Source organism: Lynx rufus, unplaced genomic scaffold, assembly GCF_022079265.1.
Source record: "Lynx rufus isolate CCGP_SWC_20201006 ecotype Redwood Valley unplaced genomic scaffold, mLynRuf1.p SCAF_7, whole genome shotgun sequence".
NCBI classification, from domain to species: Eukaryota; Metazoa; Chordata; class Mammalia; order Carnivora; family Felidae; genus Lynx; species Lynx rufus.
The window spans coordinates 42555755-42627843 of NW_025814889.1; the positions used below are offsets into that span (position 1 = coordinate 42555755).

At 43.4% G+C, this 72089-nt stretch overlaps 1 long non-coding RNA gene across 2 annotated transcripts; it reads left to right on the top strand.

The window, feature by feature from the left end:
* The first annotated feature begins 4458 nt into the window (after window positions 1-4458).
* Window positions 4459-57762, top strand: LOC124501319 (uncharacterized). 2 transcript variants are annotated; one of them, XR_006959738.1, is made up of 3 exons: window positions 4459-4871; window positions 6318-6395; window positions 57314-57762. It is a non-coding gene; the product is annotated as an uncharacterized LOC124501319 (long non-coding RNA). The 2 variants fall into 2 exon arrangements; XR_006959737.1 differs by lacking the exon at window positions 57314-57762 and adding an exon at window positions 20659-21016.
* The last annotated feature ends 14327 nt before the right edge of the window (window positions 57763-72089 follow it).

The following is a 72089-nucleotide window of genomic DNA, read 5'->3' on the forward strand; positions in this document are numbered from 1 at the left end:
TAGAACCCTAGCTGCAAGGAAATCTAGGAAATTGAGTTTTTGGGTTTCCAGCCTCTGTAGGTACAGGGAAAGATATAAAGAGAGAGAATGAGTGTCAGCCATACCTGTCACAAGTATATATGTACCTGCATTAAAAAAAAATTTTTTTTTTTTTTTAATTTTAGAGCACAAGGGGCGCCTGGGTGGCTCAGTCAGCGGAGCGCCTGCCTCCGGTTCAGGTCACGAACTCACAATTCCGTGGGTTCGAGCCCCACATTGGGCTTGGGGAGCCTGCTTCAGACTCTCTGTCTCCCTCTTTCTCTGCCCCTTCCCCATTCTCTCCCTCTCTCTCTTTCTCAAGAATAAACTTAACAATAAAAAAAGAGAGAGAGGATGGGTATTGAGGAGGGCACCTTTTGGGATGAGCACTGGGTGTTGTATGGAAACCAATTTGTCAATAAACTTCATAAAAAAAAAAAAAAAAAAAAAAAAGAGAGAGAGCATGAGATAGGGAGGGGGCAGAGGGAGAAAGAGAGAATCTTGAGCAGGCTCCTCCCTGGTCGGGCTCCATGCAGGGCTCCACTCCACTTCATCCTCCGACCCTGGGATCATTAACCTGAGCCAATCTCAAGAGTCGGACACTCAAACAAATGAGCTACCCAGGCACCCCCTTTACATTTTAAAAATGTTCTTGGTAATGGGCACCTAGCTGGCTCAGTCAGGGGAGCATGCCATTCTTGGTCTCGGTGTCGTGAGTTTGAGCCTTACATTGGGTGTAGAGATTACTCAAATAAAAAACTGTGAAGGAAAAAAAAAAAAAAAAAAGAACATGCTTGGTAATAAATAAGTAGAATGAAAGGACTCTGAGCCAGAACCAGCAAAAGAAGGAAGCAAAGTCTGTTTCACACTTTTTTATTTTATAAACCAATCGGGATATAATGGGGAACAGAGAACTTTTGATATAGTGACATAAAGACATTACCAGGGTGCCTGGGTGGCTCAGTCCGTTGAGCGTCCGACTTTGGCTCAGGTCATGATCTCACAGTTCGTGGGTTCAAGACCCACGTTGGGCTCTGTGCTGGAAATTTAGAGCCTGGAGGCTGCTTTGGATTCTGTGTCTCCCTCTCTCTCTGCTCCTCCCTTGCTTTCTCTCTCTCTCTCTGTCTCTCTCTGTCTCTCCCAAAAAAAAAAAAAAAATTAAAAAAAAACAGTACCAACTATCTTCTACCATAACCATCATTTCACAAGAGAATTCACATCTTTAATTTTTTTTTTTTTTTTAATGAAATGAAAGAGAGACAGAGTGTGAGTGGGGGAGGGTCAGAAACAGAGGGAGACACAGAGTCCTAAGTAGGCTCCCGGCTCTGAGCTGTCAGCACAGAGCCTGATGCAGGGCTCGAACTCATGAACCTCGAAGATCATGCCCTGAGCTGAAATCAGTCGCCTAACCAACTGAGCCAGCCAGGCCCCTGAGAATTTACATTTTTAATACAAAAAAAGACGGGAAGGCTATACTCTCAGAATTTAAGAACTGGATAAATTTCACTTCCCCCAAAAAAGAAATACTACCTCGTTCCTTCCTTTCCCAAGAAACATCTTGTTTCAGTGTGACAGAGCTGCGAAGCCACTGGAGTAGTATAAGGTCACTGCCAGTGCAGAGAAGAAACTTAGCTTCTCGTCCAGTCTGTTCAAGACTTACTGAACAACCTTAGGGCGCCTGGGTGGCTCAGTTAGTTAAGCCTCCAACTCTTGATTTTGGCTCAGGTCATGATCTCACATTTCATGAGGAGTCTGGAGCTGACAGCACAGAGCCTGCTTGGGATTCTCTTTCTCTCCCTCGCTCTGCCCCTTCCCCCTCAAAATAAATAAACCTTTTTTTTTTTTTTTTAAGTTAAAAAAAAAAGACTTAGAAAAGATGTGGAAGGAGCAGTTTCTAAAAGGAACATATTCTAGGAAAAAATTGTTAATTAAAAAATTAAAAAGGCATTAGACTAATGGAACCCTTAGTTCCCTTAGAGTTCTAAAAGTCCATTATTCAACTTTTTTCTGGACTCCTAATTACCCTCTCCCTGGACTTCAGCTTGTAGACTCTACTAAGGCCAACTCATCCCCTTCAGTGACCTAGATTTAATAAAGAAAAGCACAGATTTTTTTTTCCATGTCATTCTTTTTGTTCAAAAGCTACCAACTGTCAATAAAACATAATCCACACTATTCAGCTTGGCATTCAAGGCCTTCCTCAACCTGATCCTAATCCCTACCTGATCCATAATTCCCTAACCTTCAGAGAAGAGCTGTTATCGCCTGACTAGGTGCTTTTGCTACTATTTTCCCTTATTTTATTTCAACTAATACTCACTGAGCTTACTGCGGATCTTCCATGCACCAGACTGTGTTAGAAGCTTCAAGTTTAACAATGAATCAGGCCTAGCCCCTGTTGGGGTGACCACCCATCCCAGGTTGCCCAGGACTATCCTGGAAAACCCCTTAGTCCTGGGATAACTGGGACAGTTGATCACCCTAGCCCCTGTCCACAAGAAATTATAAGGCTCTTAAGGCCCCTTCCAACTCAGACACTCTGCCTAGATGCATATTCTTTCCCCCAACTTTCTTCCAGAGTAATTATTTGGGATTTCCTTAACAATTAGCATAGTATCAAAGACTATTCCTAAGCAATGACTTTTATGTCTGTAGCACCGATTATGAACTCCTGGAAGGCACAGACATCCTTCCCAGACTCCACAGTGCCTACTAGTGCCTTTAGATAGTGACAATAAAAGGGATGCATGTTGAATTGAACAGAGAAGTTGGACAAAGTAATTTGTCAGGCTTTTTTGTTCTTTGTGTTTTAGCAGCAGCCATTTTTTTTTAATGTTTTATTTTTTTGGGGGGGGGAGTGTGCACGCAAATGGGGGAGGGACAGAGATAAGGGGACAGAGGATCCAAAGGGAGCTCTGTGCTGACAGCAGCGAGCGCGATGTGGGTCTCGAACTCAGGAACCAAGAGATCATGACCTGAGCTGGAAGTCAGGATGCTTAACCCGCTGAGCCACCCAAGCGCCCCAGGCTTTTTTGTTGTTGTTCTCGATTGAAAACTTTTACAAGTGAAGCAGGTAAGGAAACATTTTTCATTGGATGGTTGTTTTTATAAAGTTAACAGCACTCAGACCAAGTGACAGAACATACTCCAAAAGCCCTTCCAGTCCAAATCCCCCAAAGGGTAACCACAATCTAGATTTATGACACCATAGTTTTGCTGTTTTTGACCTTTATATACACACAATCATTGACTACATTCTTTGCACCCCGATTTCTTTTACTTAACTTTGCGAGACTCATCCATATGGCTGCGTGCCACTGTAGGACATTTGCTCTCAGGGCTCTATTACACTCTCATTGAGTGACTATACCATGTACTTATCATTCTTCTTTCAATGACATTTGGATTATTCCCAGTTTTGAAGCTATTAGGAACACTGCTGAGATGAACACTTTGGTACCTGGGTGTTTTTTTTTGGTGAACATGTATATGCATTTATGACGAAATACCTTGCAATGAAACTGTTGGGTCATAGACTAGGCCTAGGTTCTGTTTTAATAAATACTGCTAAATAGTTTCCCCAAGTGATTGCACCCAATTGATCAATGTATACTCCCCTGGACAGTGTATGAGTTCCTGATTCCTCACCCTCCCTCCCACGACTGACATTCCCTCTTTGTTCTCTTTTCCTCCACCTTCATTTTAACCCTTCTGGTGGGTGTGCAGTGGTCTCTCAAGCAGTTTTAATCCGGGGTGCCCTGAGGACCAACTCAGCTGCACACTTTTTCACGCGTTTATTGTTCATTAGGACGGTCTATTTTGAGAAGGGCAGTGTAGATCTGTAAAAAAAACCCCAAAGCCAAAAAAACCACCTTGTCACTGTTGCCTTGCCTCTTTACTAAAGGCCAAACCACCATGGGGAGGCTCCAAATAATTCCAGGTTAGGTTTGGGGGAAGAATAATCTCTCTAAAACTTTTGTGTTCTGTCTCTTGGCCCCTCCCCTCCCTTGGGGAGCACCCACAAAAAGGCAGCAGGGGACGACCTTTATTTATTACTCCTAACCCCCAAACTCTGAAGAGTCCTTTCTGGGAGGCGGCAAGGTAGACAGTTGGACTTCCCATCAGAAGACAGCTAATGGGGCCAAAAGAACTACCAGGAATTGCCACCCCCCCCAACCCCGCCTTCTCGGCAAGCACTCAGGCCCGCCCCGCAGGGATATCTGGGGGCATCATCTCCGGGGCGAGGGGGCGGTGAGGGGGAACCGGTATCTCTTAAAGCAGAAATGTTAACACCCTGTTAACGGCGACATTGAGGATGGCGGGGCCCAGCGCCGTTTCCCCGTAAAGGGTCGCCCCTGCTGCCTCCGTCCGAAGACGCGGGATGGGGCTTGCGGCGGAGGCCCGGGCTGGTCAGTTTGTTGCGGAGGTGAGAAGCAGGGCTGGGGCCGGCCAGGCTGGGGCTCGGGAGCGGGGCCCCTGCGCCTCCCGCGGGGGGAAGCATGCGTCTTCCTTCCGGAGGGAGCCGGATAAACGAGTCACGTTTTACTACCACATCAACGGATCCGTCCAAAAAGAATCCTTAGCATTTGGTAGCAGCGCGGGCGTCCTAACGGCCGCTCAGCGAGCGCGGCGGAAGCGCGGTGGCGCCGTCGCCGTCGCTGCCACTCCCGGGCGCGGCGGCCTGGGACCAGCGGGAAAGCGTGGCGGGCCCTGAAGATGGGCGGTTGAGCCGAGCCGCAGGGCCCAACTGCAGTTGCCGGGTCCGGGTGGTGGGCGCGCTGCGCTGTCCCAGTGGCCCTGCCCCCGTGGCCGGCAGGTGGGAGGACCGGCCCGCGAGCTGGGACCAGGTGAAGGTGGGTGGTGACCCAGAGTTGGGGTGGGCTGAGGGAGAAGGGGTCCTGCGGCTCTGCAGAAACTGGCAAGTCGTCTCAGAGCTTTGGAAAGAATACTGATTATTTCCTGAGCGCCTATTATGTCCCAGTCCCTGCTCTAAGTGCTAGGAAGCCTACCGGGAACCAGGTAGGAACAATGGCCCTGGCCTCCTGGAGCTTATATTCTAATGAAGGGACAGACGCGAAAACACAGAGAGACGATGATAAATCTTATGAAGAAAATGCACAGTGAGGAATGGGGAGGGGACTAGTGTATTAACCTGGGCGAGGGAGAAGGGGTCGCATGTCAAGTCAGAGGAAGGTGATGGGGTGGGTCTGGGAAGTCTTTTCCAAGGAAGTGTCTTTTGGCCAGAGACCAGAAAGAAGTGAGGAAGCCTCCAAGAATGATTCAGGCCGAGGGGACTGTGTTGACCTTGAACGGTGTCTACCAGGAGTTTAACTGCTATGCAGATGAGATTAGCTTTGCAGGTGAAATCTGGAATTTTCTTAGAAAATTATGGGTCATCCATTCATTTAGTGCCTTATTCCTTAAGTGTGAGAGAAGGAGAGTAAGGCCTGGTGCCCTTGGCAATACACTGTTAATAATTTTGTTCCAGTGGTATGCATAGACTAAATTTAGAACTTCCATTTGTTTTCCGGAAGAGATCACCTGAATGAATTTTGTTTGCGTTCCTCTGTTTCTGGTTTTGTTCCCACTTCCTCCCCTGCGCCCCATTCCCCAAAAGAGATAAGTAACAAAGGGAAGGGAGAGAGAAGAGGCTGGGGTAAGAAGTCTGAAGAGCAAAATGGAAAGGAGAAGTCACAAGAAGGCTGTGGGAGAGTCAAGGGAATGATCTGTCCTAATTCTCTGCCTCCTAAGCTCAGGAAATACTGGTGCTCCAACATCCCAGCCAATCCCCACAACTATACACAGGAGAGGAGGGAACAGACTCAGACATGAGTCAACTGCAGCTCACTAGAGCAGTTTAGGCCAAAGGTGGCTCATTTCAAATATTTTACATTAAATGGCAAAATAAGCCACGTTAAATCAAGGAATTTTGTAACAGCAAGATTACCTAACCCCCGTTTATTTTGCTGATGGAGAAACTGCTGGTTGGTGACAGAGCAATGACTCAAAATGTAGAGGTTCCATTTTTACCACATCCACCTCTGTCCCTTTTCTCTCCCCTGGAACCCTTAACTTGATAAAATTCTTCCCACTGGCTGCCGAACGAGTGGAAAGAGCTTTGTTTGAAGACCCCAGAGTGGAGTTCATCTAAGACATCGTTAGAATCACATGAGGTTTCACTTTCTTCCACAACTATTTATTGGTATGCCCGATGGCCAGCGGGCTAAGTCATACTTTTAGCTCTCAAGGAGTTTTAAGTCGAGAGAGCGAATAAATAACTAGCCAATTGCAATTTACAGGAAGCAGTACCTTGAAGAGGAAGTGGAGGGAGAGTCAATTCTTAGTGTAGCAGAGAGATGGAGAGCAGCAAACAGGATGTGAGTATTGAGAATGTATTTCAGATTGGTGTCCAACTGTTTTGTCGTGGTTATGTTAATACCGATCATCTCCCTAAACTTTTGTTGTCTTGATCATGTATGACATACCCGAGTGGTGGTGGGAGAGACGATTGCAGCCCATAGACTTGGTCCGTTCCCACATCCTCTCTACTCACAATCAATGAGCATTTGCCACTTGGGGTGTTTTGTGCTTTGATGTCACCGAGAACAATTAGAAGGACAAAATATCCGTTTCAGCATTGTAATGGCAAATAGGCCTTGGTAAAATTATACGCAAGCGGTCTTAGAGGAATGTCCTTGCAAAGAGCTGTGGCTGTGTAGATGTGAAGACTGATACGATATATGAACGTACAATAATAACTCTTCTTATAGAGCAGGCTCTAGAGTGTAACTGAAGCCTGTCAGTTACAAAGCATCGCGGTAAAAATCCCCAAAAAGGTACTAAGTCACGTTTGACCCTTTGGAATGAGATGGGGGTAGGGTAGACATCATTTGGTGGCTAAAATTACATACTGCTTGAAGTGAGTGGTTTACCGCATGTGATCACGTCTAGAAAGGCTTTAAATAAGGTTGCTTCTGGGAATTCTTTGGTACCTTGCATGGCTGGCATTTCAACCTGCCAGATTTTCTCCTGAACTTTTTAATAGTCTCGCTAAGGGAAGAAAACCTGGGGAAGCAATTGCTCTTCCTTAGCATACTTTCCAAAAGATGAACATTTTGGAAAATTTTTAAAGTCAACCCATTTTATTTTTTTTTTATTTTATTTTTTAAAGTTGATTTATTTTTGACAGAGAGAGAGACAGAGCATGAGCGGGGCGGGGTGGGGGGAGCAGAGAGAGAGGGAGACACAGAATCCAAAGCAGGCTCCAGGCTCTGAGCTGTCAGCACAGAGCCCGACATGGGGCTCGAACCCACAGACCGCGAGATCATGACCTGAGCCGAAGTCAGACGCTCAACCGACTAAGCCACCCAGGCACCCCAGTCAACCCATTTTAAAAGATGATGTATTTATATGACAATTATTAAGACTGTCTTTTTAAGTTTATTTTTATTTATTTTGAGAGAGAGAGAGAGAAAGCAAGTGGGAGAGGGGCAGAGAGAGAGGGAGACAGAATCCCAAACAGGCTCTGTGCTACCAGCACAGAGCCCAGTGGGGGGCTTGAACCCACGAACTGAGAGATCATGACCTGAGCCAAAGTCGAGTTGGACCCTTAACCGACTGAGCCACCCAGAGGTCCCTGTTAGGACTATTTTAGAAAGACATTAGAGGAAGCTCTGTAACAGCAAGATATGAAACACAGAAATTAGAGTGATTATTTTTTTTTAATTATTTTTAAAAACCTCTATACCTATCAAGAGCAAAGCCAGTGTGCCCCTGCCATCCCAGACCCCTACCCAGCTCCCCCTGCCACGTATTTATTTAATTTAATAATTAGATTTGACTCCTTACTTTGTTTTCCATTTCAAAAATCACAGGACTGTCTACCTCTGTTAATTGTGGGCTTCTACTTAAGCTGACCTTGTCATTATTAACATACCATATATCATGGGGACGCCTGGGTGGCTCAGTTGGTTAAGCGTCCGACTTCGGCTCAGGTCCTGATCTCACAGTTCATGGGCTCAAGCCCCATGTCGGGCTCTGTGCTGACAGTTCAGAGCCTGGAGCCTGCTTCCGATTCTGTGTCTCCCGCTCTCACTGCCCCTCGCCTGCTCGTGCTCTGTCTCTCAATAATAAATAAACGTTAAAAAAAATTTTAAAAGATACCATATATCATGGTTGTTGTTTTAATTTAAAAGAAGTACATGCCCACAAAACCTTGCAACAATATGGAAATCAAAGGACAAAGTCTCTTAAATTTTGGTGGTAAATAAGGATAAGCAAAGGTTTAGATGGTTGTTTGTGTTGTTACTGGCATTAAAAACAGTGACTTTTCTTTTGACATGGTCATTTTGACATAGCCAGATATAAATGGCTCTGAAAGTTTGTCCTATTTCATATCTATTAGCTACACTACAGTTAGCTCCTTGCATGACATCTCTCTTTGCCAATTATTGTGACAGTTAAATTAGATCATATGTTCTAAGCTCTCGGCAAGGCATTGGGCTATGGAGGGAAACATCCAGTTCTTCCCTACTATGATTGTCTCCTGTGGGTCTCATTACTACTCACATAAAACACTTCAGTTCTGGTCACATGTGTAGAGGTTTTTCCTCACACCAAGCAATTTTCTGTGACATCACTTGGTTGTCCTACAGTTTAATTCAATGCGGACACTATACCTGGAGATAGTGTCAGATTCTACAGGTTAGGGACTCAGTCCCATTAGACCTCCCCATCACACACACACACACACACACACACACACACACACACACACACACTTCAGAAACCAGTCAAGCCCTGGTTATACCTGTACTTTTTTTTTTTAATGTTTATTTATTTTTGAGAGAGAGAGAGAGAGAGAGACAAGAGTGCGAGCAGGGGAGGAGCAGAGAGAGAGGGAGACACAGAATCCAAAGCAGGCTCCAGGCTCTGGGCTGTCAGCACAGAGCCCGACCAGGCACTCGAACTCACGAACCATGAGATCATGACCTGAGCTGAAGTCCCACTCAACCAGCTGAGCCACCCAGGCGCCCCTATACCTGTACTCCTGGCCAGTTGACTGTAGATCAGAATTCCAATGTCCCCCTCTTTGGGTTTGACTAATTTTCTGGAGCAGCTCACAGAAGTCAGGGAAACACTTGTGTTTACCAGTTTATTAAAGAATATGATAAAGGATACAGATGAACAGTCAGATGAAAAGATACATAGGGCAGGTCTGGGGGGTTCCTGAGCGTAGGAGTTTCTATCCCCCTGGAATTGGGGTGAGTCACCCTCCCAGTGGACATGTATTCACCAGCCCGAAAGCTCTCTGAACCCCCTACTATGGGGATTGTGTGGAGCTTCCTCACGTAGGTGTGATCAATTATTAACTCCATTTCTAGCCCCTCTCCCTGCTCTGGAGGGTGAGGGGGTAGGGCTGAAAATTCCAAGCTTTTAACCATGGCTTGGTCTTTCTGGTGACCAGCCCCCATCCGGAATCCACTCATTAACCTGAAGAGTCACCTCTTTAGAACAAAGGATGTTCCGAGTGCTCTCATCACTTAGGAATTTATAAGGGTTTTAAGATCTCCGTGTCAGGGACAGGGTCAAAGACAAATATTAGAACAATAGATGCTCGCAATGTTCTTATCACCTGGGAAATCACAAAGGTTTTAGGAACTCTGTGCCAGGGACTGGGCATATAGGAAATATTAAATAATTGGGAACTTGCCGTTATTTAAATACATTGATTTGTGGGGCAGATGTTATTATCTAGAGATAAGTTTTCTAGGTCACACAACTAGACAACTAGAGCATGCTATAGCTGGCCTATGATCGGTGTCTTTATACCATAACCCTCTTTCTTTCCTTTTGTTTTACATTGTTCTGGTAGACAGATCAAGAGGTTCAGAATTCAAAAGCAATTAGGTGAAACCAATCACAGTGTTAAAAAGATAACCTACATTATTATTCACCCACTGGGTTTTAGTTTAGGCTCAAGAGGAGATCGAGAAGGAATATGGAGTTAGAAAACTAAGCCTAGGGGCTCCTGGGTGGCTCAGGCGGTTGAGTAACCGACTCCTGATTTCAGCTCAGGTCATGATCTCATGGGTTTGTGAGTTCGAGCCCCGCGTGGGGCTCCGCGCTGACAGCGAGGAGCCTGCTTGGGATTCTCTCTGGGTCCCTTTCCCTCTGTTCCTCCCCCGCTTGTGCTCACTCGCGCGCTCTCTCTCTCCAAAATAAATAAATAAACTTTAAAAAAAAAACAAAACCTAAATCTAAAGACTGTCAAACATCCTTGCCCTCTAGCCCTATGTAACTCTTCAGCTTGTTATGTTAGGAAATACCATGGAGGTATGGAGGTACACAAACATCACTTATACAAACTATGATGGGAATCAGATATATAGTTCTTTTTCTTTTCATGTTTATTTGTTTATTTTACGAGAGAGAGAATGCAAGCAGGGGAGGGGCAGAGAGAGAAGGAGAGGGAGAATCCAAGGCAGGCTCCACACTGTCCGCACAGAACCCGATGCAGGCTCAGTCGTCAGACACTTAACCTACTGAGCCACCCAGGCACCCTGGAAGTGATACATTCTGTGAGGGAAAATGAGCAAGGGCACCTGGGTGGCTCAGTCGGTTACGTGTTGGACTTCAGCTCAGCGGTTCGTGAGTTCGAGCCCCAAGTGGGGCTCTGTGCTAACAGCTCAGAGCCTGGAGCCTGCTTCTGATTCTGTCTCCCTCTCTCTCTGCCCCTCCCCTGCTCATGCTCTCTCTCTCTCTCTCTGTCTCTCAAAAATAAATACACATTCAAAATTTTAAAACAAATTAAAAGAAAGCAAGGTAAAGACATAGATGTTGGAATAGGAGGGTAGGGTTGCATATTCTAAATACTGTGGTCAGGGAAGGGCTGTCCAGCATGAATTCAAGCAGAAACCAGAAGGACAATAAGGAGCGAACCATGAGAAGATCTGAAGAAAGCGTTTCAGATAGAGGGAAGACTAGATGTAAAGGTCCTGGAGTAAAAAGGCTTAGCAGATTAGAGCAGGGGGTCCATAAAGTTTTTGTAAAGAGCCAGATAGCAAATATTTTAGGCTTTGTAGGCCCTTTGTCTCTGTTACAACTATTCAACTCTGCTGTCATATGTTAAAGCAGCCAGAGACATTATATAAACAAACACGGCAAGGTTGTGTTATAATGAAACTTCGTCTTTATAAATCTTTTTTTTTAATTTTTTTCATGTTTATTTATTTTTGAGAGAGAGAGACTGAGCGTGAGTGGGGGAGAGGCGGGGGGAGGGGTGGGGAGGACACAGAATCTGAAGCGGGCTCCAGGCTCTGAGCTGTCAGCACAGAGCCCAACGTGGGGCTCGAACTTATAAACTGTGAAATCATGACCTGAGCCAAAGTTGGACACTTAGCTAACTGAGCCACCCAGGTGCCCCAGCAAGAATTTTTTTTTTTCAATGTTTATTTATTTATTTGGAGAGAGACAGAGAGCACGAACAGAGAAGGGGCAGAGAGAGAGTGAGAGAGAAAATCCCACGCAGGCTCCGGGCTGAGCGTGGAGCCCAATGCAGGGGTCAGTCTCACAACCTTGAGATCATGACCTGAGCTGAAATCAAGAGCTGGATGCTTAACTGACTGAGCCACCCAGGTGCCCCCAAAAGGCAAGAATTTTTTAAAATGAACATCTTGGGGCGCCTGGGTGGCGCAGTCAGTTAAGCGTCCGACTTCAGCCAGGTCACGATCTCGCGGTCCGGGAGTTCGAGCCCCGCGTCAGGCTCTGGGCTGATGGCTCAGAGCCTGGAGCCTGTTTCCGATTCTGTGTCTCCCTCTCTCTCTGCCCCTCCCCCGTTCATGCTCTGTCTCTCTCTGTCTTAAAAATAAATAAACGTTGGAAAAAAAAAATTTAAAAAAAAAAATAAAAAAAAAAAATAAAATGAACATCTTGAGAACCATCTCCCTGCTTGCGAAATAGAATCTTACAGGTAATGTAAGAGTCTCCTCTAGCTTCTTACCATGCTAGACGTCTCCGTGTTTCTGAATTTTTGTCTAAGTGAAAGTCTTATTAAGAGATATGATGGTATGGATATAGTAGAAAGGGAAAATTTGATGATATAAGGGAAATACTTTCAGGTCAGAATTCTTGAGAAAGGGATCCAGGTCTCTAGCCGAGAGGCCGGCCTCACCAGATGGGAGCAGGAGACACAAGCATTTCAACGGGGGGGGGGGGGGGGGGGGGTGCTGAGTGTTTGGATTCAGACATGGTCAAGTTAGTAGACGGTCAAGTTAGTAGACTTCGTAGTGAAGTAGAAAGATGAGGAATTTCTCGTCTCCGGTTTTCAGTGAAATTAGAAAGGAGATTATCATTTGAAGAGTGAGGAAAAGGTGTGAACTTGTTTTCTTACAGAGTAGGGAGTGAACTGATTTCAGACAAGAAGGCTTTGTGGGGCGCCTGGGTGGCTCAGTTGGGTAAGTGTCCGGACTGGATTTTGGCTCAGGTCATGATCTCATGGTCTGTGAGTTTCAGGCCGGAGTCTGGCTCTGCTCTGGCAGCACAGAGCCTGCTGGGGATTCTCTCTGTCTCTCTGCCCCTCCCCTGCTCGTGTTCTCTCTCTCTCTCTCTCTCTCAAATAAGCTTAAAAAAAGAAAGCTTTGGGGCGCCTGGGTGGCGCAGTCGGTTAAGCGTCCGACTTCAGCCAGGTCACGATCTCGCGGTCCGTGAGTTCGAGCCCCGCGTCGGGCTCTGGGCTGATGGCTCAGAGCCTGGAGCCTGTTTCCGATTCTGTGTCTCCCTCTCTCTCTGCCCCTCCCCCGTTCATGCTCTGTCTCTCTCTGTCCCAAAAATAAATAAACGTTGAAAAAAAAAAAATTTTTTAAAAAAAAGAAAGCTTTGCAGAGCAGTGCTGAGAGCCCACTTAAGATCATCACCTAATCTAAATTAATCCCCTAAGCAGGGTTGTGGATTTTTCCCCAGCCATTTGTTTAGTTAGTGAGTGCAAGCAAGCAGAGTAAGTAGAGTTGGAATTCACCAAGGGCTGGGATCTTACCAAGGAATACAACGGGAGGGGAAGGAGTGCCAGAGTCGCAGGTTGTGCAAAGGAGCCTGTAGAGGGACGAATGAAATGATTCAAGCTGGGTGATGTCAGAAATAAAAACAGAAAAGTGCTCATCAGTGAAAAGTTGATGGGGTCGATGGCTTAGAGATCCTACTTGCATTACGAATTGTTAGGGGCGCCTGGGTGGCTCAGTCGGTTAAGCATCCAACTTCAGCTCAGGTCATGATCTCACACTCCGTGAGTTCGAGCCCCGCGTCAGGCTCTTTGCTGACAGCTCAGACCCTGGAACCATCTTCAGATTCTGTGTCTCCCTCTCTCTCTGCCCCTCCCCTGCTCATGCTCTGTCTCTCTCTGTCTCAAAAATAAATTAAAAAAAAAAAAACATTAAAAAATTTATGGGGCGCCTGGATGGCTCAGTCGGTTGAGCATCCGACTTCAGCTCAGGTCATGATCTCACGGTTTGTGGGTTCGAGCCCCGCGTCGGGCTCTGTGCAGACAGCGTGGAGCCTGGAGCCTGTTTTGGATTCTGTGTGTCTCTCTCTCTCTGTTCCTCCCCTGCTCTCACTGTCTCTCTCTGTCTCAAAAATAAATAAAATTAAAAAAAAAAAAAAAGAATGCAGAGGAGGTGATGGACAGTGTGAGATGCAAGAAAGAGGTTTTGGAAGGAATACGTCTATCATTAATGGCCAGGCCTGGGGTGTCACCATGGGATTTAGTGACTGAGGTGGGTTGGAAAATAAAATGACTGGAAATGAGTAGACAAGGAACTGAGAGCCCAGCACATTGTTTCCAGGGATGACAGAGTGCCTAGGAATGATGATGGTAGGAGGGGTGTAACCAAGAGAGTGAATCAGGTTTTAAAATGTCCAGGGAATGAGGGGAAGTAAGCCAGGAGATCAGCAGATGATTACAGTATCCTGATGGCATGTACCTCAAAGGATCCGAGTCTTGAGAAACTGGACGATGAGAAGTAGTTTGGAAGCGACACTGTGGAGCTTCGTTAAGAATTACAAATGAAATGCTAACCCGGGCCGTAGTACTTTGACGGGAGTGAGAAACTCTGACTCGAAAGTTCAGAAAGGGGCTCATGGAAAAAATGGCATTTACGGGGGACTTTGAAAGGTGAAATGAATTTTGAGAGAAATCGTTTTGGAAAGATATCGCCAGCCAGAGAAAATATTATTACGAAAGAAGAGGGAGTTAACACCGACTGTTCCGCCCATGACTGGTGTTTCTGCCTTCGGGCCTGTTGCCTTGTTGTTAACTGCGGTAGGGTGTCAATAGGCCACTAGGTGGCAGTGCATATCCTTGAGGATGTACAGTCCTCCTTGGGACTGTGGGTTTTTGTGAAGGCTGGAAATGAAAATCTAGCCCCAGCACTGCCGAGGGGAGGCAAGTGATGTGTGGATTGGTGTATTTAGTAAGGCTTCAAAGTGTTGTCACGGTCTTAGCATTAAAGGGGCAAAGCCGTCAAGAGAATAAACTTGAGAACATTTAGGCAAAAGATCAGGAAGAAGATGAAAGGAAGCGGTCTCCAGACAAAGGTATGATGTGTCAGAAGTAAAGGCCGCACTTTCTTGTACCATATACACAAAAATAAACTCAGTGAATGAAAGACCTGAATGTGGAAACTGAAGCCATAAACACTTCTAGAGGAGAGCATAAGCAGTCATGTCTTTGACATCAGTCAGCCTTAGCAACATTTTCCTAGATCCGTCTCCTCCGGCAAGGGGAACCAAAGCAAAAATAAACTCTCGGGACTACACCAAAACAAAAAGATTTTCACAGAGAAGAAAATCATTAACAAAACGAGAAGGCAACCTACTGACTGGGAGAGGATGTTTGCAAATGGAGATGTGGTGTCTATATACAATGAAATAGTACTCTGCTGTAAGAAAAGAAAGATCTTGCCATTTGCGAAAACACGGATGGACCTAGTGGGTATTATGCTAAGTAAAATAAGTCAGACAGAGACAAACAAATACCATATGATTTCACTTCTATGTGGAACCTAAAACACAAATGAACACACAAACAAAGGGAAAGTGGACACACAGCGACAGAGAACACACTTCCGGTTGCCAGAAGGGAGGAGAGCACGAGGATGGGCAAAATGGGTGAGGGAGAGTGGGAGGGACAGGCTTCCAGTGATGGAATGAATCCATCATGGGGATGAAAGGCCCAGCTTGGGGAATAGAGTCAGCGGTATGATAACAGTGTCATATGGTGACAGATGAACTTCACTTCCTGTGGTGAGTGTAGCTTGTCATTCAGACTTGTGGAATCACTTTGTTGTATACCTGAAACTAATGTAACACTGTGTGTCAACTCTACTTAAAAAAAAAAAAAAAAAAGAAGTAAAGTCCCAAAGAAGGAAGCACAGAGAAGGGAAGAGACTTGCGGACCTGTGGTAACAGGGCGGGAAGTGGGTACCAGAGCAATACTGAAAGACAGAAGCAGTGGTCTCCTCCTCCTCCTAATTTTTTTTTTTTTTTACTTATTTACTCACAATTTGGAGCAGTTTTGAAAAACTACATACCCTTACACATTTTTAAGTTAACAGCTAAGAAAAATTTTCTATGTTTAAATAGCTTCCGGGGATTAATTTTTCTGCTGTCTAGTATATGAAATACGTGCTTTCAGGGCCAATGCTGGACTTTCCAGTGCCTTTGTGCAAATTTGGAAATGAATTCCCTGGGGAAAAAAAAAGAATGGGCAGATTTTCTAGGGATGGGGCCCTGTGCAAAGAAAAAAGGCGCATCCCCTGTTGGCCAAGGAGCAGGGCCTGGCCAGCGGGATGCAGACTATATTTCAGCCTCTACTTACCCCAGGAAACTGCACAACTAGGTTTCACCCTCCACCTGCCGCTCAACCACACAGCCATCCACACGGCCTTGTAGATTTTTTTGGCGTATAAAAACCTTTGCAGAAATACAGACTAAATGGAAAAGCCAGGAAGCCCATTCACACTTATGTTCTGTCAGAAAAAGTCTTAAGTTGTTTCATTTCAAATAAAAATGCTAATTTATATCCCTGTGTCAACCATCATACTTAGTTCTAAGACAGACAGATGCTGTGGAACTTTGCTTCGGGTTTCTTTGCCAGTTGCTGCTTCTAAAACGTTAGCACACTTAAGACTCACTTGGGAGAGTCACTTGTTAATACACATTTCGTGGTCCCACCCTACTGGCATTCTGAGACTCGGCAGGTCTAGGGAGGAGCTGGACATTTGCTTGTCTACCAAGCTCCCAGGAGATGCCCATGTGGTCCCTCCATGGTTGATCACACTTTGAATAACACTGGATGAAATAAGGCATTGGCTGCTTTAATATTTCCCGTCAATGCCATAATGACTGTCAGAGTGCTGTCCCTGAGGAGCGATGTGCTCTCAGATTTTGCCTGTTGCACCACTGTAAAAATTTAAGATAGGTTAGAGATTAGCTTTTCTCTTGCCGAGTAGGTGAAAGTAGTGACAAGTGGGAAAGAAAAAAGAGCAAACCTTTTTTTTTTTAAGTTTATGTATTTTGAGAGAGAGAGACAGAGAGAGCCTGTGTGTGAGCAGGGGAGGGGCATAAAGAGAGGGAGAGACAGAATACAAAGCAGGCTCCATGCTGTCAGCATAGAGCCCAACTCGAGGCTCGAACCCATGAACCATGAGCTCATGACCCGAGCCGAAGTCAGATGCTTAACAGGCTGAGCCACCCAGGTGCACCAAACTAGGCACACATTCTTAAGAAAAGCAGTCTTGTGAAAGAAAACACATGAAAGTTGGAGATCAGGAAAATTATTTCATTAAAAATGGGTTGGAAGGGCTAAGTGAAATAAGCCATACAGAGAAAGACACATACCATATGTGTTCACTCTTATGTGGATCCTGAGAAACTTAACAGAAACCCATGGGGGAGGGGAAGGGGAAAAAAGAGGTTAGAGTGGGAGAGAGCCAAAGCATAAGAGACTCTTAAAAACTGAGAACAAACTGATGGTTGATGGGAGGTGGGAGGGAGGGGAGGGTGGGTGTTGGGTATTGAAGAGGGCATCTTTTGGGATGAGCACTGGGTGTTGTATGGAAACCAATTTGACAATAAATTTCATATATTGGAAAACAAATGGGTTGGAAGGGAAGGAAGGGGTGAGGGGTGAATAGGTCCTGCGTAGGGGATTTTTTTTTTTTCAACGTTTATTTATTTTTTTTGGGACAGAGAGAGACAGAGCATGAACGGGGGAGGGGCAGAGAGAGAGGGAGACACAGAATCGGAAACAGGCTCCAGGCTCTGAGCCATCAGCCCAGAGCCTGACGCGGGGCTCGAACTCACGGACCGCGAGATGTGACCTGGCTGAAGTCGGACGCTTAACCGACTGCGCCACCCAGGCGCCCCGCGTAGGGGATTTTTGAGGCAGTGAAACCATGCTGTATGATACAGAGGGGAGATACAAGTCATTATACATTTGTCCAAACACCAAGTAAACCCTAATGTAAACTGTGGACGTTGACTGATAATGATGTGCCACTATAGGTTCATCAACTGTAACAAATGTAACATTCTGGGGAGGGATGTTGGTAATGGATCTTGAAACAAACAAACCAAAAAAACAATAGGGGCGCCTGGGTGGCTCAGTCGGTTAAGCGTCGGACTTCGGCTCAGGTCACGATCTCATGGTTCTTGGATTCAGCCCCTCATCAGGCTCTGTGCTAACAACTGAAACCTGCTTCCTGAAACCGGTTTCGTATCCTGTGTCTCCTTCGCTCTCTGCCCCTCCCCCACTCGCGCTCTGCCTCTCTCTCTCTCAAAAATAAATAAACATTAAAAAAGAAAATTAAAAAAAAACAAACCAAAAGCCCTGTCATCAGGAAATAAATAAGCACTGCAATTGACATAACTATCTTAAAAGGGTGTAACCCATGTTGGGTTGCCTAGTGTCCAGAGTGGGAGGTAAGGGGTTACCCAAGGAAGTGATGAAGTCATTTTACTGAGCAAATGACACTCTTTGATTTCCAACGCTACAAACAAAGAGAAAGGCCCCTGAGGAAAGTCCACCTGTGGGATGAACTGTCTACTGACCTCTGGCAAGGAACCTTCACTTCCGGGGCTTTGTGGCCCTCGGCACCAACAGCTCAGAACTTTACGATTTCCAAAGCACTTTAATATAGGTTATTTAATCCTCTCAATAACTCAATGCCTAGCTCTGATGCTACAGAACTAATCCATAAAGCCCAAATCAGCCAAGGTATACAGGTTTGTAATAGGCCCTTTCACTTTATACAATAAATTCTTTCAAACATCTGAAGCTGCAAAGTATAAAACGAATTCTTTGTCATAATGGAAGCTATTGTCTGCTTAAAACATAACGATTTATGACTTTTTCGATATCCACTAGCAGATTTTCTTTTATAATTATGTTTCATTCACTTCCAAGTATTTTTTCCTATTTTTCATTGCTGTAGCTGAGAGAGATGGACGGGGGCGGGGAATGATCCAGAAGTATGGTGGGTGACTGGGACAATGTACACGTGTAATCGACACAGATAATTGAAAATTAATAGCATCATATTCCTCAGCCTAAGGAGAAGGCACGGAGAGCTTTTATTTACTGATAATTGCATTAGGTACTTTGCCACTTTTTCCGATTTAATCCTCTTGACAATGTATGAGATGGAACAGAACTTCAGCTCCCTGGTTAGGGTTGTTGCCAGAGAAAATAGTTTTTCGGTGTAGGTGTGTCTCAAACATTGCATGGGCATATTAACACTATAAAAAGTATTCATTATTCATTTGAAATTCAGAGGTAACAGCATTCTGTTTGTTCGGTTTTTGCTAAATCTGGCAACTCTTCCCTGTTTCTGTTATCCCTCGTGCTTAGAATGAATTACTTTTCTTCAAAAAACTCATTGCAAAAAAACACACAAAAAACCACACACTGCAACACATTACACTCCTTCAACGAATTGCCTAGCTAATAAAGGCCTATCTCCGAGATACTGCAGGTGCAGTTCCAGCCAGCACAGTAAAGCATATATCACAATCCGCTAAGTCGGATGAATTTTATGGTTTCCCGGTGCATATAAAAGTTATACGTACACAATACTATAGTCTATTAAGTGTGCGCCAGCTTCATGGCTGAAAAACACAATGTACATTCCTTAACTAAAAAAATACTTCGGAGGGCTCCTGGGGGGCTCAGTTGTCAAGCATCCAACTCTGTCAGTTCCGGTCATGATCTCACAGTTCATGAGTTCCAGTCCCACGTGGGGCTGACAGGCAGAGCCTGCTTGGGATTCTCTGTCTCCCTTTCTCTGCCCCTCCCCGGCTCATGCACTCTTGCTTGCTTGCTCTTTCTCTCGAAAATAAATCAGCTTTTTTTTTTTTTTTTTTTTTTTTTTTTAATACCGTAAGGGCACCTGGGTGGCTCAGTTGGTTAAGTGTCCGAATTGTGATATTGGCTCAGGTCATGATCCCGGGGTCATGGGATCGAGCCCTGCATTGGGCTCTTCACTGAGTGTGGAGCCCGCTTGAGATTCTCTCTCTTCCTTCTGCTCCTCTCCACCCCGCTAAAATAAATTTTAAGAAAAAAAGTTCTTTAGGGGTGCCTGGGTGGCTCAGTCAGTTGGGTGTCCGACTTCAGTTCAGGTCATGATCTCACAGTTTGTGAGTTCAAGCCCCGCGTCGGGCTCGGAGCCTGGAGCCTGCTTCGGATTCTGTGTCTCCCCCTCTCTCTGCCCCTCCCCTGCTCATGCTCTGTCTCTCTCTATCTCTCAATAATGAATAAACGTTTAAAAAAATTATTTAAAAAAGAAAAAAAAGTACTTTATGGCTTAGAAATGCTAACCATCCTCTGAGCTTTTTGCTGGTGGAGGGTGTTGCCTTGATGTTGATGACTGATCAGGGTGGTGGTTGCTAAAGAATGGGGTGGTTATGGCAGTTTCTTTCTTTCTTTCTTTCTTTCTTTCTTTCTTTCTTTCTTTTTCTTTTTCTTTCTTTCTTTTCCTTCCTTCCTTCCTTCCTTCCTTCCTTCCTTCCTTCCTTCCTCCCTTTCTTTCTTTCTTTCTTTCTTTCTTTCTTTCTTTCTAGTTGTAGGCCCAATGTGGGGCTTGAACTTAAGAATCCTAGATCAAGAGTTACATGCTGAGGGCGCCTGGTGGCTCAGTTGGTTAAGCGTCTGACTCTTGACTTCAGCTTAGCTCATATCTCAGTGTTTGTGAGATCAAGCCCCACATCAAGCCCTGTGCTGACAGCATGGAGCCTGCTTGGGATTCTCGCCCTCTCCGACTCTCTCTGCCCCTCCCCTTCTAGATCTCTCTCTCTCTCTCTCTTTCTCTCTCTAAAAATAAATAAACTTGGGGAAAAAAAGAGTTGCATGCTCTACCAACTGTGCCAGATGGGCACCGTGGCATTTTCTTAAAATAAGAAAACAGTGAAGTTGGCCCCATTGATTGACTCCTTTCACAAATGATTGCTCTGGAGCATGTGATGCCCGTTTGATAACATTTCACCCACAGTACAACTTCTTTCAAAATTGGAACCAGTCCTCTCACACCCTGCTGCTGCTCTATCAGCTAAGATATATGTAATGTTCGAAATCGGTTGTGGTCATTTCGACAGGCTTCACAGCGTCTTCAACAGGAGTAGATGCCATCTCAAGAAACCACTTTCTTTGCTCATTCGCGAGAGGCAACTCCTCATCTGTTCAAGGTTTATCTTGAGATTCCAGCAACTCAGTCGCAGCTTCAGGCTCCACTTCCGATTGTAGTTCTCTTGCTGTTTCTACCACATCTGCAGGTCCTTCTCCACCGAGGGCTTGAACTTCTCAAAGTCATCAAAGAGATTTGGAATCACCATCTTCCAAACTCCTGTTCACGCTGATACTTCACCCCTTTCCCATGAATCACAGATGTTCTTAATGGCATCTAAAATCGTAAATCCCTTCCAGAAGGTTTTCAATTTACTTTGCCAAGATCCATCAGAGGAATCACTGTCTATGCTAGCTAAAGCCTCATGAAATGTATTTCTTTTTTCTTTTACTTTTTTTAACGTTTATTCATTTTTGAAAGACAGAGAGAGACAGAGCACAGGCAGGGGTGGGGCGGAGAGAGAGGGGGACACAGAATCTGAAGCAGGCTCCAGGCTCTGAGCTGCCAGCACAGAGCCCGACGCGGGGCTCGAACCCAAAAACCATGAGATCATGACCTGAGCCGAAGTCGGACGCTTCACCGACTGAGCCACCCAGGTGCCCCACAAAATGTATTTCTTTTTTTAAATGTTTTATTTGTTTTTGAGACAGAGAGAGACAGAGCATGAACAGGGGAGGGGCAGAGAGAGAGGGAGACACAGAATCAGAAGCAGGCTCCAGGCTCTGAGCTGTCAGCACAGAGCCTGACGCGGGGCTCGAACTCACGGACCGCGAGATCGTGACCTGAGCCGAAGTCGGACGCTCAACCGACTGAGCCACCCAGGCGCCCCCAAAATGTATCTCTTAAATAAGACTTGAAGTAGACTTATTCTTCGATCCGCACCCTGCAGAATGGCTGTTGTGCTAGCAGGCGTGAAAACAGCAGGAATCCCGTCGGACATCTCCGTCGGAGCTCCTGGGTGACCGGGTGCGTTGTCAATGAGCAGTCGTGTTTGGAAAGAAGACTTTTCTTCTGAGCAGTAGGTCTCAGCGGCGGGTAAAATATTCAGCAAACCATGTCGTAAACAGATGTGCTGTCGTCCAGGCTTTGCTCTTCCAGTTACAGAGCACAGGCAGAGTCGAGTTAGCAGAATTCTTGAGGCCCTGGGACTTCCAGAATGTGCACGAGCACTGGCTGCAGCTTAGTCACCAGCCGCATTACCCCTTGCAAGAGAGTCAGCCTGTCCTCTGAAACTTCGAGGCCAGGCACCGACTTCTCCTCTGTAGCTCTGAAAGTCCTAGGTGGCATCTTCTCTGCGTAGAAGGCCGTCTGTCTACACCGAAGATCGGTTGGCTGTTTAGTGTGGCCGCCTTCATGAATTATCCGAGCTAGATCTTCTGGACAAGTTGCTGCAGCTTCTACGTTAGCACTTGCTGCCTCACCGTGCACTTTTATGTTATAGAGATGACTTCTTCCCCTAAACCCCCTGAACCAACCTCTGCCGGCTTCACACTTTTCTTCTGCGGCTTCCTCGCCTCTCTCAGCCTTCATCGGATTGAAGAGACTTAGGGCCTTGCTCTGGATTAGGCTTTGGCTTAAGGAAATGTGATGGCTGGTTTGATCCTCTATCCAGACCACTAAAACTTTTTCCATTATCAGCAAGAAGGCTGTTTCATTTCCTTGTCATTTCTGTGTTCACTGGAGTAGCACTTTCCATTTCCTTTTCATTTCCGAGAATTTTTCCTCTGCATTTATAACCCTTTGATGTAAGAAGCCTGTCTTGAACTTTGAACATGCCTTCCTCACTAAGCTTCGCCATTGCTAGCTTTTGATTTAAAGTGAGAGACGTGCAACTCTTCCTTTCACTTGAACAATTAGAGACTATTGTAGGGTTATCAAGTGGCTTGATTTTAATATTGTCGTGTCTTGGGGAATTTGTGTCTTGGGGAATAGGGAGGCCCAAGGAGAAGGAGAGAGTTGGGGGAATGGTCAGTCGGTGGAGCAAGTCAGAACGCGCACATTTATCCATTAAGTTCACCATCTTATACAGCGCGGTTTGGGGCACCCCAGAACAATTACAGTAGTAATATCAAAGATCACCGATCACAGGTCACCAAAAGAAGTATGGTAATAACGACAAATTTTGAAATATTGTGAGAATTACCAAATGTGACAGAGATATAAAGGGAGCAAATGCTGTTGGAAAAATGGTGCCAATAGACTTGTTCAACGCACTGTTGCCACAAACCGTCAGTTTATAAAAAACACAATATCTTCAAAGCACAATAAAGCAAAATGCAATTTAAAAAAAAAAAAAGGTATGCCTGTAATTTTGTCCTACTGACGATTATATTGGCAGAGGAGCCAAAAGTTAGAGGCGGAGGGTTGTTAATGCTTTAGATAACTTTTACAGGACTCTACCGCGGGAACTGTAGGAAATCCCAGAAGTTTACCTTCTACTATTCCAAGATTTTTCTGAGGCTCGAGTCCTCAGTCCTAACTTCAGTGGAGAATGATTTATTTCTCTTTACCGATCAATCTGACGAATAGACATGTTGTTGAAGTCTTACAATGAGAATTGTAAATTTTTTAAATTGGAAGAGACCTTACAGATTATGTAATTTTTGCAGTTTCCAGAACCGGGCTCTGACTCTCTCTTTATTTATTTATTTTTTTTATTTTGTTAAGTTTATTTATGTATTTTGAGAGAGAGTGAGAGCAAACACAAGTGGCAGAGGGGCAGAGAGAGAGGGAGAGGGAATCCCAAGCAGGCCCAGTGCTGTCAGTACGGAGCCTGACATGGGGTTCAAACTCAGAAACCATGAGATCATGGCCTGAGCCAAATCAAGCGTCGGACATTTAACCGGCTGAGCCACCCACGCGCCCCTGACTCTGATTCTTAAGCAAGAGCCATTGTCTCCAGGACTTTGCAGGTGGGGTTTCCCATGCCTACTGCCAGGGAGTGTCAGCACACCTTACCTTTCCCCTTTTCTTGCCTATGCTCCCTCCCAGACACCTCTCCCTGTCTGAGTACCAAACATTCCAAATGTTTTTTGTTCTTAGGTTGTAATATGTTATCTATGGCTCCAAAGTGGCAGTGATAAAGGAGAAGGAAAGTGATATGGAACAATTAGAGATGAAAATAAACATGCCCCAGACATGAGATAATCCCCTTGGTGAAACTGTGACAGGCCTGAAGAAGTATAGTTCTTCCCAGTGAGGGAGAGAGAGACAGGGAAAGGTCAGTCTGCACAGGCTCCTTGTAGTGGCTAAACGTGAGGTTATTCTTCCAAAACCAATAGGATTCAAGGCCGTGAATGCTAAAGGACAGTAAATGTCAAGTTAGTCAGCACCTGATCTCTAATGAATATGTAACCTTGCCTTTGTTGTGGAGAAACAAACTGAGATTAGCTGAAATATTTTCTAAAAGACTTTCTTCTACGAGGAGGGTCACCAGCTCTCAGAAAGGGTTTTTTCCATGATCAGATAGGACATGTCTAGAAGCTTACAGTGGCTTTAATCCATAACACATCTCTATGGGTATACAGAGATTAGTGCCAAAGACTTAATATATAATAGTTGATCAGTAAATGTTTATTGAATAAACACCCCCAGGTCAGGTTCTGTATTATTTTTCCTGCTTTGTCACAATTATTTCTATGGATTATTTTTGTTGTCTGTAGTTTAGGAAAAACAAAATCGAACAAATAATCATACCATCTGCCTCTCAGGGAAATTTACTTGAAAATAGAGGTTTACATCAGATGTACGTATTAAGTCCTTTCGTGCCTGATATTCTTTTTTTTTAGATTTCATTTATTTAAAAACAAATTAAAAAAAAATTTTTTTAATGTTTATTTTTGAGACAGAGAGAGACACAGCATGAGCAGGGAAGGGGCAGAGAGAGAGGGAGACACAGAATGTGAAGCAGGCTCCAGGCTCTGAGCTGTCAGCACAGAGCCCGATGCGGGGCTCAAACTCACGAACTGTGAGATCATGACCTGAGCCGAAGTCGGATGCTTAACCGACTGAGCCACCCAGGTGCCCCTAAAAAAAAATTTTTTTTTAATGTTTATTCATTTTTGAGAGACAGAGAGAGAGACAGAGCATGGGTTGGGGAGGAGCAGAGAGAGAGGGAGACACAGAATCCGAAGCAGGCTCCAGGCTCTGAGCTGTCCGCACAGAGCCCGACTCAGGGCTTGAATTCACTGACCTGATCACGACCTGAGCTGAAGTCGGACGCTTGACTGACTGAGCCACCCAGGCGCCCATGTAAGATTTATTTAAGTAATCTCTACATCCAGTGTGGGGCTTGAACCACAACCCCGAGATCAAGAGTTGCGTGCTCCTTTGACCGAGCCAGCCAGGCCCCCAATCTTTACCTGATATTCTGAGCCCACCTTCCAGGCATCACCCTCTGTTAGTATGAAAGCCCCTAACTAGTTTTAGTAATCTTAGTAATCTTTCTAAAATTTGTGTTCATGTTATTAGAGTGCTGAACCTGCTAGCTGTCTTTGTGGTACTCAGAATAAAGTCCAAACTCCTTCACCTAGCATATTAAGCCTTTTGTGATACGATCCCTACTTAACTTCCCGGCCTCTTCTCATTTCCTTGGCCCTCTACACCTCAGCCATGCAGACATTTTGGCAGGTTCACAAACATACCATACTCTATCCTTCGAGCTCTTTCTCACACGGTACCCTCAACCTAGAACACTATTTTCTCCTATCTCTCTCCCTCCTAAATTGTCAGGCCTTCAGGTCTTTCTCAACTTATCTTCTCAAAGAGGAAACCTTCCTGGTCACTAACACACCCTTCCTTCTGCCTGAATTTTGTATCTCTTCCTCAAGTCCCCCATGCAAGACCGGAAGTCATGCACTGCTGAGGGTGTGGGGGGAGTTTATTCACATAACTCTGTTGTGCATGGTGACATGGAGTGTGCAGACACGTTCTGCACAGTCATGTGGTGTCATCATGGGAGTTGATGGGTCTTTTAAGTCTCCCGTGTTTCCATCTCTCATAAGTCTGATAATTCAGTAGTGACATGGCCTATTGCCATTCTGCCCCACACGAGGGCTCCTTTATAATTCTAGGCCCTGTACTGAGTGCTGGGAGAAAACGAAGGGAAACTAAAGAAATTAATGTGTATATTCAATTTTAAAACATAACAAGGTTGTGGATAGTCCCATAATGGAACTGTAACTGTCAAAAAAAAAAAAAAAAAAAGTTCTGTGTAAGTACTCCAGAGAGATTATTGTTTCTGGGCATTGGAAAGAGCACAAGTGGAGGGACATTTGAGCTGGGCCTTGAAGGGATGGCCACTGGCGGATACGGTAAATAACCATGTTCCAGACAGAGAAAATATAACACAAAGAGCATAAAGGTAGTCTGTGTGACCCGATTAGATAGGAGTGAATGAGGAGGCTGGAAATAAAGTCAATGGTGGAGGGTTTTGAGTGCTTCATTAATCAATATGAATTTTATATTGTAGGCAGCAGTCATTGAAGAGGTTTGAGTACAACCAGTGATACAATTAGTTCTGTTTAAAAATATTTTTCACTATTATTTTTTACTACCAAACAAAGCACACCTATTCTTTTTTTTCTCTCTTCATTTGTTCCACAAAAATATACATCAGATAAAGCAAATGGCCTCTATAATCCCACTCACTAGAGTTAACCATTTCGTATAACGCTCCATATTTTTCCTGTGCACATGTGCATGTGTTTATCTATCTCATTCATTCCTAAGAATGAGATCATTCCTGTCTTTTATGTTTGTTTATTTATTTATTTATTTATTTATTTTTAATTTTTTTTTAACGTTTATTTATTTTTGAGACAGAAAGAGACAGAGCATGAACGGGGGAGGGTCAGAGAGAGGGAGACACAGAATCGGAAGCAGGCTCCAGGCTCTGAGCTGTCAGCACGGAGCCCGACGCCGGGCTCGAACTCACGGACCTCGAGTTCGTGACCTGAGCCGAAGTCGGCCGCCTAACCGACTGAGCCACCCAGGCGCCCCTATGTTTATTTATTTTGAAAGAGAGAGAGCGCGTGCACGCACGAGCAGGGTATGGGCAGAAGAGAGGGAGTGAGAGAATCCCAAGCAGGCTCTGTGCTGTCAACGCAGAGGTTGACGCAGGGCTCAGTCTCACAAACCTTGAGATCATAATCTGAGCCACAATCAAGAGTCCCGATGCTCCACTGACTGAGCCACCCAGGCACCCCAGAAAGGAGATCATTCTAACCATGCTTTTGGCCACTGCCTTTTTGGAAGTAATAAGTATCTTCTCTGAAGAGGCAGATCACACAAACATGATCAACTGCAACAAAAACGTGAGCATATGTAACTATATCCTACTTCACTAATAATATTCAACATAGAAATGATATCCTATTTTTACCTACGAGACGAGACAAATTTAAAAGAATGATCAATATTTAGTTTTGGCGGGGATATAACAAGACACTCTTTATGCATGTGGTGGGAATAAGAATCAGGACTTTAGGAAAGGGAAATCTAGCACTTCTATTCAGAATTTAAAGTATATCTACCTTTAAGGGACACCTGGGTGGCTCAGTCAGTTAAGTATCTGACTCTTGATTCCGGCTCAGGTCATGATCTGGCGGTTTGTGGGCTCAAGCCCTCCACCGGGCTCTCTGCTAACAGCACAGATCCCTGCTTGGCATCTTCTCTATCACCCTTTCTCTCTGCTCCTCTCCCACTCCCAAGCATATGTGCGTGCTCTACCTCTCTCTCAAAATAAATACGCTTCAAAACTTTTTAAAAAATCTGTATCTACCTTTGAGATAACAATGTCGTATCTATAAACTTTTCCTATAAGATTCTCTGAGAGACGTTCATAGTATAAAGGCACAAAGACGTTTATTGCAGACTTATTTGCGATAGAAGTGCATCCTAAAGGAACGATAAATTGTGGTGTCCCCTACCATATTATGGGCTACTGTGTAGCATATCGAAATGCACTGATACAAAAAGAATGTTTTTGGTATGTTGTTAAAAGAAAAAATCCCCGAGTGGTAAGATGGTATATGTATTTATAGAAACCGTTCTAAAAATCGTACATCTAGACAAGCAGAAAGCATGGGTATGCATTCGTCTATAACGTGTGTATGTATATGTGTGCTCATGTGTTGTGTATTACACCCCCAAAGTTTAACCCTTGTTAATCTTGAAATTGAACAGGAATGCAGTGTGTCTTTCACTTTTTGCTTTTCATATTTTTAAGTAAAAAAATACATTTACAAAAATGAACATACGTTATTTTAAAAATACACAGTGAAGAAGGGCACCTGGCTGGCTCAGTCAGTAGAGCATGTGATCTTGATCTCAGAGCTGTGAATTTGAGCCCTGTGCTGGGCATAGAGCTTACCTGGAAAAAAAAGAAAAAAAGGTAAAATATACAGTAGAGAGAGGCGCCTGGGTGGCTTAGTTGGTTAAGCGTCCGACCCTTGATTTCGGCTTACGTGATGATCTCACGGTTTGCAGGTCGGAGTCCTGCGACGGGCTCTATGCTGACAGCATGGAACCTGCTTGGGATTCTGTCTCTCTGCCCCTCCCCCACTTGTGCTCTGGTGCACGAGTATGTGCTTGCTCTCTCTCAAAATAAATAAATAAAGGGGCGCCTGGGTGGCTCAGTCGGTTAAGCGTCCGACTTCAACTCAGGTCACGATCTCGCGGTCTGTGGGTTTGAGCCCCGCGTCGGGCTCTGAACTGATGGCTCAGAGCCTGGAACCTGCTTTGGGTTCTGTGTCTCCCTCTCTCTCTGCCCCTCCCCTGTTCGTGCTCTGTCTCTCTCTGTCTCAAAAATAAATAAACGTTAAAAAAAAAATTTAAAAATAAATAAGTAAATAAAACATTAAAATATATATATATACAGGGAAGAAGCATATACCTAGACATGTTTCCTTTTTTCTTTTTTTAAAACCTTTTTTTTTTTTATGTTTATTTTCAAGAGAGAGAGACAGAGTGCAAGCAGGAAAGGGGCAGAGAGAGAGGGAGACACAGAATCCCAAGCAGGTTCCCAGCTCCAAGCTGTCAGCACAGAGCTGCACTCTGGGCTCGAACTCATGAACCGCTAGATCACGACCTGGGCTGCAGCTGGATGCTTAACCAACTGAGCCACCCAGGCGCCCCTACCTAGACAAGTTTTCAAGTCCATATATATACTTATACTTTATTCTTTTTAATAAGGACATAGTATTTTATTGATACCTATGCTGTTTATTCCTTCTGCAGTTATTGAGAGCCTACTGTACGGCAGATACCAAGCCGGGCATTGAAGGAAACAACAAGCACTTAAAACAAATTAACAGAGAAGGGTCTTCTTTAGGAAGAGTGAGTAGGGAAGTCCTTTCTCAGTAGTGACATGGAACCTGGGACCTAGAAAAAAATATGCTAGCCATGGGAGAAAAAAGCATTCTTGGCAGAGGGAACATATATAGACAGCCCTAAGGTGCAAGAGAGCTTGGTGTTTCCTGGGGAATTGAAAATAATATCGATGTAGTTGTGACTGGTATGTTAGGGAGAATATATAGTGCAAGGTGAGATTATAGGTAACTTTTTTTTTTTTTAAGGTGGCTCCACACGCAATGTAGGGCTTGAACTCAGGACCCTGAGATTAAGAGTTGTGTGCTCTACTGTGCTGACAGCTCAGAACCTGGAGCCTGCTTCAGATTCTGTGTCTCCCTCTCTCCCTGCCTCTCCCCTACTCACACTCTGTCACTCTCTCTCTCTCAAAAATAAACAACGTATACAGGGGCGCTTCGGTGGTTTAGTTGGTAAAGCGTCCGACTTTGGCTCAGGTCATGATCTTACAGTTCATGAGTTCAAGCCCCCCATCGGGATTCGCACTAACAGTGCAGAGGCTGCTTCAGATCTTCTGTCTCCCTCTCTCTTCTCCCCTCCCCGGCTCCCACGCACGTTCTCCTTCTCTTTCGCGAAATAATAAATAAACATTTAAAAAAATAATAATAAAATGAATGTTTACAAACTTTACATGTATTGCAAGTGTCTATTTTCTTTTTTTTTTTTTTAATTTTTTAAATGTTTATTGTTTTTTGAGAGAGAGAGAGAGCACGGGTAGGGGAGGGGCAGAGAGAGGGAGACAGAATCCCAAGCAGGCTTCATGCTGTCAGCACAGACAGGCACCCTGCAAGTGTCTATTCTCCAAAACCTTAGCCAGGCCTGGGGATTGTCAGTCATCATAGTTTTTAACAATCTCGGTAGGGAGAACAAAAGCAAAAACAAAACCCTTTTTCTTTTCATTTGTTTTGTTCCTAAGTTTGGATGTCTTTTTGTTTTGGCCATTACTGAATCTTCCTGTACACGTGCTTGTTCCTGTGCTTGGCCTGTTATTGTCTTTCATTGTTCACTTTCTTTTATTGCTATGAAAGAGCTCCTTGTATATTATGAAAATTAAGCCTTTGTCATATGAGTTGCACACTTCTTTGCCAATTTTTTTAAATTTTATTTATTTATTTAGTTTTAATTTTTTTATGTTTATTCATTTTTGAGCGAGAGAGAGTGCGAGCAGGGGAGGGGCAGAGAGAGAGAGAGAGAGAGAGAGAGAGGGAGGGAGACACAGAATCAGAAGCAGGCTCCAGGCTCTGAGCTGTCAGCACAGAGCTCGATACGGGGGCTCGAACTCCTGAACGGTGAGATCATGACCTGAGCCGAAGTCGGACGCTTAACCAACTGAGCCATCCAGGGACCCCTTAATTTATTTTAATTAATTAATTTATTTATTTTGAGAGAGAGAGAAAGAGCAAGTCAGGGAGGGGCAGAGAGAGGGGAGAGAGAATCCCAAGCAGGGTGCGCACTGACCCTATGCAGGCTGATGCAGGGCTCAAAGCCGCCAGCCATGAGGTCATGATCTGAGACAAGTCGGATGCTTAACTAACTGAGCCACCCAGGTGCCCCAGTTTTTTTTTTTTTTAATTTGATCATGTTTTATCACATAGAGAATTTTAATTTTAGGGGCACCTGGGTGGCTCAGTTGGTTGAGCACCCAACTCTTGATTTTGGCTCAGGTTATGATCTCACGGTTCTTGGGTTCAGGCCCCACACCGGGCTACCTGCTGGCAGTGCGGAGCCCGCTTGGGATTGTCTCTCTTTCTCTCTCTCTGCTACTCTCCAGCTTTCACCCCCTCCCAAAATAAATCAATAAACTTAAAAAAATGGAAAGTTTTAATTTTTTGTGGTCATGTTTATAAGGTTTACTCTTTATAACTTGCATGATACAGGTTTTGCTGAGAACAGATCTGTATTTTAAAAAGGCGATTATAGTGATAATGAAGTATATGATTATACCTGGGGAAATTGAAGAAAATGGGACCGGTTGGTATTCACTGCAAATTGAAGCAGTGACTGACTATGAGCGTGGGGAATAGAAGACAGATTTGAGGGATCTTTTTTTTTTTTTTTAAATATAACAGCTTGATTGAGATACAGTTCATAGCATATAATTCACCTACTTAAAAAAAAAGTGTTACAATTCAAGGGTTTTTAGTATGTTCCCAGAGATTCACAACCATTAATCAATGTGAGAACATTTCATCACCCCCAAAGGGGCCCCACAACCATTAGCAGTCTTTCTGCATTCCTCCTTAACCTCTCCCAGCCCTTGGCAACCACTAAGGTACTTTCTGTCTCTCTAGATTTGCCCATACTGGACATTTCATGAATGGAACCATAAAGTACAAGACCTTTTGGGACTGGCCTCTTTGACTTAGCATATTTCAAGGCTCATCCATGTTGTAACATGTACTTCTTTCCTTTCTGTGGACAAATAATATTTGATTATACGATGATAATCCTGCATGTGTTTATCCATTGATCGCTTAATGAACACTTGGGGTTTTTTTTTTCCATTTTTGACTCTTATGAATGATACTGTTATGAACATTATTATAGTTTTTTTTTATTTTCAGAGAGAGAGAGAGAGTATATGGCAAGCAGGGAATGGGGCAGAGGGGGAGAGGGAGAATCCCAAGCAGGCTCTGGGCTGTCAGCACAGAGCCTGATGCGGGGCTCAATCTCACAAACCATGAGATCATGGCTGAGCTGAGATCCAGAGTCAGACACTTAACCAACTGAGCCATTCAGGCGCCCCTGTTATGAACATTCATGTGCAAGTTTTTCTGTGGACATAGTTTTTCAATTCCCTTGGGTATTTACATTGGAGTGAAATCGCTAGGTCATACAGTAATTCTGCGTTTAATTATTTTCCAAAGCAGTGCACCATTTTACATATACAACAGCCATATGCGAGGATCCTCATTTCTCCATATCCTTGGAACAATTGTTATTTTGTCATTTGTATTATAGCTGTTCTAGTGCATATAAATTGGCATCTCAATATGAGTTTAATTTGCATTCCCTCAAAGACTAAAGATGTTTCTTGCTTATTGGCCATTGGTGCATCTTCTTTGAAGGCATGTCTGTTCAAGTCCTTTGCACATTTTTAATTGGATTATCTTTTGTTGAGTTGTAAATTCTTTTTTTTCTTTTTCTTTCTTTTTCTTTTTGGTGAGCTCTGTGCCCAATGTAGGACTTGAACTCACAACCCCAAGAGATCACAAGTCGCATGGTCTACTGACTGAGCCTGCCAGGTGCCCCGAGTTGTAATCTCTTGTATATTCCGTTTATGTTCTTTATCAGATATATGAATTATAGTTTCTCATTGTATAGGTTGTTCTTTCACTTTCTTGATGGTATTCTTTGGTGTTTTGTTTTTGATGGTATTCTTTGAAACACAAAAGTTTTATGTTGATGCAGTTCACTTTATCAAATTTTTCTTTCCTTACTTGTACTTCTGATATTATAACACAAAAAGCTTTGTCTAACCCAAGTCAAAAGTGTTTATATTTAGATTTGTGAACCATTTTGAATTAATTTTTAAGTGAGGAAGGGATTCAACTTCATTTTCATGTTCATGGATATCCAGTTGTAACAGCACCATTTTCAAAATAAACTTTGATCTTATCAATAACTAGGCCAGTATTGAGGGACATTTTTTTAAACTTTTTCTTTCTTTTTTTTTTAATATTGCCGAGAGAGAGAAACAGAACATGAGCAGGGGAAGGGTAGAGAGAGAGGGGGACAGTAGAGAGAGAGGGGGAGAGAGCTGTCAGCACAGAGCCTGACGTGGGGCTCGAACTCATGAACCGCAAGATCATGACTTGAGTGGAAATTAGGTGTTCAACAAACTGAGCCACCCAGGCCCCCCTAGGGACATTTTTTTAAAACAGACTTAAAAGTACTTGCCAGTTGGAAAGTGAAGGAGACAGAAACATCAGAAATTTTAGTTTAAGAACTAAAATTAACTTCATTAACCATTAATGGTAACTTCATTAATCAAAGTGGAGAAATCAATTAGGGGAGGAAAAGCAGAAGCAGATTTGGAAGATCTGTTTTGAGCATACTGAACTTGAGGTACTTACAGGGTATCCAGGTGGAGATTCACAGCAGGCAATTATAAATTTGCTATGGAAATCAAAAGAATGTTTGGAGTAAAAGCCAAATTTTGAAGTCCCTTCTGTGAGTGAGGTTGAGACCATTTGAGAATCGGTTCAAGGATGAACCTGATGTTTAAGAGTCATTGAAGAAGAGCCCAATGGAGAAAGAAAAAAAGTAGAAATTAGAAAAGTTGAAGACTTCCTAGAAAATGGTATGAGAGCTGAGAGAGATTGAGGTTGGCGGGGGGGGGGGGGGGCTCATTAACAGTTTAAATGATGAAAAGAAGAAGGCACCTGGGTGGCTCAGTCAGTGGAGCATTGGACTTTGGCTCAGGTCATGATCTCACGGTTTGTGAGTTTGAGCCCCGTGTTGGGCTCTGAACTGACAGTGTAGAGCCTGCTTCATATCCTCTGTCTCCCTCTCTCTCTGCCCCTCCCCAGCTTGTGCACTCTCTCTCTCAAAAATAAATAGACGTTAGGGGTGCCTGGGTGGCTCAGTCAGTTAAACGTCTGACTCTTGGTTTCTGCTCGGGTCATGATCTCATGATTCGTGAGCTCAAGCCCCACATGAGGCTCTGTGCTGACAATGTGGAGCCTGCTTGGGATTTCTTCTCTCTCTCTCTCTGCCCCTCCTGTCCTCTCTCTAATAAACCTAAAAATAAAATTAAATAAATAATCATTATTATTTTTTTTTTAATGATGAAAAGAGTATGCATTGGACGATAGCTAGGAAGGTCACTGGTTTTACATTAGGTTATTCATGTCTTTTGCACCCGAAGCTTGAACAGAGAGGTTGCAGTGGAATGTGGGGAAGAGTGCTTGAACCTTCAAGCAAAAAAAACGTTTTTTCCTTTGGAAATTATTGCTAAAGACTGTACCTACCATCTTGGTAGCCTCAAGGAAGGAGCACAAGGAGGGCAGAGTGCTTTTCTTTTGCTCTAATCCTGTCCCTATACTCCAAAACTTAAAACAGCTCAGATAAGCCTGGAATGTCATAGCAAGACTTTCCAAAGATGAGGAACGAAAAAAAGAAAAAAAGAAGATTGCAACTTACGATTAATAGATATTTCTCTCGGGGCGCCTGGGTGGCTCAGTCAGTTAAGCGGCTGTCTTGGGCTCAGGTCATGTTCTCTTGACTAGTGGGTTCGAGCCCCGCGTTGGGCTCTGTGCTGACAGTTCAGAGCCTGGAGCCTGCTTCCGATTCGGGGTCTCCCTCTCTCTCTGCCCCTCCCCCACTCGCGCTCTGTCTCTCTCAAAAAATAAACCTTAAAAAAATTTTTTTAATACATACTTCTCTTTCAGTGAAGTGGTTCACTGAAGACTTATCTTCCTGAGAAGCTCTTGGCCTCGTTCCATTTATCAGAGGCCAACTGTCCCTTGTACCTCTTGGGAGGGTCCTCAAACACATCAAACTCAAAGTCTCAGGGAACGAGGTCCAGTTTCCTCGTACATATGTGTAAGAGCTCTGGTTTCCTTTTTCTGGACTTAACCTCTTTTCTCCAGATAAAAGAACGTCTACTTCTTTGAAGGAAACCATACCTTCTCACAAGTATGTCGCCATAGGCACAGGCCGTAGCCTATTTCCATAAAATAAATAAAAGTTTCAGTCATACCAAAGACATCGCTAAGTAGCAGGTGTGTAATTTCATACAGAGGTCCGAACTTCTATGCAGACCACTAGCTATTCTGATCTATGTTGATGCTGAATAGGAGAGAAAGAAATAGAAACAGGAAGTATAGAGTCCTCTTTGGAAGAATTTGACAATGGAGAGTACCTTGACAGAGTCCGCTAGAGAAGTTGAGGTATAGGAAGGATGAGAGTATTTCAGAAGCGGGTACTTTAGAATTGCATTGGTAATGGGACGCCTGGGTGGCTCAGTCGGTTGGGCGTCCGACTTCAGCTCAGGTCATGATCTCGCGGTTTGGGAGTTTGAGCGCCGCGTCGGGCTCTGTGCTGGCAGCTCACAGCCTGGAGACTGCTTCGGATTCTGCCTCTCCCTCTCTCTTTGCTCCTCCCATGCTCATGCTCTGTCTCTCTCTGTCTCTCAATAATAAATAAACGTTAAAATAAAAGAATGTTTAGACTTTCATTGGTAATAGGAAAGGACAAGCAGAAGGTGAGAAATTTAAGGCAGAAATGGGAATAATGAATGGATGGAACGGTGTCCTGGATCATAGACCATAAGTTTGAGCCCCACATTAGGTGTAGAGATTACTTTTAAAAAGTAAATAAGGGGCGCCTGGGTGGCGCAGTCGGTTAAGCGTCCGACTTCAGCCAGGTCATGATCTCGCGGTCCGTGAGTTCGAGCCCCGCGTCGGGCTCTGGGCGGATGGCTCGGAGCCTGGAGCCTGTTTCCGATTCTGTGTCTCCCTCTGTCTCTGCCCCTCCCCCGTTCATGCTCTGTCTCTCTCTGTCCCAAAAATAAATAAAAACGTTGAAAAAAAAATATTAAAAAATAAAAAGTAAATAAAATCTTTAAAAAAGGAGAAGGACTTATTGCAATAGAGCAAGTGACAAATTATGATGGTTTTCACAAGGGTGGTGCAGTGGAGATGGGAGAGTAGAAGAAAATCTGGGATATTTGGGAGGTAAAGCTGACAATACTTGCCACTGTATGAAACGTGGAAGGTGTGAGAAGGAGAGAAATCCTGAATAGCCCCTAGCAATTTGGCTTTTGCAATAGGGCGAATGGTGATCATGTTTACTAAGATGGAGAAGACTAAGGAAGGAAAACATTTGGAGATTTGGAAGAGGAATCAGTACTCCTATCTTGGCTACGCTTAGCTCAAGTTGCCTTTTAGCCACTCAGGTAGAGAGATGAGACAGGCAATAGATTCATGACTTTGGAAATCAAGAGGCAAGTCAGTAATGAGAAACTTACTGCCTTACAGTTACAAAGCAGCTCATTATATTTTCAATATCTCTAATTACTAGAAAGTTCTTTCTATGATATTTGTAATATAAATGTGATGCCTACTTCTCTCGGGATACTGAAAAGTACATATTTGGGGAAGCACACCAAATATTTGGAGAACACGTTCATGTTCTACCCATCGTCTTCATCTCTAAGCTAAATAACCCTAGTTCCCTCAGCTTCTCTTCATTACCTTGTTTCCAAATACTTCATCATCATGGTCACACCTTTTGTGAAGTAGGACGCCAAGGACTTAAAGTGACCTGGATAACATATCCCAAACATAGGACCAATAGCTTTTTGACTTGCTGTTCTTTCAAAACTATGTTTGGGGCCCCTGGCTAGCTCAGTTGGAAGGGCCCGCAACTCTTGATCTAGGGGTTGTGAATTCAAGCCCCATGTTGGGTAGAGAGATTACTTAAAAATAAAATCTTTTTTTTTTAATTAAAAAAAAATGTTTTTATTTATTTTTGAGACCGAGAGAGACAGAGCATGAGCAGGGGAGGGGCAGAGAGAGAGGGAGACACAGATTCCGAAGCAGGCTCCAGGCTCGGAGCTGCCAGCACAGAGCCCCACGCGAGGTTTGAACTCCCAAACCGCGAGATCATGACCTGAGCGGAAGTCGGACGCCCAACCGACTGAGCCACCCAGACGCCCCCCAAATAAAATCTTTTTAAAAAATACGTTTATGGGGCACCTGGGCGGCTCCATTGATTGAGCATCCAACTTCGGCTCAGGTCGTGATCTCACGGTTCGTGAGTTTGAGCCCCACACTAGGCTCGCCGCTGTTAACACAGAACCCACTTCGGTTCCTCTGTCCACCTCTCTGTCTGCCCCTCCGCCACTTACACTCTCAAAAAATAAACATTAAAAAATTTTTTTAAATATGTTTGTTCACTTTTTATAATTTGTCTCTTTTCTTGCTATCATTAACGTGTTAGGGTCCCCTCCTGTGGCATAAGACATCTCTTCTAATTTTCTTCTAATATGTTTCTGCTTTGGGCATCAGGTAAAAAACTTATGCTCTGTATCAGAGATTAACATTTTGCGTTGTATGTTTGCAATGTTTTCCAGTGATCTAAAAAGAGAGAGGGGTGCCTGGGTGGCACAGGCTTAAGGTTAAGCATCCGACTTCAGCTTGGGTCATGATCTCATGGTTCGTGAGTTTGAGCCCCGCATTGGGCTCTGTGCTGACAGCTCAGAGCCAGATTCTGTGCCTCCTTCTCTCTCTGCCCCACCCCTGCTTGTGCTCTGTCTCTCTCTCGAAAAAGAAACATTAAAAAGTAATAATAAAATAAAATAAGTTAGTATTCCAAATAATTGAGTTCCAGATAGGTGAGGTCTTTCACCCAAGGATCTCATTAGAGATTTTCCAAGGGAATGATGGTTCTCACTCATCAGCGACTTTGCTCCCCAAGGACATTTGGTATTTTCTGCAGACATATTTGGTTGCTGTTACTGCGGCAAAGAGAATGTTACCGGTATCTAGTGGTCAGAAACCAAGGATTCTAGTAAACATCATACAATGCACAGAACTGCCCCAAAGACAAAGCCCAGAATAGTACCTAGATTTAGAAACGCTGGTCTGTGGTATTTCTCTGAATTTTTTTAAATAACCTTATTGGAAAAAGGTTGGGAAAACCTTCGGTAAAAAAACTGACATGATGTACTTAAACTTAAATTAATTCTGCATCCAATTAATTAGTACTCCTTCCTTTTGTTGCATGCCAACTATCTGTTAGTAATCTTTCTAGAATTGAAGGGGAAAATAATGAAGCCCCACCCTTTTTCACTGAAAAAAATTCATAACTCCAATTTCTTTTGTTTTTTAAGTTTACTTTTTAATTTTTTTTAGTAATCTCTACTCCCAGCGTGGGGCTCGAACTCACGACCCCGAGATCAAGAGTCACATGCTCTTCCCACTGTGCCAGCCAGGCGCCCCTCCAATTTTTTTTGGCACCTCTCTCAGTCTCTGCAATTGTTAGAATATTAACAGGTGGTCAGTGATCAAATCTGGGCATTTCTATGTGCATTTATTTAAGGCAAAATTACACTCTCACTTTTCTCCTTGCCCTTTCTGGCCTTTACTTTCTCTTGTCCATACTTTGTTCATTTTTTCCAGGAGAAAGGTCGTGGTTCTTGAGAAGAGGAATCACCCTGCTTTTCTTCTGTCATCTCTTTATATTAGATAAATACAATACAACTTGGACTAGAGGCTTTGTTCTCCTTATCTTTCGGGTGCCCCAGTGAGGCACGCAGCTATTTTGGGATGTGGCTTTACTACTTACTACTCACTAGTTTGTTACCAGTGAGTCAGACGGCGGCAGAAGTCAGTGTCCTGTCACTGGTTGTACTTAGAGGTAGAGGTGTGGGAGACAGAAGAATGCAGTTGGGTGCACGTCCTCCGCCATGGGAACATGCCAGTCTTCCTGGGGCTGTTTTGTTTCTTGGTATTGACTGCAGGTGTCAAGATCAAAGGGGAAATAATGAGACAAGAGTAAATTCTTCATTCTCTGAGTACCTGAAAGGAGCAGGGCTGAATCGAAACTAAAAAGTCAAAGGGAAGAGATGCCTGGGTGGCTCAGTCGATTAAGCGTCCGACTTCAGCGCAGGTCGTGATCTCACGGTCTGTGAGTTCCAACTCTATGTCGGGCTCTGTGCTGACAGCTCGGAGGCTGGAGCCTGCCTCAGATTCTGTGTCTCTCTCTCTCTGCCCCTTCCCCACTCACACTCTGTCTCTGTGTCTCTCTCTCTCTCAGAAATAAACATTAAAAAAATTTTTTTTAAGTCAAAGGGAAGAAATAAATTCTTTCCTCAGCCATACCCTAAGACAACAGCCAGGTAGTTCTTTTTGGATGCTTCTAAATTTTCAAATTACAACTGTGTTACCACTCAGAATCTAGTGGCAAAAGTCATCCTTCCCCAGTATCTTTGTGTTTAGAGCTGGAAGTTCATTCATTCATTCATTCATTCATTCAGATATTTATTGAATGTGCCTATATGTACCAGGTACCTAAATGAACCCAAGGAAGCTTCTAAAAATATGGAAATTTCAAGTGTATATTTGAAAGAGGAATGATAAGTGAATACCCCATTAATAGTCAAAATAGTCCTATAACTTATCACCTTTCTTCCATGGTAATAAGCCATTAAATATTTGTATAGGCTGTCTATTTGTTGAACTCTTGAGATTGCAGAGAATAAAACAGCTTGGACCATCTTTTAGAATGAGAGGCCCAAGACACAGGTTGAATGACTTAATTAATTCCTAGATGGTGGGAGCACAGCAGGTCACTACCATAGACTGAACTACTACCTGGATTTTCTAATTTTCAACCTTGTCTTTGCTCTGAAAATAGCACTGAGAGAAGATTGTTTACAGAAAATGCAAAACCACCCCAGGTTGGTTTCTATCCAGAAAGCCTTCTGATTGCAACAATGGACAGGAAAGTGAAATGAAACAACGGAATTTGGAATTCAGGGGTGGGGTTGAGAGAAGCAATGGAAAGAAGAGATTAGAAAAAGCAACAGAATGAGGAGACCATATTTTAGTTGGGACAAAGCATATAAGATAAAAGTGACAAGTGGGGCGCCTGGGTGGCTCAGTCGGTGAAGCGTCCGACTTCGGCTCAGGTCATGATCTCCCTGTCCGTGAGTTCATCCCGCGTCGGGCTTTGTGCTGACAGCTTGGACCCTGGAGCCTGCTTCGGATTCTGTGTCTCCCTTTCTCTAACCCTCCCCCGTTCATGCTCTGTCTCTCTCTGTCTCAAAAATAAACATTAAAAAAAATTTTTTTAAATAAATAAAAAAAAAAGTGATAAGTCTGGTATCTCCGGAGTACAGGTAGTATTGTAAAAAAAAAAAAAAAAAAAAAAAAAAGGGAAAAAATGCAATAAGATTTTCCTTCATTCCACACCCAAGGGCTTACAGTCAAAATAGCATGTCTGGTATTCAAAGACTCCAGCAGCGTAGCCTGAACTTGCTTTTCCAGCATTCTCTCTCACTAGACTCCTATAGGCATCCTGCTCTTCAGCTCAACTGGTCGAAGCACTATTACCCAACCTTCCACACCAGCTTCCTACCACCATACCTCTGCCAAGGCCATTCCATTTTCCCAAAACGCCCTTCTCTCATGTCTACCTGTCTCTTACCTTACTCGTCTTTCAAGATCTACTCCAAATTCTGACTCCATGAAGACTTTCTCGATTCTTCCCGCACAAATAGAATCTTTTGGCTTCCTTTAGAACTTTTTTTATCTTGTCCCCTCCGTGGCCAGATCGTAATCAACTTCTGGGGGGGGGGCACTTTGGGTCTTCTGCATTACTCAGCCGTGCATTTTGTAGGCTCTCTCAATGCATGTTTATGTGTATATCTTCACTTTTCTCAACATTGCATTTAAAAAAAAACTCATTAAAATTTTTCTGTATTTAGAAAACCATTGTTTCTTACTGTTTTTATTAGATGTTGTCTTATCGAAAGATGGAGAGGTCCAAGTAAGAATGCAGCTAATGAGCGAAAAAGAAGAGTGAAATTGGAAGAGGCCAAGTTTCTGGCTAGGGTGTGGGGACAAGTCTGACTTTAGGTGAAGGGAGATATTGGAAAAGAGGGTGGGCTAGACAAAAGGAGCATTAAGAAGATGGCTTATAACCTGGGATAAATGCAAAGAAAAGAAAAGAGAGCAAGAAAGAGAAGGAATTGTAGAAAATTTGAGGTCCAAATATTTGAGATCCAAATATTGAAAAGATGGGAGGAGGAATAGTCAAGAGACTAAAAGGGTTATGTCTAAGAGAAAGAGCCCAGCCTTTGGTTGTCTTTGGGAGGTCCTTTCTGTGTGCAGGCAAGAAAAGGAAGTGAAAAACAACATAGAAGTAAGGGTGTCCTCTGTATAACCTCCCAGTGGTCCCTTCCTTGGAAATAGGAATGACTCAAAGAGGTTACATATAAGGATAAATAAACATTTTCTTGGAATTGTTGTTATTCGCGGCAAAGTTCTGTGCGAAGCTGTTTTCACCAGAATCCTGTATGATCTGGTTCAACCCCTGACTGTGTGTCTCCTCCCCTCCTGTGTGTCTACGTATATTTCAGGTCCCTGGGTTTGCTTATGTCTGTTGCCTTAGAACCTCCACTGTGTGCCTTTTACTGGGCAGTATGTCTCCACCCATTTCCATAAGTAAGTTGTTTATGGCATCTTATCACCTGTGCAGTTCCTCCTTGGACGGTATCAGGTCTTATCTGTGTCTATGTCTTTTCCTTTTGCCTTAATCTTTTATTTTTCTCTATGCACTCTCTCCCATTCCGCTTCTGTCACTGCCTTTCTTACCAACTGGCTTACTATGATTTCATCTCCATGGCAACCCCTCCCTGGGGAAGAATGAGGGGAAAGGGAAGTAAGAGAGAGCCTAGAATAAATGGACAATGAGAAGCTGGATTGGAGTTGAGGGCAACCTTCTGTCCTGGAACAGAATAGAAACAAACCATGTAGATGGATTGCGGCCAAGTCACACAAAACCTTAAGGGAACACAAATTGGGGGGCCTGACCCCAGCCCCTGTTAGCATACTCACTCAGCAAATTCCTCCTATTTATGCCAAGCTGTCATCTGTTTTTCCTTCTCCTGTGATCCAGATGAACTATTCTTTCTTTCTCTGTTTCTAGGCTTCATAATTCTTATACAGTTATAGTGTCTGATACGTTATAACTTGACAAGTGATTTTCTTAAAGATTCACGAGTATTCACGTTGGAACTGCAAGGTGGTTCTTTTGAGGTCCTACAGCTTTTGACAAGGATTCCTTCTGGACATTAAGTGATCGTTGAGTGATAATAAAGAACACTTGGAATGGCCTTAGAAAAGGACAGAAGAATATATTTAACGATACTGTGCACTCTCGTGTAGGACCAGAATGTTAGACAAGAGGTTTATTAAGTAAGAAAGAAGGTTTCACAAACCACGGGATTTGTTTTTCATAAGGAAAGTGAAGTAATGGAGTCCTTCTTTCCAGTGATCTTTAAAACCGAGTAGTTATCTGTATATCTGTAAAGGAAATTGGCTAGATCGGTGTATCTCAAACTTTAAGCTCCTTTTTCCAACTAGCTTCCCTTGACCTTAACCTGGAGAGCTTGTTGAAAGATAAAAGTGACATGTGTGGTGACAAATTTTTGAGCCCCACCCTTAGAGATTGGGATGGTGTTGTCCCTGGGGCTGGAGGGAGGGATGGTGGAAGGGGTATGAAGTTGTATTTCTAACAGGCTCCCTGGAGACGATGTAGCCGATCCCTTGATCACCTGTGAGTAGGTAGCACTGGTGTAGATGGATTCCAAAGTCAAAGAATACAGTTGACATACAGAGTACATAAACGTGTGGATATCGCCTTACTCTTGGATTAAAAGTATCTTTTTCTTGGGGAATGGAAAAGCACCGATGAGCTAACTCAGGTTTTGTTTTTTCCTGCCCATTTATTTGCAAGCTGTGATATCCATTTGACAGCTTTCTTTGCTCTGTAGAGTGACGGACAATCCCTGTTTGCTCACGGCCTTTCAGTGCCAAAACTGGGACAGTCCAGGGCAGAGTGGACATTGGGATGATCTCTCTGTTTACACGAGGCTAGTGAAATAAGAGGAATATAAAAAGAAAAATGAATTTGACTAAGAAAATGTGGTTTCTAGTCCTAATTTACAATGTATTAATTTTATGACTTTAAATTGGATATTTAAAATTTCCCTACTTCCGGGCGCCTGGGTGGCTCAGTCGGTTAAGTGTCTGACTTCAGCTCAGGTCATGATCTCACGGTTCGTGGGTTTGAGCCCTGTGTTGGGCTCAGTGCTGACAGCTCAGAGCCTGGAGCCTGCTTTGGATTCTGTGTCTCCCTCTCTCTCTGCCCCTCCTCCACTCTCTCTCTCTCTCTTTCTCTTTCAAAAATAAACATTAAAAATTTTTTTTTAATAAATTAAAAAAAGAACAACAAAATGAATTGATGATGATAGAAGTAAGTATAGTGGTTACCTCTGGAAAGGGAGGCTATAGACTGGAAGAGACGCAAGGAAACCTGGGGAGCTAGAAGTGGTCTAGAATCTAGATCTCGATCTGGACAGTGGTTATACAGGTGAATATGGACGTAAATATTCACCCAGCTGTACTGGGTGTAATGTACTTAACATTAGTGCATTTTTACCTGCTTTATTATATGTAAAAAAGAAAAAAAGAAGGCATAAAGAAAGAACTCACCCTCAGTTCTGACCCCACTAGAAAACACATTCTTGTTCTTGAAATTTTTCTTACAGCCCCAACACTATCAGGCTTGGCTTTGTGACTTGAACACCTAATATGTGGATTTAGAGGTCATCTCCTTGTTCAGATATCTTGCTTTCTAGACTTGAGTAATATATGACAGTAAAGGGAAGTGGAAACCCTTTGTCACTTGGTCAGGAAGAGGGCCAGGTTTACATCAACATTGCAACAAATCTTTGTTTTTATTGTTCCTTTTCTTATTTTTCATCTTGGTGCCGGTAGGCCTACTTTTCTTAGATTGGCTTTTCACACCCCCCCCCCCCGCCCCCAGCACACCCCTCATGTGTGCTGCAGGGGGAGGGGAGGAGTGGTCTTCACTTTTTCTTTGTGTCTGTCCCATCAGTAGCCTACTTTGACATCTTTTCTCATGTGTCTCATTAAACTGAATGGTCCATGCTGACGTTTCCTTTTAAGAGTCTATTCCAGGGACTCACATCCGGTTCCCCTTGCCAAGGAGACTTCCAGTAGCTTTTACAGCTGTATTCCCAGACTTGACTTGTTTTTGAAATGTGCCTGTGGCATTCCCACTTCTGGGGAAATCTCCCTAGCATAGTCCTCTCCCGCCCTCCTTTCCTCAGCAACGATTCTGCTGTGTTTCATTCACCCTCAGCCTAGCTTAGGTAAAAAGAAAACTTTCAAAAAAAAAAAAGAAATCATTTATTTCTCAGAGGATTAATCAGGTGACCAAGTTGTCTGCGGGTCTAAAAAGGAGAGATTATCAGAAATATATATGAGTGGAGAGATAACAGAAACCATGAGTTGTATGATACGTCCTTTCCCTTTTAAACTGTGTTGCTCTAGTTTTTCTTTTTTTTTTTTTCTGTAACATCAGTATCTGTTTCATAGAAGGTACTTAATGAACGTAATGCATGGGGAGAAATATAAGGTGCGTCTGAAAAATGACACAGTAACCACACCCAGAATCAGGATGCTAAGGGAACTTTCTGAGATACAAATCTGTGGATCAGTGTTTGCATGGGTGTGTATATCTGTCAGAAGTCATGATCTGTGCAACTAAAGTGTATGAATTGTATATATTTTATACGTAAAACTGACTTTTAAACATAGAATCAAAATGCTGCAGGGGCATTAAGAAGAATCTGTAAAGATCCGAGATCAGGTGAAGTGTGAAATGTGGAACCTACATAGAGAAGAGGGGATCAGAGGTAAGAAAAGAGCAGAAAAAATGAAAAGACCAGACCAGACATGGGGCTAAACAGGCATGGTTGTCGGGGCAAAACGGAGGAATGGGGGCTTGCAGACTGACCCTGCTCAGTGATGCCAAAAGGGATGTTTGGGGATTAGTTGTGCAGACCAGAAACACCTGCCCTGGAGGCAGAACTCTTGTCTAACCTTTTGCATCTCTCTAGAGATGCCTCGAGTTCCTGGAAATTGCAACTTTGGCCAGTGGGGTGGGCAGGCCTGCGTGCCCCCTCGGGGCTTCGCGCAGTTGTGCGGCGGAGCGGAAGGGCGGGCGCGGCGGGTGGCGGGCTCGGAGCTCAGCGTCACCTTCTCGTCACTGCAGGGGACGTGCGGGGTGGCACGGCGCCCGCGGCGCGCTCTCGGCGCGCGCGCTCATCCTGTCCCCGCCCAAGACCTGGGAATCCCCGCGGAGGGGCCCGGCCCCGGAATCCCCCGTACACACGGCTTTCCTCGGTGTCTGCTCTTGGGCCAGTTTTGGTCAAGGAGGGAATGCAATGGAAAGAATGAAAGTGGAAAGGGGCAGGGAGAGCTCAGGAGAAAAAAGACTGAGCAGAGTGCAAGGCTGGGGCAAGAGGCGACCTGGAAACCGGGCAGCCCAATGTGTGTGAGAAGGAGGGAGAAAGAGCAGTTAGGGGAGGAGGGGGACTGAGTTGCCATGAGAAGAGTCCGAGGAGAGCAATGATTTTGAACTGATCAAGATGCTGAGTCGTGGGGTCGCCTGGGTGGCTCAGTCGGTTAAGCGTCTGACTGGATCTTAGCTCAGGTCATGATCTCAGGGTTTGTCAGTTCGAGGGGGCAGCCAGCGTCTGGCTCAGGGCTGACAGTGCAGAGCATGCTTGGGATTCTCTCTGCCTCTCCCCTGCTCATGCTCTCTCTCTCTCTCTTTGCAAATAAATAAACTTTAAAGAGGGTGGGGGGCGGGGGGAGATGCTGGGAAGGTGTGGCAAGATTGGGAGTGGAGAGCATCAAAGAAGAGAATAAACTTTTATAAGGAAATGGAGGAAACGCAAGTTGCAGGTATAAGGGCCAAGGGCAGGTTGCCCCCAAACGTGTCACTTCAACATATTGATTATTTTAAATAAAAGTGACTTAAGGGAAAAAAAACAAAACCTTACTTAAGAAAGCCTACGCAAGAAGGACACTCAGACATTCCTCTGTCTCCCTGAAAGCAGAAAATAAATCTCCCATGTGAAAGGTAGCTTCCCTGTACCAGGAGGTAAGGAGACATCCTTATCGCCAGAGGTAGGAAATTTAGAGCCCAGAAGACTGTATAAACAACCTTTGTTACTTTGTACTAATTTACTACCCCCCTCCCCCCACCCCAATTCTGTTTAAAATTCCTTACTAATTGAAGCTCCCAGTTTGCCCTGTCAATTCCTCAGATTTTTTGTCTCTTTGTCTAAACAGTGTAAAAACTGCCTACCTTTGTTATTGCTTGAGGTCTCAATTTCATCACGGGGCCTCTGTGTGCACCTAAGAAAACTTTGGAGTTTTTTCCCCTCTGGTTAATCTGTCTCTTGTAAATTTAACTCTTAGTCCAGCTGGAAGACCTTGAAGGGTAAAGGAAGAATTTCCTTCCCTTCACAGGCAAATAGGAGTTGTTTTGCATGCTGCTTGCTCTGGACCTAGAAGTCGCCTGAGAGGAGAGCAAGTAGAAACCAGGAAAAGGAAAGAAATCGAAATCAAGGACTCCCCTTTTCCTGCCTCAGTTGCCTTACTCTTGAGGTGTAAGTTCCTCTGTTTGTGTTTATCTTTCTTTCCCTTCCTGTACTATGGAGAAAAACAAGCACCATGTTTTCAAAACGAGGTGATTGGCTCAGTTGGTTAAGTGTCAGACGCTTGATTTCCGGTCAGGTCATGATCTCATGGTCGTGGGACTGAGCCCCACGTTGGGCTCTGAAAAAAAATTAAAAATTAGAATAAATAAATAAAAACGAAGTGATTTACGTGTCATGACATTCTATTTGTGAACTATATTTTAGTTATGCACTTGGTAGTATCCTTTCATGCCACTTGATGTAAACTTTTTATGACTATGGGTAGACACATACAGCCTCTATGTGTCTTCAGAACAGTATCTATCGGGGGCGCCTGGGTGGCTCAGTCGGTTGGGCGTCCGATTTCGGCTCAGGTCATGATCTCACGGTCCGTGAGTTTGAGTCCCGCGTCGGGCTCTGTGCTGACAGCTCAGAGCCTGGAGCCTGTTTCAGATTCTGTGTCTCCCTCTCTCTCTGACCTTCCCCTGTTCATGCTCTGTCTCTCTCTGTCTCAAAAATGAATAAACGTTAAAAAAAATTAAAAAAAAAAGAAAACAAAACAGTATCTATCGTACCGTAGAAATTCAGTCATTAGCAAATTCAGTTCTGGGGGTGCCCGGGTGCCTCAGTCGGTTAAGCATCGGACTCTTGATCTTGGCTCAGGTCATGATCTTGGAGTATGTGAGTTCAAGCCCCACAACGGGCACAGATGGCCCTGATGGCACAGAGCCTGCTTGGCATTCTGTCTCCTCCTCTCCCCCCCTCACCTGCTTGTGTTCTCTCTGTCTCTCAAAATAAATAAACTTGAAAAGAAAAAAGAAAATCCAATTCCGTTCCACCTGAGACGCATCAATTGTGCCACATTAAAATCTGAATTTGCAAAGAAATGAATTAGAATAGTCATTTGTATTACAGAATTATGCAGGGCTTCAAAAAATTATTAAGAGTTTTACTTTTTCTTTATAACAAGCTCCCATAGTATATTTAAAAATATGACTCGGGGGGCGCCTGGGCGGCTCAGTCGGTTTAGCGGCCGACTTCGGCTCGGTTCATGATCTCGCAGCTCTTGAGTTCGAGCCCTGTGTCGGGCTCTGTTGTGACAGCTCGGAGCCTGGAGCCTGCTTCAGATTCTGTGTCTCCCTCTCTCTGCCCCTCCCCTGCTCGCGCTCTGTCTCTCTCTCAAAAATAAATAAACATTAAAAAAAATTTTTTTAACTGCTTAAAAAAATATGACTCAGCATCTAGCAGTGACAGAAACCAGTAAGTATAGGATCGACAGATTAATGATCTGTATTTAATAACGTGTTCTTTTTATAATGATTTACTCAGAGACCTAATTCCCCTAAGGTCCTTATTCCTCTGCTATTCACATCCCATTTCTCACCCATCACTTCATTGAATAAACGGGCAATGGCGGTGGTAACATTTTGGCTCCGGTTTCCATCCCCAACTTTTGCAACTTGCACTTCACTGGAATAAGGAGTATTAGAAGCTGGGGAAACCTCTGGCAACAGTCTAGCGCTCAGTACATTACTGTACACTCCAGCCATCCTTCCGTCCTTCTCGCCTGCCCCATCTTCAGTGGTTGTGTAAAACTCAATGTGTCTGCTCCTCTTTTTGGGTCGTGTGAAGTGACCATGCAGCTAAGAAGGACAGGGAGACAGGACTTGAAGATTAGCCACCAACCCATCTTTCATTAGCTGCTTTCTCTAATCCAGATCTTAGTTTTCCTCTCCCTAATAATTTGGAGGTCGCTATGTTCAAAATGGCCACTAGGCTCTGGAAAACAGTGTGGAGGTTCCTCAAAAAATTAAAACTAGACCTACCCTATGACCCAGCAGTAGCACTGCTAGGAATCTACCCAAGGGATACAGGAGTACTGATGCATAGGGGCACTTGTACCCCAGTGTTTATAGCAGCACTCTCAACAATAGCCAAATTGTGGAAAGAGCCTAAATGTCCATCAACTGATGAATGGATAAAGAAATTGGGGTTTATATACACAATGGAGTACTACGTGGCAACGGGAAAGAATGAAATATGGCCCTTTGTAGCAACATGGATGGAACTGGAGAGTGTGATGCTAAGTGAAATAAGCCATACAGAGAAAGACAGATACCATATGTGTTCACTCTTATGTGGATCCTGAGAAACTTAACAGAAACCCATGGGGGAGGGGAAGGAAAAAAAAAAAAGAGGTTAGAGTGGGAGAGAGCCAAAGCATAAGAGACTCTTAAAAACTGAGAACAAACTGAGGGTTGATGGGGGGGTGGGAGGGAGGGGAGGGTAGGTGAGGGCATTGAAGAGGGCATCTTTTGGGAAGAGCACTGGGTGTTGTATGGAAACCAATTTGACAATAAATTTCATATATTAAAAAAGAAAAGAAAGAAAAAAAGAAATATTAAATGTAAAAAAAAAAAAAAAGCAAAAAACAAAATGGCCACTAGGGATTTAGGCATTATGGTATACACTGTGTTTCTAGATAAATAAAAAGAACCAGGTGAACCTATCAGCCGCCCCCCCCCCCCCACGTGAAGCAAGGGAACCAGTTTGAGAAGGCACTTTCAACACTGGTAATGTTCCTCCCATGCCCTGTTAGAAAGCATGAGAGAAAGGTGGAGAATGAATCCCTATTTCCTTTTGCATCTCCATCTTGGTAGGCCCACTTTGTTTGCATTCCCTAACAAGAAATCCCCAGGGGGTTTTTGCTACTCAAGCTGTCAGTATCCCCCCCCCCCCTCCCCGGCTGTATTCTATTCTCCCCTTACTCTAATCCAGCTGTACTGCCCTTTGCACTCCTTCCCCTGACCTGGACCTATGTAACCCTGTATTCTCCCGATTTAGGAACTATTTCACTTGATTCCTCCATTGTCTAACTCAGGAGCTGGCAAGTTTGACCTAAAGGGTGAGATCCTAAATATTTTAGGCTTGCTGGGGCCCCGTGGTCCCTGTCCTAACTATTCACCTCTGACACTGTAGTGCAAAAGCAGCCACTGACAATATGTAAATGAATGAGTGTGGCCGTGTACCCGCAAAACTTTACTTATGGATGCTGGAATTTGAATTTCATATAATATTTTACAGTGATCTCTATGGCCAACATGGGGCTCGGACTCATGACCCCGAGATCAAGAGTCACACGCTCCACCAACTGAGCCAGCCAAATGCCCCTGAATTTCATGTGATTTTTACAAGTCACAAAACATTATTCTTTTTAATTTTTTCCAACCATGGAAAAATGTCAAAAGTATTCTTGCTTTATAGGTGGTACAAGGACCGGCTCCCCAAATCCATTACTCCTGAAGGAGATGCTGCCTTTTTGCCCTTTGGTATTTTTTGTTGTCAGAGCCAACGCTGATGAGGAACAGGAGCTTTCTGTCCCTCACGTCGCCTCCTTTCCTGCTCTCCTCATCTCCCCTCCATCTATGAGGATCTTCTTGCGATAGCCTGAGAATAAAGACCCTTACTGCACCACTAAGGGGGGATGGCTCCCCACAACTCTTGAATAACCACATATCGTCAGCCTCCAGATTTATTGCACCCCAGCCATGCTTCCTGTTTATGACCATCGGCTTAAGAAGGGATCAAGAACAAGCTCTATTTCTAGGAGGAAAGAGATGGGGGTGGGGATGGGGAAACACTGGCTATCGCAGATACTTTGCTGTAAACCTACATGGACTGTATCTTTCTTGTAATATACAGCAATATAGTGTAGAAGTACAGTCAGACAATTAGCTTTGCCCCGAACCGTGGTCCTTAAGCAAATTACTTCTAGATTTCTCACGGGAAATCAGGATGGTAATACTAAATTTAAACTATTGTGAATTGTAAACGAAGTAACATGGTAAGAACCTGGCACTCAATAAATACAGCTTCAATTACTGCGGAGAAGAAAATTTGTGAGCTTCTCACATGTAATTAGAGAATCTTTGGAAAGTATTTAGTTTCTTTTTTTTTTTAATATACATACCTGTATTTTTTTTTAATGTTTTTTTATCCTTGAGAGAGAGAGAGAGAGGGAGAGAGAGTGCGAGCAGGGGAGGGGGAGCAGGGGAGAGGGAGACCCAGAATCGGAAGCAGGCTCCAGGCTCTGAGCTGTCAGCACAGAGCCCGACGCGGGGCTCGAACTCATGAGCTGCGAGATCATGACCTGAGCCGAAGTCGGATGCTTAACTGACTGAGTCACCCAAGGCGCCCTGGAACTTTATAGGTTCTTAAAAGTAATGAAGATCTAGACTTTCGTTTGTGATTTGCAGTAATTTCTTTATCTCTGAGCATATATATGTTCAACTCTTAAGTAGATATGTCTGTTTCTTTTTTCTTTTCTTTGTGGATGCTTACATGACAGTATATACTGGGCACTGTTGTGTGTGACTGATTTAATCTAATCCTCATAACCAATCTTGAGAAGTAGACTATTATTGCCTTCATTTTACATATGAGGAAATAGAAGCACAGTGAAGCTAACTGACTTTCCCAAGATCACACCATGTAAGTAGCAGAGCTAGAGTTCAAACCCAAGATGTCTGGCCCCAGAATCCATGGTCTTAGCTACTGTTGTTTTAAAATAATTTTTTAGGGGCATCTGGCTGGCTCAGTCGGTTGGGCGTCCGACTTCAGCTCAAGTCATGATCTCACGGTTCGTGGGTTCCAGCCCCACATAGGGCTCTGTGCTGACAGTGTGGAGCTTGCTTGGGGTTCTCTCTGGTTCTCTCTGGCCCTCTCTCTGGCCCTCCCCACTCACGTTCTCTCTGTCTCTCACAAAATAAGCATTAAAAGCCTAAAGAAAGAAAAGAAAGAAATTTTTAAAGCAGAAATAAAAAGTAAAAATGTACTAAATCATATTAAAGCTAATTTGTCAACCAAATAAAAAAAAAAAGGTAAAAATGTGTGCATAACCCCAATACACATTTAAGCTCCATGCAAGCAGAGAATGGAGTTCTCCTACCACCTTGACCACAATACCCTTAGTATCTAAAACTGGGCCTGGCAACCTACAGATCCGTATGAACAAATAGATGAATTAGCCCTGACCTATATCCCATCATGGATTTTCCAGGCCATTTGTCTTTCTTCCTTATTCTTAGTATAGTATTAATTAGTTAACTAATTGATACCTCTTCCTTCTAATAGTATTAAGAGGGAGAAAGCCAAAGAATATCAATAGAAGGCCCCGAACCCTTAAAGGACCACTGATCAAGGGCATGAATTTAATGGACTACCTTTTTCCTTTAATTTTGCAAAAACGTGTGTAAACTTGTTTATTTCCAATTATCTGAAAATACCCATTTATATGTAACCGGAATTAAACTGGATTTAAAAAGCCCACCTGGAACCTAATATTTAAAGAATTGAGATTGTGATTTTAATCAGGGTAACTCTCCCACATTTGAACATTCATACGGTTACAGGATCGTAGGGACAGGCTATCAAAGTCACATTTTTTTCCACACATTTTTTAAATAGGTACATAATCATGCAATAAGTTCACATCCAACCATTCAAGAAGAACTCGCGTTTTACACACCCAGGAGATTGTACAGATTCGTGTCAAATAGGGAAGAACCAGAAAGGATGAAAAACAGCCAAAAAAGGGAGATAAAGATATTGCCTGCATCCCTGGTAGCATCAGCACGAAAATACATTCCGTGGGAGGAGGGGAGAAGCAGAAGAGTAAAAAAAAACGACAGGAACCTTTGGTCACCCTTGAGTGATGGAACTGGTCGCTTAGGAGATTTGGCAGACGGTCTACAAAGCACGTCTGCACCAGCTTACGTAGCCTCAAAACGCAAGCAGGCGGGGCTAACCTACAGGGTAGCACAGCCGAGAAGAGATTCTTGGGTTTCTGGGCCCGCCTCATCCAAATATTCCAGTGACTTCTGCTTCAATTCGGGGCTGAAAACAAGAAGGCTGGTGGCCTCAGCTATTTGAAAAGAAGATGTGTAAATTAGGGAAGCTGATTTTTCACTGCCTACAAAGATTGCATGGCACTTGTAAATGAAGCACGTATGGGAGACATAAAATTATTATAAGTACAGTGGCTAGAACACTGCCTGGCACATCATAAACACTGGATGAAATTTGTTGAGTGCATGTAGTATGGACAGTTCTGATAAGGAGAATCCACGGTTCTCAGTTTAGCTCAAGCCCCCAGTGCCTCACACATCTCTTCCGTGATGAGTTGCTGAAGGCCAAAGCTAAAATACGTGGCTGTTTGGAGGAGTGAAGGTGGAGGTTTTTTAGTCTCTTCCCACTATGTCTGTCCTGTTAGGAGGGTTGGTCATACTTCTCGCTCAAGTACCCTAATAATAAATGGCACCGTGACTGCTTTCTTTTAACCTCCCCCCTGCTAGGAGGGAATTAGAGCCTCTGGCTTGAAAAAGAGCTTGTTCTTTGTGATCCCACCTGGAGCTCAGACCATCTCGGAGTGGGAGGGGAACTAACTTGAAAGCAGACAATGCCTGCGGTTTCCACACTGCAATTCCACCGATGACCCAGAAACCCCCAGATGCCTCCCCTCCCCCTTCCTACCATAGCCAATGCTTGGCAGCTCCTTCGCCTGTTTTCTGGGTCTTGTACTCCCTTTTTGAGACTGTCATAAGAGCTTATGGTCAGAAAAGTACACTGAAATGCAACTTTTGCATTGACTTTCAGGGGGATTGTGTCCATCTCAGAAGCCCATATTAATAAATGCCACCCCAGAGCTTCAAACAGCCTTTTTCCTCCTAGAGAACTTGATGGATTTTTTTTTTTTTTTTCCTGAGGACCTGGCCTGTGCTGGGCAGGAGGGCCACCAAAGTTGGGGAAGTAAGTGTCCTGCTGAAAGAAGGCAGACCTTAATTATGAAACACTGCATCGAACTATAGTGGCATTGCTCCTTACGCCATCCACAGATTGGCCCTTGGTTATGGTTTTTTGAAAGGGTGGATATGAGTCAGTGTGAACACTTCACTTATCAGTGTTTAGTAGCTGTCTTCCTGTAAATGAGCCAGGCAGGGGTATCCTGGTGATAGTGTCAGACTAATAGCCACAAAGAGAACAAAAGACATTTATGGTTTTAGAGCACTGCCAGAGTAAACTTAAGGAACTTAAACAAAGCTCTTTGCTTCTTGCGAGCAGAAGTCTATGTTTTCTATTAGCGATTGTACAGAAGTTGACATTTAAAATACTTGCTTATGATCCAGCAGTCACACTCCTTGGTATTTACCCAAATGAATTGAAAATCTACATCCACTCGATAGAGAACTGAGGGTTGTTGGAGGGGAGGTAGAGGGGGGATGGGCTAAGTGGGGATGGGCATGAAGGAGGGCACTTGTTGTGATGAGCCCTGGGTATTGTATGTAAGTGATGAATCACTAAATTCTGCAACGGAAACCAGTATTATACTCTATGTTAGCTAACTAGAATTTAAATTCAAATTTGGAAGTAAAGTCTACATCCACACACAAACTTGTGCATGAATGTTTATAGCAGCTTTGTTTATAACTGCCAAAACTTGGAAGCAACCAAGATGTCCTTCAGTAGGTAAACAGATAACAAGCTGTGGTGCATCCAATGGAATATTATACAGGGCTAAAAAAAGATATGACCTATAGAAGAAGAGATAAAGAAATGAGCTATCATGGGGTGACTGGGTGGCTCAGTCGGTTAAGCATCTGACTTCGGCTCAGGTTGTGATCTCATGGTTCGTGGGTTCAAGCCTTGCATCGGGCTCTGTGCTGACAGCTCAGAGCCTGGAGCCTGCTTCGGATTCTGTGTCTCCCTCTCTCTCTGCCCCTTCCCCACTCACACTCTGTTTCTCTCTGTCTCAAAAATAAATGTACATTAAAAAAATTACGGAAAAAAAAGCCAGAAATGATTATGGTTAGTGAGGAAGGCATGTCAAAAACCAAGCGAGTGTGAAAGCCGGGTCTCTTGTACCCGTTAGTCAAGTTACGAGTGCAAAGGAAAACTTATGAAGGAAATGAAAGCGCTATGCCAGTGAACACAGAAATGATGAGAAAATGAAACAGCCTAATTACTTATGTGGAAAACATTTCACTGGTCTGGATAGATGATCAAACCAGCCACAACATTCCTTGAGCCAAAGTCTAACCCCGAGCAAGGCTCTAAGTCTTTTCAATTCTATGAAGCTGAGGGGCACCTGGGTGGCTCAGTTGGTTAAGCCTCTGACTCTTGGTTTTGCCTCAGGTCACGATCTCACAGTTTGTGGGTTTGAGCCCCGCGTCAGGCTGTGCCGGCCTCCTTGGGATTCTCCCTCTCTCCCTCTGTCTGCCCCTCTCCCACTCTCTCTTCCCCTTTCCCTCAAAATAAATAAATAAACTTTATTTTAAAAATAAAATAAAAATCCGATGAAGGCTGAGAGAGGTGAGGAAGCCGCAGAAGAAAAGTGTGAAGCCGGCAGAGGTTGGTTCAGGGGGTTTAGGGGAAGAAGTCATCTCTATAACATAAAAGTGCACGGTGAGGCAGCAAGTGCTAACGTAGAAGCTGCAGCAACTTGTCCAGAAGATCTAGCTCGGATAATTCATGAAGGCGGCCACGCTAAACAGCCAACCGATCTTCGGTGTAGACAGACGGCCTTCTACGCAGAGAAGATGCCACCTAGGACTTTCAGAGCTACAGAGGAGAAATCGGTGCCTGGCCTCGAAGTTTCAGAGGACAGGCTGACTCTCTTGCAAGGGGTAATGCGGCTGGTGACTAAGCTGCAGCCAGTGCTCGTGCACATTCTGGAAGTCCCAGGGCCTCAAGAATTCTGCTAACTCGACTCTGCCTGTGCTCTGTAACTGGAAGAGCAAAGCCTGGACGACAGCACATCTGTTTACGACATGGTTTGCTGAATATTTTACCCGCCGCTGAGACCTACTGCTCAGAAGAAAAGTCTTCTTTCCAAACACGACTGCTCATTGACAACGCACCCGGTCACCCAGGAGCTCCGACGGAGTTGTCCGACGGGATTCCTGCTGTTTTCACGCCTGCTAGCACAACAGCCATTCTGCAGGGTGCGGATCGAAGAATAAGTCTACTTCAAGTCTTATTTAAGAGATACATTTTGGGGGCGCCTGGGTGGCTCAGTCGGTTGAGCGTCCGACTTCGGCTCAGGTCACGATCTCGCGGTCCGTGAGTTCGAGCCCCGCGTCAGGCTCTGTGCTGACAGCTCAGAGCCTGGAGCCTGCTTCTGATTCTGTGTCTCCCTCTCTCTCTGCCCCTCCCCTGTTCATGCTCTGTCTCTCTCTGTCTCAAAAACAAATAAAACATTTAAAAAAAGAAATACATTTTGTGGGGCACCTGGGTGGCTCAGTCGGTTAAGCGTCCGACTTCGGCTCAGGTCATGATCTCATGGTTTTTGGGTTCGAGCCCCGCGTCGGGCTCTGTGCTGGCAGCTCAGAGCCTGGAGCCTGCTTCAGATTCTGTGTCCCCCTCTCTCTCCGCCCCACCCCTGCCTGTGCTCTGTCTCTCTCTGTTTTTCAAAAATGAATAAACATTAAAAAAAGTAAAAGAAAAAAGAAATACATTTCATGAGGCTTTAGCTAGCATAGACAGTGATTCCTCTGATGGATCTTGGCAAAGTAAATTGAAAACTTTCTGGAAGGGATTTACCATTTTAGATGCCATTAAGAACATCTGTGATTCATGGGAAAGGGGTGAAGTATCAGCGTGAACAGGAGTTTGGAAGATGGTGATTCCAAATCTCTTTGATGACTTTGAGAAGTTCAAGCCCTCGGTGGAGAAGGACCTGCAGGTGTGGTAGAAACAGCCAGAGAACTACATCGGAAGTGGAGCCTGAAGCTGCGACCGAGTTGCTGGAATCTCAAGATAAACCTTGAACAGATGAGGAGTTGCCTCTCGCGGATGAGCAAAGAAAGTGGTTTCTCGAGATGGCATCTACTCCTGTTGAAGACGCTGTGAAGCCTGTCGAAATGACCACAACCGATTTCGAACATTACATATATCTTAGCTGATAGAGCAGCAGCAGGGTGTGAGAGGACTGGTTCCAATTTTGAAAGAAGTTGTACTGTGGGTGAAATGTTATCAAACGGGCATCGCGTGCTCCAGAGCAATCATTTGTGAAAGGAGTCAATCAATGGAGCCAACTTCACTGTTTTCTTATTTTAAGAAATTGCCATGGGGCATGGGGGGCGCTTGGGTGGCTCAGTTGGTTAAGCAACCGAGTTCGGCTCAGGTGATGATCTCGCAGTTTATGAGTTCAAGCCCCGCGTGGGGCTCTGTGCTGACAGCTCAGAGCCCAGAACCTGCTTCGGATTCTGTGTTTCCCCCTCTCTCTACCCCTCCCCTGCTCACTCTCTGTGTCTCTCTGTCTCTCAATAATAGACAAACATTAAAAAAAATTTTAAAGAAATTGCCACGGGTGCCCAGCTGATACAGTTACTAGAGCATGCAACTCTTGATCTGGGGTTTTTAAGCTCAAGGCCCACGTTGGGCCTACAACTTACTTAAGAAAAAAAGAAGAAGAAGAAGAAGAAGAAGAAGAAGAAGAAGAAGAAGAAGAACAAGGAGAAGAAGAAGAAGAAGAAGAAGAAGAAGAAGAAGAAGAAGAAGTTGCCACTATCACTCCATTCCTTAGCAACCACCACCCTGATCAGTCATCAGTCATCAACATCAAGGCAACACTCTCCATCAACAAAAAGATTGCCACTTGCTGAAAGCTCACATAATGGTCAGCATTTTTAAGCAATAAGATAATTTTTTAATGCTTTTATTATGTGCTCTGTCAGCACAGAGCCCGACGCGGGGCCTGAACTCATGAACCGCAAGACCATGACATGAGCCAAAGTCGATTGCTCAACTGACTGAGCCACCCAGGAGCCCAAGCAATAAAATACTTTAAATTAATGTATGTACATTGTTGTTGTTTTTTTTATCACACACAGTGTTATTGCACATTCGATAGACTGTAGTATAGTGTACATATAACTTTTTGTGCCCTGGGAAACCAAAAAAAAAAAAAAATCACTTGACTTGATTTATTATGATATCTGCTTTATTGCAGTGGTCTGGAACCGAACCTGCAACCTCACCGAGGAATACCTATGTATGACATTCTACAAAAGGCACTACTATGGAAGCGGTCAAAACCCTGGTTGCCAGGGGATGGGGTGTTGAGGGGAGGAGGGATGAATAGGCAGAACACAGGTGTTTAGGGCAGCGAAACTATTCACTATGATACTGTAACAACGGATACATGTCATTACATGTTTGTCCAAGCCCACAAAACGCACAAGACCCAGAGTGAACCCCCGTGTAAAGTGTGGACTTTGGGTGACTCTGATGTGTCAAGGTAGGTTCATCAGTTGTACAAATATACCCCACTAATGTAAGATGTTAATAATAAGAAAGTTGGGACGGTATATGGGAACCCTCTGTACCTTCTGCTCTGTTTATCTGCAAATTTAAATTTGCTCTCCCTAAAATAAAGTACTAATAATAAGAATAATAAAACCCCCGAGCACTGGTTTATATGTTTCTCTTCATCCCCTTGCATGAGACCTTGAAGACAGAAACCAAATCCTTTGCATCTTTAGAATCACAGAATCTAAGGATGAAGAGGAGGAGAGTGTCCTATTGTTAGCACAGATCCTAAAGTATTCACATGTCTAAAACAAAACTCTTGTTTTTTTTTAATTTTGTAAGTTTATGTATTTGGAGAGAGACAGAGACAGTGTTGGTAGGGAGGGGTAGAGAGAGAGAATCCCAAGCCGGCTCTGCACTGTCAGCACAGTGCCCCACATGGGGCTCGAACTCACGAAACCGTGAGATCATGACCTGAGCCCAAACCGAGAGTCTGACACTTAACCGGCCGAGTCACCTGGGTGCCCCCACAACAAAATTCTTGATTTGACCCCTCAAACCTGCTCCTCTCTCTGCTTTCCTAATTGAAGTAAATAGCAACCCAAGGCCTGCAGCTGCTCAGACCAAAACCCTGAGGATCATTTTCTACTCCTTCTTTTCTTCCCTCGCACCCACCATCTAGACTCTGGGTTAACCCTATCGGTTCTATATTGAAAATATCTTTTCGAATCCAACCACTTACTGCTTCCACTACTACTACTCTCATTCAGGTCCTACCAAGTTCAAGTCGCCATCATTTCTTACCTGGACCAGCAGCTTCCTAATTGGTCTCTGTGTTTCCACACTTGCTCTCCTCCAGCATCTTCTCCATTGGACAGCAAAGACCTTTTGGAAAACATAAATCAACTAATGTCACTGGTTTGCCTTAAAACCTAAAATGGCCCGGTAGCTTCCTGGCTTTCTGTCACCTCTAAAATAGAATCCAGAATCCTTGCCACGCCTTACAATGGCCTAGATGATCAGAATCCTGCTTAACCCTCCAACATCATTTCTCCTCCCTCTTTGCTCCTGGTTCACAACACTCCTGCAGAGCAGGCTTTTGGCCCCATGCCAAGCGCACATCTTCCCCTCCTCTTGGCGTCTTTGTACTTCAATTGCCTTCTGTTTGAAAGGCTGTTCTCGAAAATGCTCCCTAGACTTGCTCCCTCCTGACACTCAGATTTCTGTTCAGATGCCATCTCTGCTAAGATCAATCCTAACTCCCCCATTGTATATACCCCCCAATTCTTTATTATCTTACCTTGCTCCACTGTTCTTCAAAGTGCTCCCTTATCATTCCCTGACATTATATATTTACTTGTTTGCTTGTTATCTGCCGCATTAGCCTGCTGCTATAACAAAATACCACAGACTGGGTTGTATTAAATAACAGAAATTTGCTTTCTCACGGTTCTGGGGGCTGCAAGTCCAAGGGCAGGGTGCCGGCAGGGTTGGTTTCTCATAAGACCTCTTTCCTTGCGGTAAACTGCCGTCTCATGGCGTTCTCACATAGCCTTTTCTCTGTGCGTACATCCCCAGTGTCTCTCACTTTCTACAAGGACACCAGTCATTTGGGATTAGGGCCCCATTCTTATGACTTCATTTAAACTTTATGACCTCATTTAAACTTAATAACTTCTGGGGTGCCTGGGTGGCTCAGTCGGTTGGGCATCCGGCTTTGGCTCAGGTCATGATCTCGCAGTTTGTGAGTTCGAGCCCCACGTTGGGCTCTGTGTGGACAGCTCAGAGCTTGGAGCCTGCTTCCGATTCTGTGTCTCCCTCTCTCTCTGCTCCTCCTCCTCTCTCTCTCTCTCTCCAAATTAAACATTAAAGAAAAATTTTTTTAACTTAATAACTTCAGGGCTTCTGCATGGCTCAGCCAGTTATGCATCGACTCTTGATCTCCACTCAGGTCATGATCTCGTAGTTTGGGAGATCGAGCCCCGCATCAGGCTCTGCACTGACAGTGCTGAGCCTGCTTGGGATCCTCTCTACCCTTTTTGCCCCTCCCCCACTCTCTCTCTCTCTCTCCCTCTCTCTCTCAAAATAAATAAACATTAAAAATAATCAATAACCTCTTTAAAGGTCCTGTCTCCAGCTATACTTACACTCTAAGGTATTATAGGTTAGGGCTTCAACATACACATTTTAGGAAGGCACAGTTCAATCCATAACACCCACCCTCTGCCCCACCCCCAGATTTATGTCCTTCTCACATGCAAAATACATTCATTTCCATCCCAGGAGCCTCAAAAGTCTTTCTTATCCCATTCTAGCATCTGGTCTACATCCAGAGTCTCACCTGAGTATCATCTGGATCAGATATGGGTGAGACTGGAGGTATGATTCGTCCTAAGGGAACATTTCTCTCCAGCTATGAACCTGTGAGAGCAAACAAGTTACATGCCTCCAAAATACAGTAGTGGGACAGGCGTAAGACGGACACTCTGTTTCCAAAAGGGAGAAACTGGAAAGAAAAAAGGGCTGACGAGTTACCAAACAAATCTAAAATCTAGCAAGGTAAACTCCATTAGTTCTTTCTTTCTTTCTTTCTTTCTTTCTTTCTTTCTTTCTTTCTTTCTTTCTTTCCTTCTTCCTTCCTTCCTTCCTTCCTTCCTTCCTTCCTTTCCTTCCTTCTTTCCTTCCTTCCTTCCTTCCTTCCTTCCTTCCTTCCTTCCTTCCTTTTCTTTCTTTCTTTCTTTCTTTCTTTCTTTCTTTCTTTCTTTCTTTCTTTCTTTCTTTCTTTCTTTCTTATTGCAGTTAAAAGCACATAACATAAAATTTACCATCTTAGAGCACCTGGATGGCTCAGTTGGTTAAGCGTCTGACTTTGGCTCAGGTCATGATCTCACAGTTCGTGAGTTCGAGGCCGCATCGGGCTCTCTGAAGCCTGCTTCAGATCCTCTTTTCCCCTCTCTCTGCCCCTCTCCTGCTCACGCTTGCACATGCACATGTGCTCTCTCTCTCAAAAATAAACATTAAAAAAGTTTTTTTACCATCTTAACTATCCATAAGTGTACAGTTCAGACGTGTTAAGTGTATTCACATTGTTATGGAACAGATATCCAGAACTTTTCATCTTGCAAACACTTTATACTCATTAAAGGACAACTCCCTTTTTCTCTTTCCCTCTAGCTGCAGGTAACCATTCTACTGTCTGTTTCCATGAGTGTGACTACTTTGTTTATTTATTTGTTTATTATTTTAGAGAGAGAGAGAGAGAGAGAGCGTGCGATTGGGGGAGAGGGGCAGAGACACAGAGCAAGAGAGAATCTCAGTCGGGCTCAATGCTCAGCCTCTAGTACCTTAGAATGTAACTGTAGTTGGAGACAGGGCTTTTAAAGAGATTGTTAAGGTTTTTATTTTTTTTAATGTTTATTTATTTTGAGAGAGAGAGTCGGGGGAGGGGCAGAGAGAGAGGGAGAGAGAGAATCCCAAGCAAGCTCAGCACGGTCAGCGCAGAGCCCAACACGGGACCCGATCCCACAACCTTGGGATCATGACCTGAGCCGAAATCAAGAGTCAGAAGGACACTCAACCAACTGAGGCACCCAGGCGCCCCTGACTGTGCTTACTTTAGATACCTCCTATAAGTAGAATCCTACAGTGTTTATCTTTTTATGACTGGTTTATTTCACTTAGCATTATGGCCTCAAGGTCAATTCATGTTGTAAGATGTGACAGGATTTCCTTCCTTTTTGAGGATCAATAATATTCCCTTGGATATATATATATTCCTTGGATATTTATCTGTTCATCTCTTGGTGGACACTTGGATTGCTCCCACCTTTGGCGATAGTGAATAGTCCTGGGTGTGCTACATGAATGTGCAGATATTTCTGTATAAGACTTTGCTTTCCATTCTTTTGGATATATACCTAGAAGGGAGCTTGCTGGATCATAGGGTAGTTCTATTTTTAATTTTTTTGAGGAACCACTATGCTGTTCTCCATGACAATGGTACTACTCTATAATTCAACCGACAGTGCCCAAGAGTATCAATTTCTTCATACCCTCACCAACACTTGTTATTTTCTGTCGTTGTTGTTTTTGATAATGGCCGTTGTAATGGGCACGAAGAGATTTCTCATTGTTGTCTTGATTTGCATTTCTCTGATGATCATCGATGTTGAGCATCTTGTCACGTGCCTGTTGGTCACCGGTATATCATGTTTGGAAAAATGTCTATTCAAATCCTTTGCCCATTTTTGATCAGGTTATTTGAATTATTTTTTTGTTAAGCTGTTCATATATTCTGAATATTAACCCCTTATCTGATATATGATTTGCAAAATTTTCTTTGGTTCCATAGGTTGCCTTTTCACCTTGTTCATTGTATCCTTTGATGAACAAAGGTTTTTAAGGTTGATGGAGACACATTTGTCTTTTTTTTTTTTTTTTTTTTTAACTTTTGTTGCCTGTGCTTTGGGTGTCCTAGCCAAGAAATCTGTTTCATTAGATTTAAGTCTCAAGATAACCCTCCTTGGCTCAGTACTCTGCCCTCGGGGCCCCCTGAGGTGACAGCCTTTCCTTGAGGGCCCTTGTGCTCTGGCCTGTGGTAGGAGAGGCAACCCTGCTGATCTCTGAATCAACTTCAGTGTCATTCTTACCTCTTATTGAAAGACAGCACATGATGATAGTTCTGTTGTTCCCGTCCTGTAGAATCCTAGCAGGCTTCACCTTCCTTCATTTTATCTTCTCTCTGTGCCCATAGTCCAAGCTGGCCGTGTGTCTACTGACATAACACCATTTCCATTCCTAGATTCTGCTAAGGTGGCAGATTAAAGCCATGCGTTGTGCTCATGATCTCTCTATCAAGTGAACTTTCAGCCATACCCTTGGTGTCCTCTCCAGAGCAGGCATTCTTGTTCTGTAATATGGATAGGCTAAGAATTTTCCAAATCTTCATCTTCTGGTTCCTTTTTGCTTGACGGTTCCTCTTTCAATGTATCTCTCTCTTCTCCTGTGTTACTATCGGCAGCAACGAGAAACCAAGTCATACTTTTTACACGGTACTTAGAAATCTCCTCAACTAGATATCCTATTTCATTACAAACAAGTTCTCCTTTCCACAAAACACTAGAACACAATTCCTCCAAGTTCTTTGCCGCTTCACAACAAGGACCAACTTTCTTCCAGTTTCCGATAACATGTTCCTCATTTTTGTCTGACACCTCACCAGAATCACCTTTCCCATTCGTATTCCTAGCAATAATTTCTTCAAGACAATCTCGGCTTTTACTAGTATGTACCTCCAAATGCTTCCAGCCTCTACCCATTACTCAGCTCCAAAGCCACTTCTAGGTTTTTAGGTATCTGCTATAGCAGCATTCGATTTCTTGGTAACAAAATTTGTCAGGGCCCTGCAGAGAAACAGAACCAATAGGATGTGTATATATAGAAAAAGATTTTTGCTTTAAGGAATTTACTTATGGAGGCTGGCAAGTCCAAGCAGGGTGGGCTGGCAGGTTGGAGACTCTCTAAAGGCCATCGCCTGCAGAATTCTTTCTTGCTTGGAGGCAGAGCAGGGGATATTAGTCTTTGTTCTCTTCAAGCCTTCAACTGATTGGATGAAGTCCACCAACATTATGAAGGGCAATCTGCTTCATTCAAAGTCCCCCAATTTAAATGTAAATCTCACTTGAAAACTCCCCCAGAGAAACATCTAGAATAATATTTGACCAAATTTCTAGGCACTGTGGCCCAGGCAAGTTGACATATAAAATTAACCATCACAGGGGTACCTGGGTGGTTCAGTCAGTAGAGCATGTGACTTTTTTTTTTTTTTTTTTTTTTTTTTTTGCAGAAGGGGCAGAGAGAGAGGGAAGAGAGGGAGAGAGAGATTCCCGAGCACTGACAGTGCAGAGTCCCACGTAGGGCTTGAACTCATGAACTGTGAGATCATGAACTAAGCCAAGATCAAGAGCTGGATGCTTAACCAACTGAGCCACCCAGGCCCTCGAGCATGCAGCTCTTGATCTCGGGGTTGTAAGTTCGAGCCCCATGTTGGGTATAGAGATTAGTTAAAAATAAAATCTTAGGGGCGCCTGGGTGGCGCAGTCGGTTGAGCGTCCGACTTCAGCCAGGTCACGATCTCGCGGTCCGGGAGTTCGAGCCCCGCGTCGGGCTCTGGGCTGATGGCTCAGAGCCTGGAGCCTGTTTCCGGTTCTGTGTCTCCCTCTCTCTCTGCCCCTCCCCCATTCGTGCTCTGTCTCTCTCTGTCCCAAAAATAAATAAACGTTGAAAAAAAAAATTAAAAAAAAAATTAAATCTTAAAGGGGCACACCATCAGGGTGGAGCCCGCTTGGGATTCTCTCTCTCTCCCTCTCTCTCTCTGCTTCTCCCCAACCCATGCGTGTATGTGTGCATGCTCTGTCTGTCTCAAAAATAAATACACTAAAATAAATATATAAATAAAATCGTTTTAAAAAATTAACCATCACATATGCCTTCCATATTGAAATTTAAGGTTAAGGTATGGACTTTGAGGGTAGGGACTTGTCTTAGTGACATTTGTATTACCTGCACCTAGAACTGTGCCTAGCGTGTAGTTGGCAAAGAACAGTTGAGGGAAACTGCATAAATGATTGAATGAATGAATGAATGAATGAATGTATATATTTGCCAGAGCTTTAGAGTTTGAGGGTTTTTTTCTTTTCTTTTTTCTTTTCTTTTCTCTTTCTTTCTTTCTTTCTCTCTCTCTCTCCCTCCCCCCCTCCCACCCTTTCTTTCTTTCTTTCTTTCTTTCTTTCTTTCTTTCTTTCTTTTCTTTCACATTATCTCATTTCTCTCAATAATCCCATGAGCTGAGTATTATGGCCTTCAACTAAAATACTGAAGTTGAGACAGAGAAGTTATGTGACCTGTTCAAATGTCTAAACTCTAGTTCATGTTTCAGAGCTGGGACTCAGATTCTGCTCTTTTGACCCCCAATCCTCTGCTTGGTCAATTATAGTAAACTGTGATTATTCTGTCTCTCCTACCTATTCTTCCTAGTGTTGATAATAAGGACAGTGGATAACATAATAATGCCAAGTCTCTGCTAGGTGTTAAAAAGGGTGTTTAAGGGGCGCCTGGGTGGCTCAGTCGGTTGAGTGTCCAACTTCGGCTCAAGTCATGATCTCACGGTTCGTGAGTTCGAGCCCCGTGTCGGGCTCTGTGCTGACAGCCCAGAGCCTGGAGCCTGCTTCGGATTCTGTGTCTCCCCCTCTCTCTGCCCCTAACCCACTTGCATTCTCTTTCTGTCTCTCTCAAAAATAAACATTATTTTTTAAAAATAATAAATAAATAAATAAAAAGGGTGTTTAATGAGTGAGGAGGATATTTATGCCCCACTCAAGGCAGCTGTAATCAGTGAAGGGAGGTGTCAGAGGAGGAACTTCTGCTTTAGTGGTAAGTGATCATTTCAGGGAAGCACTGAGATGCTCTGCAAGGAGAGAGTGTCACTTGCTCTCTAACCCCGAAAGACCAGTTAAGAAAACACTAGAGAGTGTCTATAAATCTAAACCCCGATATTTTTTTTGCATGCTGCTTATCTTTCAGAATTAGGTTGGCATATGGGAGGGGTTAGTATGGGGCTGCTTGTGGGCAGCTATTGTATAAGGCAGTGGTATTTTTTAGTTTGAATTGTGACATAGACACTCACTTCCTTTCCTTCCTGAACCAGTAACCTGGTTCTTCCTTTTTCTTCAGATCTCCCTTTGTCTACTATGATGACCTACTTATCTGTCTAGATATTGTGTCAAGAATATTCTGACAATATTATTTGTTATGTTTATTTCTTCATTTTGAGAGAGAGAGTGAGAATGTGTATGATCAGGGGACAGAGAGACAGAGACAGAGAATCCCAAGCAGGCTCCATCACTGTCAGTGCAGAGCCTGACACAGGGCTCGATCTCACAAACCGTGAGATCATGACCTGAGCTGAAATCAAGAGTTGGACACTTACCTGGCTGAGCCACCCAGGTGCCCCCTGACAATATTATTATTGATTATTAACAATAAGTATAATATACATGATGTTATGGCATGGTAAAATCACTTTAATCTCTGCTAAGTATTAAAAAAAATACTTGATAAAAAAAAATAACTACTTGGTATTGACAAGCAGACTTAAAAGCATGAAATGAAGTTTTTAAGAACATGAGCACCAAATAAGGGTATATATTCAAAGAAATTTAGGGGTATGGTGTTCACTGTTCTTTTCGTGAGACATTCTTACCAAATGATTGTTCAATTGAAATTAATCATTTGATTTCATTAAAGAGGCGACAAGGAACAAGCCTAGTTGACTGATTAGGCAGGGCTTAAAGGGCAAGTTGTGCTAGTGAAATTGCAAAGAAACAGATTATAAAATTTTAAGTGGCATTCTGGTTTACCAGTGGAATGAAGAGTTCATGTCCAGTCAATACATTCACTCCCACAGAGCACAGTCTCCAAAACGAAACTATTTAATCCCCCCGAATACTTATCTAGTGTCTCCTCTAAATAACGTATCATACCAAGTGTGGAGAGGGTGATGGAAATGATGTTGGAGGAAGAGACACGGAAATGAAATGGACACAGCCACTGTTTTTAAAATTGGAGTAGATTTCTTTTACTTAGTAATATGCATTTAAGAGACTTCCATGTCTTTCCATAGCTCGAGAGCTCATTTCTTTTTAGTACTGAATAATATTCCATTGTTTGCATGTACCACAGTTTGTTTATACATTCACCTATTCAAGGATATCTTGGTTACTTCCAAGTTTGGGCAATTATGAATAAACCTTCTGTAAACATGTGTATGCATGTTTTTGTGTGGACATAAATTTTCAACTCCTCTGAGTAAATACCAAGGAGCAGGATCACCGGATTGTATGGTAGATGTATGTTTAGTTTTGTAAGAAACCACCCGTCTTCCCAAGTGGCTGTACCATTTTGCAATCGCAGCAGCAATGTATGAGATTTCTGATTGCACCACATTCTCGTCAGCATTTGGTATTGTCAGTGTTCCAGATTTTGGCCCTTCTAATAGGTGGTACTGGTATCTCATTGTTGTTTTATTTTGCATTTCTCTTATGACATATAATGTGCAGCATCTTTTCATATGCTTATTTGCCATCTGTATATCTTCTTTCTGCTGAGGTCTTTGGCCTCTTTTTTAATCAGGTTGTTTTTTTTGTTGTTGTCGAATTTTAACTGTTCTTTGCATATTTTGGATATTGGTCCTTTATCAGATGTGTCTTTTGCAAATATTTTCTTCCAGTGTGTGGTTTGTCTTCTTATTCTCTTGAAAGTGTCTGCGGCCCCTGGGTGACTCAGTCAGTTAAGCGTCCAGCTCTTGGTTTTGGCTCTGATCATGATCTCATGGTTGGTTCATGAGTTTGAGCCCCATGTAAGGCTCTGTGCCTGACAGCATGGAGCCTGCTTGGGATTCTCCGTCTCCCTCTCTCTCTCTGCCCTTGGCCTACTCACACTCACTCTCTCAAAAATAAATAAATAACCATTTTGAAAAAGTGTCTTTTGCGGAGCAGAAGTTTCCATTTTAACACAGTCCAACTTACCAAATATTGTTTCCATGAATTGTGCCTTTGGTGTTGTGTCTAAAAAGTCATTGCCATAGCCAAGGTCATCCAGGTTTTTTTCCCCATGTTATCTTCTGGGAGTTTATTAACTTTGTGTTTTACATTTAGATTTGTGATCCATTTTGAGTTAATTTTGCGAAAAGTGTAAGATCTGTCTGTTACTAGATTGTTGTGGGGTTTGTTTTTTTTTTTGCCTGTCGATGTACCATTGTTCCAGTACGATGTGTTGAGAAGGAGACTATCTCTGCTCCACTATGTTGCCTTTGTTTCTTTGTAAAAAATCAGTCAGCTGTATTCATGTGGGTCTTTCTGGGCTCCCTATTTTGTTCCATTGATCTGTTTGTCTACTGTTTTCACCAATACCACAATGTCTTGATTACTGTGGCTTTATAGTAAGTCTTGAAGTCAAGTAGGTAACATTGGTTACGCAACTTGGTTCTCCTTCAATATTGTTTTGGCTATTCTGGGTCTTAGGCCGCTTCATATAAAATTGAGAATCATGGGGTGTCTGGGTGGCTCAGCTGACTCAACATTTTCAAGATGTCGGGTCTTCCTAACTTGAACTATGGATCCAGTGCAATCCCATTCAGTGTCCCGGTAAGTTATTTTATGGAAATCAAAAAACTGATTCTAAAGTTTTTGGTTTTGTTTCAAGTTTATATATTTATTTGTTCATTTATCTATCTATCTATCTATCTATCTATCTATTTACTTATTGAGAGAGTTAAAGAGAAAGAGTGGGAGAGGGGCAGAAAGAGAGGGAGAAAGAAAATCCCAAGCAGACTCCGAGCTGTCAGCTCAGAGCCCAGTGTGTGACTCCATCTCAAGAACCTGTGAGATCATGACCTGAGCCAAAGTCAAGAGTCAAACGCTTAACGAACTGAGCTATCCAGGCATCTCAGGATTTCGTTCTTTGTGTTTGTTTGTTTTATTAAGTTCTTTCTTTTTAATGTTTTTTCTTTTTTTTTTTTTTTTTTTTTTTTTTTGAGAGAGAGACACAGAGTACAAGTAGGGGAAAGGCAGAGAGAGAGGGAGACACAGAATCTGAAGCAGGCTCCAGGCTCTGAGCTGTCAGCACAGAACCCGACACGGGGCTCAAACTAGTGAACCACGAGATCATGACCTGAGCTGAAGTCGAACCCTTAACCAACTGAGCCACCCAGGCAGCCCAGTATTTTATTCTTTATAGACAATCCTGTCATGTTCAAACAGAATTTTAGGTCTTTCCTTTCTTTTCTTGTCTTGTTATATTAGCTAGTATTTCTAGCTAATATTGCAAAGGAGTAGTGAGAGGGAACATTTCTACCTTGTTTCTGATCTTAGTGGGAAAGCTTTGGGTTTTTCGACATTTCAGTATGTTGTTAGTCATGGGTTTTTTGGTAGACATTCTTTTTTTTTTTTTTTTTTTTTTAATTTTAAATTTTTTCAACGTTTATTTATTTTTGGGACAGAGAGAGACAGAGCATGAACGGGGCATGAGAGAGATTAGGGGCAGAGAGAGAGGGAGACACAGAATCGGAAACAGGCTCCAGGCTCTGAGCCATCAGCCCAGAGCCCGACGCGGGGCTCGAACTCACGGACCGCGAGATCGTGACCTGGCTGAAGTCGGACGCTTAACCGACTGCGCCACCCAGGCGCCCCTAGACATTCTTTATCAAGTTAAGGAAGTTCTTCTGTATTCCTACTTCACTGAAAGTTTTTAAATCATGAAAAACTGTTGGATTTGGCCAAATGATTTTTTTGCATTTATTGACATGACCATGGGAGTTTTCATTTCTAACCTGTTGGTATGATGGATTAAATTAATTGATTTTCAATTAATTATTATTATTATTATAAAAATATAATTATTATTAACACTCCTTGCATATCTGTAATAAATCCTAATTGGTCATGATAGATAAAAATTCTTTTTACTAATGTTTGTATTAAATTTACTAATATATCCTTAAGCATTTTTGTATCTATATTTGTGAGAGATGTTGGTCTATAGTTGTCTTTTTTGTAATGTCTTTGTCTGGTTTTGGTATAAGGGTAATGCTGTACTTACAGAATGAGTTAAAAGGGAATTAGTCATCTTAATGGTAGATGATATCAAATTTTAACCATCAAATGAGTATTTTTGTTTTCGAAATACAGACCACTATTCTTTTGTTTGCTAACACATTCTTTTTAGAGACAGCCAAGATATAAATACAATTAAAACTATGTTCAGGGACACCTGGCTGGCTCTGTTGATGGAGCATATGACTCTTGATCTCAGGGTTGTGAATTCAAGCCCCACATTGGGTGTAAAGATTTTTTCTTTCTTTCTTTCTTTCTTTCTTTCTTTCTTTCTTTCTTTCTTTCTTTCTTTCTTTCTTTTTTTATGTTTATCTGTTCATTTGAGAGAGAGAACACTCTCACACACTAGCGAGGAAGGGGCAGAGAGGGAGGGAGAGAGAATCCTAAGCAGAGTGTAGAGCCTGATGCAGGGCTCACTTTCATGACTGTGAGATCACGACCTGAGGGGAAATCAAGAGCCCACTGCTTAACCAACTGAGCCACCCAGGTGCCCCCAAAATAAAATCTTAAAAACAAACAAACAAAAAACAAAACCAAGAAACTGTTCAGTTCTATTTGAATCCTTAGCAATTACTGCCTGATCAGCACTCATTTATGCAGTTCTCTCAACAAACATTTATTGATCATTTGCAATGTATCAGATAATCAGAATATTGAGCCAAATAAGGTGTACTCACGGTTTTCAGGAAGCTCACAATGTATTTGGGGAGATAAATTTGTAAACCAATAATAGCAAAGCGTTTTTAAAGTAATATACACAATAATATGGGATGATAATAGATTTGTCTATGCTAAATACATTTAGAAAGTGTCCACTTTGAAACTGGCGACAGACTTAAACATAAAATTAGAAGTCCTAACAGATATTTACCAAAAACACACATTTCAAGACACTTACTTAGGAGTATAGCCGATAGCATTAAAGAGTATGGATAACAAGTCCTCAAAAGTATGTGCTTACAAATTAAGTGGTAATAGCCTAGGCTATTACTACAGGTGTTTTTGCTTTATTTTGTTTTGTTTTAATGTCAGAGGGTTTGGTTGGCTGATTAGATGGAGCTTCAGAGATGGGTGGTGCTAGTGAAACAGACACAAGACTGATTGTACATTTCTTTAATTGGCTTTATGCTTTACCAATAAAAAATAAAGCTTCAGGAATGCTAGTATACTTGTGAACTTTGAATACATTAAGGAATGATTCTTGGGAAATATTACCTTAATCAAGTTAATCAAGCCACATCCATGTATATCCCTAAAAGAAGTTTCTTTTCTAGGGATAGTTTCTGAAACATCTATGAATCACTACCTTTATTAACAAAGCGCTTCTATAATCATGTTGTAGAATTTACTAATTAAGGCGGTACCTGCCTGGCTGCGTCCGGTGGAGCATACAACTATTGATCTCAGGGTTGTGAGTTTGAGCCCCACATTGAGCATAGAGATTACTTAGGAATAAATAAGGGCGCCTGAGTGGTTTTGTCCGCTAAGCATCTGACTTCAGCTCAGGTCATGATCTCACGGTTTGGGAGTTCAGGCCCCACATTGGACTCTGTGCTGACAGCTCAGAGCCTGGAGCCTGCTTCGGATTCTATGTCTCCCTCTCTGTCTGCCCCTCCCCCACTTGTGTTCTCTCTCTCTCTCTCTCTCTCTCTCTCTCAAAACTAAAAACAAACAGAAAAAAATACTAAAAAAATAAAAAACATTTTTTGTTCACCTATTTGATAGGCATTGTGGACATAAAGGTAAATAAAATCTCTGCCCTCAGAGTGCTCTCAAATTAGAAGGGTAAGCAAATATGTAAACAACTAATTGCTATGGGATTTTAGTAAGTAATATAATATAGGTATGTTTGAGATAGATTGTGATCCGAAGGAAACCTTATCTTCTTTGGTTTGTCTGTGAAGGTTTCACAAGGGGGAAGAGATACTGGTTATTGTATGCATGACCACTAGTTAGCCAGTTGGGAAGGATATTCAAGATGAAAGAGTACAGAAGAATGAGTCTCCGATAACATAGTATTATGGGCCGAATTGTGTTCCCCCAAAATTCATACGGAAGTCCGAACCCCCAGTACCTCAGAGTGTGATCGTATTAGGAGACAGGGCCTTGAAAGAAGTGAGGAAGTTAAAATGAGGCCTTTAGGGTCAGGCCTAATCTAATCCTACTGATGTCCTTTAAGAACAGGAAATGTGGGCATTCAGGAGCCACCAGGAATGTATACACACAGAGAAAAGGGCCATCTACAAGTCGAGGAGAGAGTCCATGGAGAAACGCAACCTGTCAACCCCTTGACGTTGGACACCCAGCCTCCAGAAGTGTAAAAATAAATTTCTGTTGCTCAAGCCATCCAGTCTGTGGTGAATAGTTACGGCAGCCTTTGATGTGTGTATTTTCACACCACCAAGCAACTCCTCAATTCTCAGCTGAGGATAACAGAATGCCCTTCCCAATTCAATTTAGCTCTGATACAATCCAGCCGAGATAGCAGCAGATGTCACAGATTAAAGGCTCAGCCTCCCTCTCCCTCCACTTCAGACACCAGTGGCAAACCCAGGTCGTCAACTGCCGTAGATTAGAGGTTCCAACAGCCCCCTCCTTGGATTTGATTAATTTGCTAGAGCAGCTCACAGACCTCAAAGAAACATTTAGTCACATTTATCAGTTTATTATAAAGGATATAATAAAGCATACCGATGAAAAGGTACACGGGGCCTGTTCAAACCCTGACAGTTGGCTCAGGTTGGCCTGGGCAAGGAGGAGATATACTTACCGTGCGGCTAGTGTGACTGAGGAGTTTAATTATTAATT